This window comes from Ahaetulla prasina, chromosome 2 (assembly GCF_028640845.1).
Source record: "Ahaetulla prasina isolate Xishuangbanna chromosome 2, ASM2864084v1, whole genome shotgun sequence".
NCBI classification, from domain to species: domain Eukaryota; kingdom Metazoa; phylum Chordata; class Lepidosauria; order Squamata; family Colubridae; genus Ahaetulla; species Ahaetulla prasina.
Window position 1 is genome coordinate 12,712,237 of NC_080540.1, and position 71,819 is coordinate 12,784,055.

The 71,819-nt window shown below is 43.6% G+C and overlaps 5 protein-coding genes across 9 annotated transcripts in view; all 5 read left to right on the forward strand.

The window, feature by feature from the left end:
* The first annotated feature begins 1,444 nt into the window (after nucleotides 1-1,444).
* On the forward strand, nucleotides 1,445-6,931 carry LOC131192502 (zinc finger protein 572-like). Its single transcript, XM_058171697.1, has 2 exons — nucleotides 1,445-2,280; nucleotides 3,696-6,931. Exon 2 carries the CDS (start codon nucleotides 4,234-4,236, stop codon nucleotides 5,275-5,277), a length of 1,044 nt encoding a protein of 347 aa, XP_058027680.1. The 5' UTR covers nucleotides 1,445-2,280; nucleotides 3,696-4,233; the 3' UTR covers nucleotides 5,278-6,931.
* Nucleotides 6,932-12,809: 5,878 nt separating this feature from the next.
* On the forward strand, nucleotides 12,810-43,000 carry LOC131192500 (zinc finger and SCAN domain-containing protein 2-like). 5 transcript variants are annotated; one of them, XM_058171694.1, is made up of 3 exons: nucleotides 25,256-25,380; nucleotides 28,894-30,810; nucleotides 41,276-43,000. In XM_058171694.1, the coding sequence occupies exons 2-3, from the start codon at nucleotides 29,481-29,483 to the stop codon at nucleotides 42,499-42,501; spliced, it is 2,556 nt and encodes an 851-aa protein (XP_058027677.1). In that variant the 5' UTR covers nucleotides 25,256-25,380; nucleotides 28,894-29,480; the 3' UTR covers nucleotides 42,502-43,000. The 5 variants fall into 5 exon arrangements, with proteins under 5 accessions (XP_058027676.1, XP_058027677.1, XP_058027673.1 ...); XM_058171693.1 differs by lacking the exons at nucleotides 25,256-25,380; nucleotides 28,894-30,810; nucleotides 41,276-43,000 and adding exons at nucleotides 12,810-12,936; nucleotides 13,631-15,343; XM_058171690.1 differs by lacking the exon at nucleotides 28,894-30,810 and having other exon boundaries at nucleotides 25,278-25,380; nucleotides 40,710-43,000.
* Nucleotides 43,001-59,890: 16,890 nt separating this feature from the next.
* Nucleotides 59,891-60,862, forward strand: LOC131190372 (zinc finger protein 239-like). The gene has a single exon (XM_058167692.1). It carries the CDS (start codon nucleotides 59,891-59,893, stop codon nucleotides 60,860-60,862), a length of 972 nt encoding a protein of 323 aa, XP_058023675.1.
* Nucleotides 60,863-63,390: 2,528 nt separating this feature from the next.
* On the forward strand, nucleotides 63,391-64,359 carry LOC131190373 (zinc finger protein 239-like). Its single transcript, XM_058167693.1, has one exon. It carries the CDS (start codon nucleotides 63,391-63,393, stop codon nucleotides 64,357-64,359), a length of 969 nt encoding a protein of 322 aa, XP_058023676.1.
* Nucleotides 64,360-71,280: 6,921 nt separating this feature from the next.
* The window catches only part of LOC131192506 (zinc finger protein 239-like), a 6,520-nt gene continuing 5,981 nt past the window's right edge, over nucleotides 71,281-71,819 (forward strand). The window contains exon 1 of the mRNA XM_058171709.1: nucleotides 71,281-71,421. The gene's annotated coding sequence lies outside the window, so the exon portion shown is untranslated. The remainder of the gene's footprint in view (nucleotides 71,422-71,819) is intronic.

Here is a 71,819-nt window from a genome sequence, read left to right on the forward strand (position 1 = left end):
AGGCTCTGCATGGATCATCTGCATGAATCATGGAGAGTATGCAGGGTGCAAGATAGACTAGGAAGAATGCAGTGGGACGCAAAACTAAGGGTAAGAGGTAACTCCACAGTTAGTGGAAGTGCAGAGGGGAGTATTAGGTTCAAGAAGGGTCCACTCCACTTTGTAAAAAGATACCCTCCATTGCCATTTTGGATGCAGATCTAATATGGTGGAGATGGAGATTCTCCACCATAGCTTCCTGGAAGCTACTTTTCATGCCTGACCTAACACTGAACTGGAACTTTGCACTTTTAATCCAGGGGTGAAATCCAGCAGGTTCTGGAGAACCGGTAGTGGAAATTTTGAGTAATTCGGGGAACCGGTAATGGAAATTTTCAGAGAACCAGCAAATACCACCTCTGGCTGGCCCCAGAGTGGGGTGGGAATGGAGATTTTGCAGTATCCTTCCCCTGCCACGCCCACCAAGCCACACCACACCACACCCACCAGAACCACTAGTAAAAAAAAATTGAATTTCACCACTGTTTTAATCCCGTCTTTGACCCTTGCACTCAATGTTTCTTTTAGGTGCCTTCAAGTCAGAGTTAACATCTGGAGATTGGCTGAACTGCTTTCTCTGCATTTTTCTTGGCAACGATTTTCAGAAGGGGTTTCCCTCTTTCCTGCTTCCTAGGTCTGAGAGAGGGAATGGCCAAAGATACCCAGATGACTCCGTGCCTAATCCTGGACTTGAACAGAGCACCTCCAGGTCTATGCGAAGGCACAGAAATCTTTGGATCAGCTTTCTGCAAACTAGTTTCCTCCAAGTCTTTAGCCCAAGTTGCTTGAGAATGATAAGGATGAAATTTAACTCCACTGGAGATTGAGAAAAGTACACAGAGACATTCTGCCCTCTAGTGAGTTTTATGCTTCCCAACAATACAGAGAGGAATGTTTAGTGGCAAAACTAGTTAAAATTGCTAGTGGACACTTTCTGGTTTTTCCAGGTTTCACTATTCTATTAATAGGATGAAGCTGGCAATCATTTAGGTCCACACATTAAAAAAAGAATTTCATGAACTGTTAGGGCCCGGCAACTGGCTTAATCTTGCAAAACTATCTATCTATCTATCTATCTATCTATCTATCTATCTATCTATCTATCTATCTATCTATCTATCTATCTATCTATCTATCTATCACAACATTATATATAAGCATAAGCATGAAATAACTATACGATATATAAACATATATATAATCATAAGTATGTAATAACTATATGAAATTGGATACAATCAAAGGGAACATTAGGACAGGAACGGTAGGCACGTTGGTGCTATTATGCACGCCCCTTACAGACCTCTTAGGAATGGGGTGAGGTCAATAGTAGATAGTTTTTGGTTAAAGCTTTGGGGAAGAGACCACAGAGTCTGGTAGTGCATTCCAGGCATTAACAACTCTGCTTCTGAAGTCATATTTTTTTCAATCAAGATTGGAGCGGTTCACATTAAGCTTAAATCTATTGTGTGCTCGTGTATTGTTGTGATTGAAGCTGAAGTAGTCTTCAACAGGAAGGACGTTGTAACAGACGGTTCTATGAGTTAAGCTCAGGTCGTGTGGAAGGCAGCGGAGTAAGTAGCCTAAGTAGACTTCAACCTCCATTCTTCAAACTTCCCTCAGTTTGCAAAAGTAGGTTTTGAGGAGTTATCCTTGCTCCCCCGGACGAATAACTTCCTGGAATAGAATTCACCGATCCACAAATGATGTTATTGATTGTGTGCACAATCGTTCCCCGTCTCCCCTGCGAATGTTGGTTTAATTTCTCATTTCCTGCAAACAAAGCCGCTAGGTCAATTGTAGGAGCTATGAGTGCATCCCTGAGAGAACAACCCGAAAGAACAGGTTAGGGATCCATCCAAAGTGAAGCTATCGACGTGGCCGGTGCAGTTGAAAAACCACTTCACGGCGCATATCGCAATCGATCAAAAATCTTGCAAACGAGAGTGTTTTTCAAGCCTTGTTCCGCTAGAGGGCGCTCCATGCAATGAGTAACACCCGGCGACTAGAAAGCGGGTCAATACAGTAGAGCGGCATCGATGGTGGCTGAGTACCCGCGTCCAACGGGACGGGAAGCGACGGAGCCGAAAGGTGTTGAAGCAATAGAGTACTGGATTGCTAGAGAGAGGACGTGGAAGAAAGGAGGAGAACACAGGAATCTCCTTTTCCGGCTGACCCATCGGAGGACTGTAGTGTGGAGGGCGCCTCTCGTGCTCTTCCCAGGACTTCAGCAGCTGAAAGGTGAGTTGAGGCAAGTCGGAGGAGAAGCCGGGAGCAAGCAGGGCTGCTTGGTTTCCTCCACAGTGTAGAAATAGAGAAGAAACCAGGCTGAAACCTGTCAGCTGTTGCAACATGTTCCTTCCCTCCCCAAATTTTGCTCCAGTGGTGCTTGTTGGGTTCTCCTGCTTGGATGGGTGGCCTGTAATATACACCTATGATAGTGGAGATGAGCACTGTGGCTTAGAGTCAGACACAAGGAAATTTTTAGACTTAGACTAACTTTATTATCACTTTGAAGGTAGATTAATCTGCACACATTAAAATGAAATTTTGTTGCATACAGCTCTCAAAGGGTCGCAGCCTCCAATATACACTACAGAAACATGACAAATAAATAAATATGTATGTACCCACATATATTATACAACACAGAGAACCAACACAGTTACTGTTAGTTCGGATGTATACATGTCCATGGGGAGAAAAACGAATCCTGCGAGTTTACCAGATGGATGGCATAGGGAGCAAAGCTGTTATAGAATCTGGAAGTCCTGCTAGAAATGCTTCGAAACCTCCTCCCTGAGGGGAGCAACAGAAACAGACCGTGAGGTGGGTGTGTGGCAGTGGTGGGTTTCAAATATTTTTACTACCAGTTCTGTGGGCGTGGCTTGGTTTGGTGGGCGTGGCATGGTGGGCGTGGCAGGGGAAGGATACTGTAAAATCTCCATTCCCTCCCCAATCCAGAGGAAGGATACTGCAAAATCCCCATTTCCTCCTGATCAGCTGGGATTCAGAAGGCAGAGAATAGAGGGGGGCAAGGCCAGTCAGAATTTTTACTACCGGTTCTCTGAACTGCTCAAAATTTCCGCTACCGGTTCTCCAGAACTGGGTCAGAACCTGCTGAAACCCACCTCTGGTGTGTGGGGTCCCTAACAGTGCTTTGAGCTCTAAGCACATAGTGCTTATAAGCAGCATCCTGAATAACAGGAAGCGAGCTTCCTATAATCTTCTCTGCTGTCCTTACCACTCTCTGAATGGACTTTCTATCTGAGGCACTGCTGCCACCAAACCAAAGAGTGATGCAGTTTGTTAAAACACTCTCAATTGTGCCTCTGTAAAAAGTGGCTATGGCAAATCTGTATAATCTGTCCTCAGCATTTTCTGATATATTTGAAAATAACAGTTTGCAATGCTAACAGTTTGTGATTTTCTGAAATCCAGAAGAGAATTTAAAGTTTGTGTAAATATTTGATCTCTTGGATCTCGCTAGTCTTCTATGGGTCAAATGAATCATAGTTAATGTTAGAGGTTAAAGTAGCATTTGGGCATGTTTGCTTTTTCATTAGAATGCATGCTTTTCTCTCTCACTGTTTTCACATGTTCTGCAGTGACTTTATAAACAACCATTAAACTGAGAGTTTATGTCCATTTTATAGACAAAGAGGATGCCAGGAAGAGAATTCCAGACAAGTGAGAGTCCAAACCAGCATTAAAAAAGAAGGCAAATGAAGCCAACAATGAAAGACTTTTCAGCCTCCTCCAGAAAACTAAAAAAAATTCTTCATCAGAAGGTGACAGGCAAAAGAGAGAATAACAGGAAGAGAATTTTGAGCTGGAAAAATCTGTGAATGTAGAATTCACTGCAGAAAAAGGTCAAGGGGGATAATTCAGAAAAATGGAAATAATCTGGAAATCATTGGGGAGGAAGAGGTCACTTGTATATTGGACAGGCAGTCATGCAAGCCTTGCCCTGTGAAGAAAGCACAGCTTGAATGAAAGCAACATCCAAGAAGGGATTCAAAATATTTTTGACTTTGAGAATCCAAAAATATCAATTTATGGGAAATGCAGAGATTGCAGACCACCCCTGATTATACATGAAGGGAACCACACTGAAGGAAAGCCACCCTCTGTCCTTAATATGGAACAAGCTTTAGGAAGCATGCTACCCTAGTGATACAAAAAAGGCCTGAAATGGGGGAGAAATCATTTGCTTGTTCTGATTGTGGGAAAACTTTCAGTCGGAATTCTCACCTGGTGACACACCAGAGGACACACACAGGAGAAAAACCCTTCGAGTGTCCAGATTGTGGGAAAAGCTTCAGTCAGAATTCCCACTTGGTGACACACCAGAGGACTCAGACAAGGGAGAAAGTGTATGAGTGTCCAGATTGTGGGAAAGATTTCAGTCACAATTCCAACCTGGTGATACATCAGAGGACTCACACAGGGGAGAAACCCTATGAGTGTCCATATTGTGGGAAAGCTTTTAGTCATAATTCCAACCTAGTGAAACACCTGAGGACTCACACAGGGGAGAAACCGTATGAGTGTCCGGATTGTGGGAAAGGTTTCAGTCAGAATTCTCATCTTGTTAAACACCTGAGGACTCACACTCGGGAGAAAAGGTACAAGTGTCCAGATTGTGGGAAATGTTTCTTCTGTAATTCCAACCTGATGATGCACCAGAGGACTCATGCAGGAGAGAAACCCTATGACTGTCCAGATTGCGGGAAAGGTTTCAGTCAGAATTCCAGACTTGTTAAACACCTGAGGATTCACACTCGGGAGAAACGGTACAAGTGTCCAGATTGTGTGAAAAGTTTCACTCATAATTGTGACTTTGTGAAACACCTGAAGACTCACAGAGGAGAGAAACCCTTTGAATGCCCTGATTGTGGGAAAACTTTCAGTCATAATTCCAAGCTTGTGAAACACCAGAGGACTCACACAGGGGAGAAACCGTATAAGTGTCTGGATTGTGGAAAATGTTTCAGTTGGTATTCTGGCCTAGTGATACACCAGAGGACTCACACAGGGGAAAAACCTTTTGAATGTCCTGACTGTGGGAAAGGTTTCAGTACTAGAACTAATCTTATAAATCATGTAGGTTTACACACAGGGGAGAAACCTTTCAAATGCCCAGAGTGTGGAAAGTGCTTCACACATTATTCCTCTCTTACTGCACACAAGAAAATCCATATGAAGCACAAGGTGATGACTGTAGGGAAGGCTTGAATTCCATTTCTGAGTTGCCTTTAGAAGTGTGGCTGGGAAATTAATATTTAATCTCTGACCTTTTTGTGTTTAGCGAGCATGTCTCAGTATTAGGCATGAGGGAAGAGAGAAAAGGAATGAAATGGAAAAGGTTAGCTTGATCAAGGTTAACTACTTGTGTGTGGCTATCGGGAAAAGGCAGGGGATATTCCCTTTTGCAAAAATAGTGTCAAGGTAAAGATTCCCCCGCACATGTGTGCTAGTTGTTTCCGGCTCTAGGGGCAGTGCTCATCTCTGTTTCTAAGCTGAGGAGTCAGTGCTGCCCGAAGACGTCTCTGTGGTCATGTGGCCGGCATGACTAAACACCAAAGGCGTATGGAATGCTGTTACCTTCCCATCAAAGTGGTCCCTAATTTTCTACTTGCATTTTTTACGTGCTTTCGAACTGCTAGGTTGGCAGAAGCTTGGGAAAAGTAACCGGAGCGCACTCCGTTATGTGGTGTTAGGGATTCGAACCGCTGAACTGCCGACCTTCTGATTGACAAGCTCAGCGTCTTAGCCACTGAGCCACTGCGCCCCATGTTAAAAATACCAGAATTGCTGTCAAAAGGCTTTTCAGAATTTTTTTTTTTTTTGCATACTGAATAAGTGAGGTCATAGAAAAGCAACATACAGATTTTAAGAAACTCGCAGAAGCTTAAATATATATATATATATTATATATATATATATTAGAAGATAGGAGCACACTAATTTACTTAGTGATTGTAGCTTCCCAAATACGAGATGATGGGAGCAGAGAGTTCATCTTTTCCTAACGTTTTCAGAAATTCAGGGGAAGATGAATCCCTGTCCAGATTGTGAAGAGCCGAGCAAGAACAGTGACCCACAGAATGGAGAACATATGAGGGAGGTTTGGGGCAGTGACAAGCGTACAAAAATGTCACATGTAAAGGTACTTGGCCATGGTATTCAAATGATGTTGGAATATGGTAGAGAAAAATGGCAGTCCAGTTTTCTACCAATTCCTGCTGTGATCTCCTTTGCTTGGAGGTGCCTCTTGTTATTCTTTGAATGCTGATGGGTGATAGCAGTGGAAGTTGCCAGTTTTTTTCCTGAATTTAGAAGACACCAAAGAATTCAAGGGTTCTCTGTATCAGTAACACAGCTCAGGTTATAATACAATGTGCCTGTGAACCTGAACCCACAGAAACAACAAAGCACATGCTTCTCCAGGGGCTTTATTAGACAGAAATTAGTATCGGGTTCATATCTCTAATACTGTATAAATACTCAGGCTGCACAGGACAATTCTACAGCTCCTTGCTGCTTTCAGAAAGTCGCTCTGGTACAAAATACAGTGTAATGTTGCCAGGTTCTGCAGAGTAGCACTTAAAAACTGGGCAGATGATGGATGACCTGTGCCATATAGTAGTCTTAAGGATCATCATACTGTGTTCACTGTGGAGTGATAGATTTAATCTGCCATGTGCTAAACTTTATGCACTCTACAGGAATTTCATGCTCCTCTCCGTGCTCTTAGTTCCATTTAGGCCTCTTGTTTTTATATATACTATGTCATTTATGTCTATTGCTTTTTTGTATAATTACTATTTTTACCCTATGGTTACTTTCTCTCCTTTTTAACTGAATATACCTCACATTCATTATGTTGGTCTTTAACTATAATAAACTTTTTAAATTTTAAAATAATCCAGTTATATTTAATTTTTGTCCTATTTAATTCTCTGCTGTTATTTTTGGGCACATCTGTTGTCACATTTTTATGGTTTAGGCACTAAAAATGTTTGAAATGGCTCAAAAGCTTCTGGATCTTTGAGAGGACTATTCCATAATACGGACTACGATATTCTGAGTTCTTTGTAGAACAAAATGGAATATTAGCACAGAGAGAATGGAAGGGGAAAAGTTGGAAGAGTTTCATGGCTCCATTGCAAAGAGTATGTTTCTTTTTATTCATTCTGCGAAAATAGTCATTGGATGTCATTCCACGTAGACAAACTGAAAGAGATAGGAAGGGAATTGTGGAATTCCCAACAAGTAACACCCTTATAGAATAACAAGTAACTTAATGAAATCCCAGAAAACCTATGAACACCATATATAATTAACTCAAAAAATCAAGCAAAATTCAGCAACAGGCAATGTCATAGCCAGGGCCAAGCCAGAAGCCAGTGTTCTACAGTTGGAGAAAGACTCCCATTAATTCAGAAGAAAAGTTTGAAGCTCAGACAAGAAAAGATCCATTATCTAGATCAGAGGTCTCCAACTTTGGCAACTTTAAGACTTGTGGACTTCAACTGCCAGAGTTCCTCAGCCAGCAAAGCTTCAGCTCTGAGAGTTGAAGTCCACAAGTCTTAAAGTTGCCAAGGTTGGAGACCCCTGATCTAGAGAATAATGGGGAGTCAGTTACAAAGATTGCAAAGATCCAGTTTGACTTAATAGTTAAAGTTCCAGGGTACAGACCAGTGGTGGGATTCAAGTAATTTAACAACCGGTTCTCTGCCCTAATGATTTCTTCAACAACCAGTTTGCCAAACTGATCAGAAAGTTAACAACTGGTTCTCCTGAAGTCATGCGAAGTGGCTGAATCCCACAACTGGTACAGACTACAGGTGCTCAGTTTAAGTCCCGCATTAGGCACACACACAGCCATCTGGGCATCCCTAGCCAGTCCCTCTCGAGCCTAGGAAGCAGGAAAGGAGGAAACCACTTCTGAAAAGCCTTGCAGAGAAAGCAGTCCAGCCAATCCCCAGGTTTCAAGTCTGACTTGACAGCACCTAAAAAGAACATTGGGTATAAAAATCAAAGACTGCAAAGAAGTTCCAGTTCAGTTAAAAAGGAAGAAACAGCTGCGATCACACATTGCTCCCAGAAGCACGAAGCTGAAGCCTGAAGATGACGAATGAGACTTCGTTGAAACGTCGCCAAGACACTTCCAATTTTACGTGGGAGAAAACCCGAATAACCAAAGATCTACATATATATATATATATATATATATATATATATATATATATATATAAATATATATATATATATATATATATATATATACATATACATATACATATATACATATATACACACACACACACACACACACACACACACACACATACACATATACACACAGTTCTACAGAGGAATTATTGCATCTGTCATCTGTACCTCTATAACTGTCTGGTTTGGTTCTGCAACCCAACAAGAAAGACACACACTTCAGAGGATAATTAGAACTGCAGAAAAAACAATTGTTACCAACCTGCCTTCCATTGAGGACCTATATACTGCACAAGTCAAAAAGAGGGCTGTGAAAATATTTACAGACCCCTCACATCCTGGACATAAACTGTTTCAACTCCTACCCTCAAAACGACGCTATAGGGCACTGCACACCAGAACAACTAGACACAAGAACAGTTTCTTCCCGAATGCCATCACTCTGCTAAACAAATAATTCCCTCAACACTGTCAAACTAGTTACTAAGTCTGCATTAATATTAATCTTCTCATCGTTCCTATCACCCATCTCCTCCCACTGTCACCTTGTTGCTGGTATCCTTAAGATTAATATTGTTTCCCTATGACTATCATAAAGTGTTGTACCTTATGATTCTTGACGAATATCTTTTCTTTTATGTACTCAGAGAGCATATGCATCAAAACAAATTCCTTGTGTGTCCAATCACACTTGGCCAATAAAAAAATTCTATTCTCTTCTATTTTTTTTTATTTTATCACAACAGTGTACACAAGCATCAATAGAATAGAATAGAATAGAATAGAATAGAATTTTTATTGGCCAAGTGTGATTGGACACACAAGGAATTTGTCTTGGTGCATATGCTCTCAGTGTACATAAAAAAAAATTAAAAAAAATTAAAAAAAAGATACGTTCATCAAGGTACAACATTTACAACACAATTGATGGTCAGTATGTCAATATAAATCATAAGGATTTATAACATAAATCCAACATAAAACATAATACAACATAAAACAACAACACTTGAGGGATTTAATCATCGAACCTTTGTCATGGTCAGATCACTCTCTCCTTCGCCTGGACTTTCCGACCGCTACTCAATACCGCAGGGAGACGGAGCCAATACGTTGGTTCCGTCCCAGGCGCCTGATGGACCCGGAGAGGTTCCAGATGGAGCTTGGGCCGTTCCCTGAGGGTCTGGCTCACGGCACGGCTGAGGAACTAGTCGCGGCTTGGGAACGGGCTGCGGCGGGGGCTTTAGACCGTGTCGTGCCTTTACGGCCTCTGACCCGGCGTAGGTCCCAACCAGCTCCCTGGTTTTCCGAGGAGCTGAGGGGGATGAAACGCCGGAGAAGACACCTAGAGAGTTCCTGGAGGTCCAGTCATTCGGAGGCTGATCGGACACTAGTTAGGTCCTATACTAGGACCTACCTAGTGGCAATGAGAGAAGCGAGACGTTGCTACGTCTCCTCCCTCATTGCATCGGCAGATAACCACCCGGGCGCCCTGTTTCGGGTGACTCGCTCTCTCCTTCAACAGAGGGAGCGGGATGACCCGTTACAGGGACGTGCTGAGGAGTTTAGCGGTTATCTATACGATAAAATCGTTCAGCTTCGGGATGGTCTGGACCAAAATTGGGTGGATCCAGGTGAGGTGTCAGAGAGCGGTCTTGTTGAGATTATTTGGGATGAGTTTGACCCTGTGGCTCCCGAGGACATGGACAGGTTGCTGGGTAGGTTGAACGCCACCACATGTTTACTGGACCCGTGCCCCTCCTGGTTGGTACTGGCCACGCAGGAGGTGACACGAGGCTGGCTCCAGGGGATTACGAATGCTTCTTTGCTGGAGGGGGTCTTTCCGGCCGCCTTGAAAGAGGCGGTGGTGAGACCTCTCCTCAAGAAGCCTTCTCTGGACCCAGCTGTTTTAGGTAATTATCGTCCGGTCTCCAACCTTTGCTTTGCGGCGAAGGTTGTAGAGAGTATGGTAGCATGTCAATTACCCTGGTACCTGGATGAAACCGTCTATCTAGACCCGTTCCAGTCCGGTTTCCGGCCCGGATACAGCACTGAGACGGCTTTGGTCGCGTTGGTGGATGATCTCTGGAGGGCCAGGGATAGGGGTTATTCCTTTGCCTTGGTCCTATTAGACCTCTCAGCGGCTTTTGATACCATCGACCATGGTATCTTGCTGCACCAGTTGGAGGGATTGGGGGTGGGAGGCACCGTTTATTGGTGGTTCTCCTCCTATCTCTCCGATCGGTCGCAGACGGTGTTGACAGGAGGGCAGAGGTTGGCCCCGAGGCGCCTCACTTGTGGGGTGCTGCAGGGGTCGATTCTCTCGCCCCTCCTGTTCAACATCTATATGAAGCCGCTGGGTGAGATCATCAGTGGCTTCGGTGTGAGGTACCAGCTGTACGCTGATGACACTCAGCTGTACTTTTCCACACCGGGCCACCCCAACGAAGCTATCGAAGTGCTGTCCCGGTGCCTGGAAGCCGTACGGGTCTGGATGGGGAGAAACAGGCTCAAGCTCAATCCCTCCAAGACGGAGTGGCTGTGGATGCCAGCATCCTGGTACAGCCAGCTGCAGCCGCGGCTGACTGTTGGGGACAAGTCATTGGCCCCAATGAAGAGAGTCTGCAACTTGGGCGTCCTCCTGGATGGTCGGCTGTCTTTTGAAGACCACTTGACGGCCGTCGCCAGGAGAGCTTTCTACCAGGTTCGCCTGGTTCGCCAGTTGCGCCCCTTTCTAGACCGGGATGCCCTATGCACGGTCACTCACGCTCTCGTGACATCTCGTCTGGATTACTGCAATGCTCTCTACATGGGACTCCCCTTGAAGAGCACCCGGAGACTCCAGTTAGTTCAGAATGCGGCTGCGCGGGTGATAGAGGGAGCCCCTCGTGGCTCCCATGTGACACCTCTCCTGCGCAGACTGCACTGGCTACCTGTGGTCTTCCGGGTGCGCTTCAAGGTTTTGGTAATTATCTTCAAAGCGCTCCATGGCATAGGGCCGGGTTACTTACGGGACCGTCTGCTGCCAACGATTGCCTCTCACCGACCTGTGCGCTCTCACAGGGAGGGACTCCTCAGGGTGCCGTCGGCCAGGCAGTGCCGACTGGCGACACCCAGGGGAAGGGCCTTTTCTGTGGGGGCTCCCACCCTCTGGAACGAACTTCCCCCGGGACTTCGCCAACTTCCCGACCTTCGAACCTTCCGCCGCGAGCTTAAGACACATCTATTTATATGTGCAGGACTGGACTAGATTTTTAAATTTTGAATTTGGTTTTTAATGGGGTTTTAGTATTTGTATTTCTATTTTAAATATTCAGCCTTATCTAATAAGTTTTTTAATTGTGGTTTTATTCTGTATTTATATGTATTTTTATTTGGCTGTAAACCACCCTGAGTCCCTAGGGAGATAGGGCGGTATAAAAATGCGAATAAATAAATAAATAAATAAATAAATAAATAAATAAATAAATAAATAAACAAACACATCACACAAGCATATATTTGAGCAAAAGTATGCAAAACTATATCAATCGGATACAATGAAAGGAAACAATAGGACAGGAACGGTAGGCACTTTTGTGCTCTTATGCACGCCACTCGCATCCTGGACATAAACTGTTTCAACTCCTATCCTCAAAACGACGTTATAGAGCACTGCACACCAGAACAGCTAGACACAAGAACAGTTTTTTCCCGAAGGCCATCACTCTGCTAAATAAATAATTCCATCAACACTGTCAGACTATTTACTGAATCTGCACTACTATTAATCGTTTCATAGTTTCCGTCACCAATCTCTTTCCATTTATGACTGTATGACTATAACTTGTGGCTGGCAATCCTTATGATTTATATTGATATATTGACCATCAATTGTGTTGTAAATGTTGTACCTTGATGAACGTATCTTTTCTTTTATGTACACTGAGAGCATATGCACCAAGACAAATTCCTTGTGTGTCCAATCACACTTGGCCAATAAAATTCTATTCTATTCTTATAGACCTCTTAGGAATGGGGTGAGGTCAATAGTAGACAGTTTTTGGTTAAAGCTTCATTCAGATTTAATTCAGATTCCTGCATGCAAGAGAGATTAGAGCCAAAAGCTGAACTGGGGTCTTCTGAATCTAGTAGTTAGGCCAGCAACAACATCGTTTCCCCCCCCCTCCCCATACCTCCCCGCCAAGCATGCTTTCCCTTGGTTTAATTCTTGCTAAAGGAGTAGGTATGAGTGCATCGATGTCGCGCATAGTAATCAAATAAAAAACTTCCAAACGACAGGAGCCTGTAATTCAGCCTTATGTCGCTAGATGGCGCGCGCTGTATTAAATGAGTAACACCCGGTGACTAGAAAGCGGGTCAATACAGTAGAACGGCATCGATGGTACCCACATCCAACGGGAGGGGGAGCGGCGGAGCCTAAAGGGTTAAAACAATGGAGTACTGGATTTCTAGAGAGGATGTGGAAGAGAGGAGGAATCTCCTCTTCCGGCTGACCCATCGGAGGACTGTGGCATGGAGGGCGCCTCCCAGGACTGCAGCAGCTGGAAGGTGAGTTGAGGACAGGTCGGAGGAGAGTCCAGGTGCAAGGAGGGCTGCTTAGTTTCCTCCACGATGCAGAACCAGAGAAGAAACCAGGAAAAAAAAACATGTCAGGTGCTGCTGCATGGTCCTTCCCTCCCCAAATTCTGTTCCAGTGGTGCTAGTCATCATGAAAGTGGTGCATGCAATTTTCTGCCAGTTGGGGGATTTATAAAAGTGTCCTTCAGTTTGAAGGATTGATTTTATCAGTTTAAAATTGATTTTATGGATGTGTTCTTTTCTTGGAAAGTGGGGCGTTTCATGCTCAAAAGCAGGGATTATATCTTGCAGATGCTTTGGGCGCCATTCATCATTTGAAGCCACTCATCTGTTGAAGCCGTCCCATTCTCTAAAATTAGACCCAAACGTTTAAGTGTATCCACTTCTCGGACATTTTGGAGGCTGAACTACACATGGACTTTTAGCAGACATATATTTGTAGGGGTATCTCTATTTGTCTCTATGTGCGTATCTATATAAACTAGCTTCCACATTTCCTGGTATATTTGAAAATAACCAATTTGTTATTGAAAAATTTTGATTTAACTGATGTCCAGAATTTAATGCTTGTCTGGATATTTGAACTTAGAACTCGCTAATCTTTTACGGTATATGTCAAATGAATCATAATTAAGGTTAGCAGTTAACTTAGCATTTGGCATATATTTTTTCCATTATAATGCATGTTTTTTCTTTCTTCTGCAGCCATTTTATAAAACTTTTATGTCAATCTAACCTTTTAAACTAACCTTTTATGTTAATCTTGTAGACCAGAAAGATGCTAGGAAGAGAATTCCGGACAAATGAGAATCCCAAACAGCATTAAAACCAAAGCAAATCCAGCCAGCAATGAAAGTGTTTTTCGCCGCCTCCAGAAAACTACAAAAGACCTCTACTTCTCCAGGAAGTAGACGGACAAAAGAGATGAAGAGAGTTTTAAGTTGGAAAAAAATGAATATGTAGGACTCAAGGAAATACTGCAAAAAAAGGTCAGGGGGGATTATTTTCAAATTCAGAAAAAGCATACATAATCTGGAAATCAGTGCAGGAGGAAGTGGTCAATTGATAGTCACATAGAATAGGCAGGCATTCAAGCTTCACTCTGTGAAGCAAGTAAGAATAGCTTGAATGAAAGCTCCATCCAAGAAGGGATCCAAAATATTTTTGATCTTGATAATCCAAATAATATCCTTGGTGGAAAACCGCCACAATATGCATATTTAGGGAAAAGCACAGATTGCAGAGCACAGCTGATAATGCATGAGAGGACACAAACTGAAGAAAAGCCCACCCACTGCCCTCAATGTGGCAAATAGCTTTAGGAAATGTGATACACAAAAGGATCACATGGAGGAGAAACCATACGGGTGTCTAGATTGTGGGAAAACTTTCATTCGGAATTCTCACCTGGTGATGCACCAGAGGACTCACACAGGGGAGAAACCTTATGAGTGTCCGGATTGTGGAAAAGGTTTTAGTCGGAATACCAACCTAACGATACATCAGAGGACTCATACAGGAGAGAAACCATACGAGTGTCCAGACTGTGGCAAATGTTTTAGTCAGAATTCCAATCTGGTGATACACCAGAGGATGCACACTGGAGAAAGACCCTATGAGTGTCCAGAATGTGGAAAAAGTTTCATTCAGAATTCCGACCTAGTGAAACATAAGAGGACTCACACAGGGGAGAAACCGTATGAGTGTCCTGATTGTGGGAAAGGTTTCAGTCGGAATTATGCGCTGGTATTACACCAGAGGACTCATACTGGGGAGAAACCATATGAGTGTCCTGATTGTGGGAAATGTTTCAGTCGGAATTCTGACCTCGTGACTCACCAAAGGACTCATACTGGGGAGAAACCTTATGATTGTCCGGATTGTGGGAAAAGTTTCAGTCGGAATTCCCACCTTGTGCTACACCAGAGGAGTCACACAGGAGAGAAACCATATGAGTGTCCTGATTGTGGAAAAAGCTTCAGTCGGAATTCTGGCCTGGTGATACACCAGAGAACTCATACTGGGGAGAAACTTTATGAGTGTCCAGATTGTGGGAAAAATTTTAATCGTAGGTCGCACCTGGTCATCCACCAGAGGACTCACACAGGAGAAAAACCGTTCGAGTGTCCCGAATGTGGGAAAACTTTCAGTCGGAATTATGAGCTGGTGATACATCAGAGGACTCACACAGGGGAGAAACCGTACGAATGTCCTGATTGTGGGAAATGTTTCAGTCAGAATTCCCATCTGGTAGTACACCATAGGACTCACACAGGGGAAAAACCGTATGAGTGCCCAGAATGTGGGAAAGATTTCAGTACTAGATCTAAACTTATAAATCATTTAGGTTTACATACAGGGGAGAAACCTTTCAGATGCCCAGAGTGTGGACGGTGTTTCACACATTATTCCTCCCTTAAGGCACACAAGAAAATCCACATGAGGCAGACAGTGATGAGTGTAGAAAAGCCCTGATTTTCATTTCTGATTTCCCATTGGAAATGCAAATTAACAATTTAATTTTTGATCTTATTCTCTTTAGTGAATCATATCTCAGTATTGGACATAAGGGAGGAGGAAAAAAATGAGCCGTGGTGGCACAGTGGTTAGAATGCAGTATTGCAGGCTAGTTCTGCTGACTGCCGGCTGCCTGCAATTTGGCAGTTTGAATCTCACCAGGCTCAAGGTTGACTCAGCCTTCCATCCTTCCCAGGTGGGTAAAATGAGGACCCAGATTGTTGGGGGCAATATGCCGATTCTGTAAACTGCTTAAGGAGGGCTGGAAAGCACTATATAAGTCTTAAGGGGGTGGTGAGCCGGCCTGTTTTTACTCCGGTCGTGCTGTTTTGGGCCCTTTCCCCCGGCTGCGAATTCGAACTGCAGCGGGGGGGGGGGAGTGGTGAATTGGAGCAGCAGCAGTTCTGGCGTTTTGGACAGCTTTTGCCACTTTTCCACCTTCTGCTTCTGCTTCGGTTGTTTCCATCATGTGGCTTTGGCCACGAAGGTTTCTTCGATTTACTCTTCTGCGGCCTTTATTCATCCTGGCGGCCTACTGTGGCCTGCTACGGCCTGTTACGGCCTCTACTCCCTTTTAGTCGTCCCTGTTTCCTCCGGTCCTTCGGCCCCTCGGGGGAGGCCTGGCCTTTCTGGGAGGCCTCCTGGAGGGTTTTGGAGAGACTTGGAGAGACCTGGTCTCTGGATCGTTCTGGACCCGGACATTTCAGGGGGTTGGCGGTGGAGATGGAGCGACCCCTGGCTGGCATGGCTGGACGAATTTGGAGTTGGTTGTCGGAGGACTGCCTGAGGCTGGCGGAGAGTAAGACAACTGGAGGTACCCTGGTCTGTTCCTGGCCTGTTCTTTTTCCTGACACTGTGATATCATCGACAGTTTCCTGGCCTTCTGTGATTCTTATGGCCATTTTTACCCCTTTGTGGGTTATCAGGAACTGAGGGGAGACTTGTCTGGGAGACAGCAATTTACATCGTTGATGGAAACGAAACACCAACCCCACCCTTTCTCTCATCTTGAGGACTTGGCTTTGGACTCTCTCATACTATTTTATCCTGGACTTAAGAGCTCATATTCATTGGACCGAATTAAGACCTTGGTCCGGATATTGTCCAGGAGATACCATCATGACTGACCATTTTGTATTATTAAAGGCCCGTCCTTAAATGAGAATTAATTTTATATTATCATTTTAGCCAATTTCGAGATGGAGCCATCGTTTCGCCGATTTTTATTATGCGGTATTCCTCAATTGAACTCTTGCGCCTGCGAGGTGCCCCCGCCTCGCAGGAATGGCCCCCTACATTATCGAAGGCCGGCCTCAATGACGGGTCTTGGGACCCACAGAGGTGGCATGCGCGTAAAAAGAACCTGTGGGGATTTTTAGATAGGAAATTTTTAAGGGGAGGGAGGGTAAGGGCGGGTGCTGGGGGTAGCCCGCCGAGGGAGGTGCCAGTCACTGCGCGTGCTCTCGGCGGGGCTTTAATAGGTCCGAAGGTTCTGGGGGAGGGTGATGTTCCTGATGATGAGGGTGGTTCCATCTGTTTGGTTAGTGGGAGAGGCAGATATGGCGGAAGTGAGGGGCCATATCGATTTTTGGGGGCGCGTGATTGCTGTTTAAAAGTGATCAAACGCCCCGGCTCCTCAGACTTTTCCCATTCCCCGGGCGGCCAGGATCCTCAGAGCTTGGGCCTCCGGTTGATGCTATGCAATGCACGGTCCGTGGTTAATAAAGCCCCCCTGCTTTGCGATCTTATGCAGGAGGGATCCGCGGACCTTATGGGCATTACGGAGACCTGGTTGGGCACAGAAGGGGGAACTCCCCTTGTCGAAATGTGCCCGCCGGGTTTCCGGGCATTCCATCAACCGAGGGCCCAAGGTAGGGGTGGAGGGGTGGCGGTTGTGATTAAGGAAAGTCTGGAACCGAGGGAGACCACTGTACCTCAGATAGCCGGTTGTGAATCCCTCTTTGTGAAATGGGGTCATAGGGTGCAGGTGGGCTTGTTGATCACGTACCTGGCTCCTTGCTACATGACTACAGCCCTGCCCGAGCTGCTGGAGGTGCTTGCCGGGGTGGTGGTGGAGACCCCCAGACTTATAGTCATGGGGGACTTTAACTTACCATCAACCGGCTTGTCATCAACGGCAGCTCAGGAGTTCATGGCCTCCATGACGGCCCTGGACCTGACACAATTAGTTGATGGCCCTACTCACATTGGGGGAGGCACACTGGATCTGATTGTTATCTCTGGACAGTGGTTAAATGATCTGGATTTAGGAGATTTAATTACCAAGCCATTGTCATGGTCAGATCATTTTCTCCTTCGTCTAGACTTTCGGACCGCCGCTCAACACCGCAGGGAGATGGGACCAATACGCTGGTTCCGTCCCAGGCGCCTGATAGACCCGGAGAGGTTCCTGATGGAGCTTGGGCCACTTCCTGAGGATCTGGCCCACGGCACGGCTGAGGAGTTAGTTGCGGCCTGGGAACGGGCCTTTGCGGCCTCTGACCTGGCGCAGATCTCAACCAGCCCCTTGGTTCTCTGAGGGGCTGAGGGAGATGAAACGCCGGAGAAGACGCCTAGAGAGTACCTGGAGATCCAGCCGTTCCGAGGCTGACCGGACACTAGTTAGGTCCTATACTAGGACTTACCTAATGGCACTGAGGGAAGCGAAGCGTTCTTACGTTTCCTCCCTCATTGCGTCGGCAGATAACCGCCCGGCGGCCCTGTTTCGGGTGACCCGCTCCCTCCTTCATCAGGAAGTGCGGGATGACCCCTTATAGGGCCGTGCCGAGGAGTTTAGTGGTTATCTATACGATAAAATCGTTCAGCTTTGGGACGGATTGGATCAACAGTGGGTAGATCCAGATGAGGGGCTGGAGACACGTGTTGTTGAGATTATTTGGGATGGATTTGACCCTGTGACTCCCGAAGACAGGGTGTTGGGGCGGTTGAATGCCACCACATGTTTATTGGACCCGTGCCCCTCCTGGTTGGTGCTGGCCACTCAGGAGGTGACACGAGGCTGGCTCCAGGGGATTATAAATGCTTCTTTGATGGAGGGTGTTTTCCCCGCCGCCTTGAAAGAGGCGGTGGTGAGGCCCCTCCTCAAGAAGCCCTCCCTGGACCCGGCTATTTTAGGAAACTATCGTCCTGTCTCCAACCTTCGCTTTGTAGCGAAGGTTGTTGAGAGTGTGGTGGCATGTCAATTACCCCAATACCTGGATGAATCTGTCTATCTAGACCCGTTCCAGTCCGGCTTCCGACCCGGGTACAGTACGGAGACGGCTTTGGTCGCGTTGGTGGATGATCTCTGGAGGGCCAGGGATAGGGGTTGTTCCTCTGCCCTGGTCCTATTAGATCTCTCAGCGGCTTTTGATACCATCGACCATGGTATCCTGCTGCACCGGTTAGGGAGTTTGGGAGTGGGAGGCACCGTTTATCGGTGGTTCTCCTCCTATCTCTCTGACCGGTCGCAGACGGTGTTGACAGGAGGGCAGAGATCGACCGCGAGGCCCCTCACATGTGGGGTGCCGCAGGGGTCGATTCTCTCGCCTCTCCTGTTCAACATCTATATGAAGCCGCTGGGTGAGATCATCAATGGCTTTGGGGTGAGGTACCAACTGTACGCTGATGACACGCAGCTGTACTTTTCCACCCCAGGCCATCCCAACAAAGCCATCGAAGTGCTGACCCGGTGTCTGGAAGCTGTACGGGTCTGGATGGGGAGAAACAGGCTCAAACTCAATCCCTCCAAGACGGAGTGGCTGTGGATGCCGGCACCCCGGTACAGTCAGCTGCAACCGCGGCTGACTGTTGGGGGCGAATCATTGGCCCCAGTGGAAAGGGTGCGCAACTTGGGCGTCCTCCTGGATGGACGGTTGTCTTTCGAAGATCATTTGACGACCGTCGCCAGGAGGGCTTTCTACCAGGTTCGCCTGGTTTGCCAGTTGCGCCCCTTCCTCGACCGGGATGCCTTATGCACGGTCACTCATGCTCTGGTTACCTCTCGTTTGGACTACTGTAATGCTCTCTACATGGGGCTCCCCTTGAAGAGTACCCGGAGGCTCCAGTTGGTTCAGAACACAGCTGCGCGGGTGATAGTGGGAGCCACACATTGCTCCCATGTAACACCTCTCCTGCGCAGTCTGCACTGGCTACCTGTGGTCTTTCGGGTGCACTTCAAGGTGTTGGTGACCACCTTTAAAGCGCTCCATGGCTTAGGGCCAGGGTACTTACGGGACCGCCTGCTGTTACCGAATACCTCCCACCGACCTGTACGCTCGCACAGAGAGGGACTCCTTAGGGTGCCGTCCGCCAAGCAATGTCGGCTGGCGGCCCCCAGGGGAGGGCCTTCTCTGTGGGTGCTCCCACCCTTTGGAACGAACTTCCCCCTGGACTTCGACAATTGCCGGACCTTCGGACTTTCCGCCGAGAGTTGAAGACCTATTTGTTTGTTCGCGCAGGACTGGCATAGGATTTTAATAGGATTTTAATTAGTTTTAACGTTTTAATATTTTATAAATTGGGGTTTTATTTTTAATTGTTTTAATTCGGCCATTTGTATAATAAGTTTTTAATCATGTTTTTATGTGTTGTTTTTTATTATGGCTGTAAACCGCCCTGAGTCCTTTGGGAGAAGGGCGGTATAAAAATTTAATAAATAAATAAATAAATAAATTAAGTGCTATTGCTATTTAAACTTCTGTTTTTATATATATTTCCTTTTTTATATCTTTTTGCTGTTTATAATAATCATTCTTATTCCTCAATTATTTTCTTTTTTTAAAAAAATGAAATGTATCCCACGAACCTAGTGCTGGTCTTTCACCGTAATAAAGATTTGACAATGTTATATATATGACAGTTCTTTTCCTAGTAGGTCATATTTCATATGACACCTTTGCAGAACGACATCCAACAACCAGGAGCAGGCCAGGTGTGCAGAGGAACCAAGAGGTTCATTTGTCCTGAGCCTCAAGCTCCAGGTGCTGTTTTAAAACTTTAAAATATTCAAATGATATTTTATTCTCCTTTTCCTTCTCTTTTTTTGGTTGAACCCATTATGAAGTTGCATATTTTTATGCTTAGGAGCAGAAAATGCTTGAAATAGGTCAACAGCCTCTGGATTTTCAAAAAGATCATTTCATTAATCAGACTCTTAATGGCTACAGTATTCTTCTGTCTTTGGGGAATAAAATAGGACATTGGCGCAGAAGGAATAGAAGAAGCTGGAAGAGTTCGTGGCTGGCTGGCTACTGCAAGAATTCATTGCACAGAGAGTGTTTATTGTGATTATCCTTCTGTGAAAGTTTTTGTTTGTTAGATGGTTCATAAATAACAACCTAAAATGCCAGAAGACAAGGAAGAAGGGCAACTGGTATGAATGGGCCAATAAGAAGACCAAAGCCATTGGCTGAAATGGGCGGCCATAGAAAACGAATAAATAAATAAAAGAACAATAATTTATGTTTCAGAATTAACTGCAGAGCACAAAAAGGAATAGAAATTGAATTCCATTCTGCAAAGATTCAGAGTAAGACACATTGAACCTGACATGAAGGGAATAATGGCATACTCAGCAAGTAGCCCCTATAACAGGGGTCAGCAACCTGCGGCTGTGGAGCCGCATGTGGCTCTTTCACCCCTCTGCTGTGGCTCCCTGTCACTCAAAATATGCGTCACAACCGCCAATGTGTGACACCCACCGGTCCGCAATTTATTGTGCACCATGGATAAATCCAAGAAAAGTTTCAGAAGAAACGTTTAATTCAACTACATATGCTAATTTTGTGACCGCACAAGAAATAGTCAGGCATGGGGTTTTGTGGCTCCCAGTGTTTTCTGTGGGAAACAGGTCCAAATGGCTCTTCGAGTATTTAAGGTTGCAGACCTCTGCCCTATACAATAAAAAAAGTAGATTGATTAGACCCCACAAAACCTACTAACCAGGGGTGAAATGCTCCCAGTTCGGACTGGATCGCCCGATCTGGTAGCAATGGTGGCGGGTGGTTCGGAGAACCGGTAGCAAAAATTCCTGCCCCCTCCTTTCCCCCGCATGCCCAGCTGAGCCGCGCAATCATCAGAGGTTTTTTTTTTACTTTTAAAAGCATTTTTCTTTGGCCGAAAAAATGCTTTTAAAAGTAAAAAAAAAGCCTCTGATGATCAGCTGGGATCGTCAGAACCCTTTCAAAGCATTTTTTCTACAACGTCTTTGGCTGAAGAGGCTTTTTTAAAAAAATGCTTTTAAAAGGCTCCTCTGGCGATCCCAGCTGAATTGCCTGATCATCAGAGGCTTTTAAAGTGCTTAAAAAAAAGTGCTTTTAAAAGAAAAAAAAAGCCACGTCCACAGAACCAGTAGTAACAAATTTTACATTTCACCCCTGCTACTAACCATATATAATATTAAAATCAAACAAAATTAAGCAACAGACAATCTAAAAGCCAGAGGGAACTCTTTTCCAGGACCAGACGAGAAGCCACCAGTCCCCAGTCTGAAACCACTCCATTTCCAATGATACAGAAACCCTGCCTTTACTTGTCCCTCTTTTATCAGGGTATAGTGTTTCTTATGCTTGTTCAAGACCCGTTTTTAGTACTGTAGAAGAATTTAAGCTGTACGGCAAACGGCCAGGAGCATGGCACGAGATGCCAGCCAGTGCAGAGAAGAGCAACAAGGATGATTAGGGGACTGGAGGCTAAAACGTGAAGAACAGTTGCAGGAACTGGGCATGGCTAGTCTATCAAAGAGGAAGATTAGGGGTGACATGATAGCAAGCTTCCAATATCTGGGGCAGTCATGAAGAAAGGTGTGGGGGATGTCAATCTATTCTCTAAGGCACTTGAAGGCAGGATAAAAAGTAACATTAGAAACCTGTAAGGGAGAGATCCAACCTACAACTAACTAGACATTTCCTGACAGTGGGAACAATCACTGGAACGGCCTATGGCACGCGTGCCGGAAGTGGCCCACAGAACCATCTCTCCAGGCATGCCAGTCATCGCCCGTTGCTCTTCTGGGTTGCAGCGTGCACATGCACACCGGCCAGCTGTCTTCGCATGTGCATGAGTGCCAGAAACCAGAAGACCAGGTGACCAGTGCAGATGCGCACGCCGGAAACCAGAAGCTCAGCTGGGGGGCGGGGGGAGTAGACAAGCAGTGTGTGTGTCGGAGAGGAGGTACCGTATTTTTTGGTCTATAAGACGCACTTCCCCCCCCCACCCAAAGTGGGTGAAAATGTCTGTACATCTTATAGAGTGAATGTTAATGAAGCCTCACCCACCCACCAGCCCCCACCCTTTGGCTTCTGCCTCCCAGCAATTTGCCTCCTTGCAGCAAACAGCAAACAACCTGGTCAGCTTCAAAACAGCCTGATTTAGCACAAGCAGCCTGATTGGCAGTTGGATCAGCCTTCCGCAATTTTGCCGATCAGCTGTTCCAGGCTGCGGGGATCACCTCCACCTATTGCCGACTTCGCGCACACCATTTTTGGCCTCCATGCATCCTATTTTTGGCCTGTTTCAGGCAGCTGGATCGCTGCTGCCGCCGCCGCCAATCACCACCAATCGGCGTTGCCATTCAGCGGTGATAGGCGGTGCCAGCGATCCCCGCCGCCTGGAGTGGGCCGAAAACAGGACGCAGAGGCCAAAAATGGGGTGCATGGAGGCTTAAAATGGGGCACACAAAGGTGGCAATAGGCGACAGTGGCAATGGGTAGCGACGGCGGCAATGGTGGGTCTTGATCCCCGCAGCCTGGAACAGCTGATTGGTGATATTCTGGGAGGCTGATCCAACCGCCAATCAGCTGCTTGTGCTAAATCGGGCTGTGCTGAAGCTGATCAGGCTGTTTGCTGTTTGCTGCAAGGAGCCAAACTGCTGGGAGATGGAGGCAGAGGCAAAAAAAATTTTCTTGTTTTCCTCCGCAAAAGCTAGGTGTGTTTTATGATCCTCAGCATCTTATAGTGCAAAAAATACCATAGTTAAGGAGGAGACAAGTCCTTAAGGAAAAAATGTTACCTGAATCAGATGTTACCTGAATCAGACAAAAGAAGTTGGGCCTGACCACATGGGCAACCCCTCCCCAAATCCCACCAAGAGCTACCCCTCTTGAGAATCAACAAAGCAAAGATTTTGGGGGAATAAAAGGGGTGACTCTTTCAATCATCTTTGGATCTCAGCTTGGTGTCTTCTGTCCACTGGCCAATGCCTGCCAGCCAGTGGGGAAATCCAATTTTTTTTACTACAAGTTCTGTGGGTGTGGCTTGGTGGACATGACCGGGGAAGGATCCTGCAAAATCCCCATTACCTCCCCACTCCGGGGGGGGGGGAAGGATCCTCCAAAATCTCCATTCCCATCCCACTCTGGGGCCAGTCAGAAGTGGTATTTGCTCAGTGGTGGGATTCAGCCAGTTTGTACCTATTCAGGAGAACTGGTTGTTAACTTTCTAAGCAGTTCGGAGAACCGGTTGTTGGAAGAAATCTTATTTTGCTTTTTTCCACTTTAAGTCCTGCATTAGGCACACACAGTCATATGGGCATCCTTAGCCAGTCCCTCTCGGCCCTAGGAAGCAGGAAAGGAGGAAACCAATTCTGAAACCCTTGCAGAGAAAGCAGTCCAGCCAATCCCCAGGTGCCAAGTCTGACTTGACAGCATCTAAAAAGAACATTGGGTCCAAAACTGTATAAAGCTCAAAGACCGCAAAGAAGTTCCACTTCAGTGTTAGGTCAGGCCAGGCATGAAGGAGCAGCTTCCAGGAGCAGCTGTGGATGGAATATTGAGATGCCAACTGAAAGGCAAAACGTTTGTCCATAAAGGGAGATAGGTGGGTAGAGCAGATTAAAATGAATCTCTTTCTTGGCCCTGGGTGCTGTCTAGGAAGTGCTTTCTATGTACGTTGGTGCTGTTTTCATTCTGATTCCTCCATGCCACAGATATTTGAGCAAAAAGCTGAACTGCACCTTCTGAGTCTAGTTGGGCTACCATCTCCATTCCTACCACATTAGCTCTGCATTAAAAATGACAGTGGTGGGTGCCTTTTTACTAAGGGCAGAGGGGCCTTCTTGAACCTAAAACACTCCTGTGCACTCCCACTGACTGTGGGGTACCTCTTACTCATCATCTCGCACCAGTGGTGGGTTGCCCCTGGTTCGGACCGGTTCTATAGAACCAGTAGTAAAACCGGTGGGAAGCTCCGCCCACTGACCCGAACAGCATAAAAAGTGATCTGCGCGCGGGCACGATGTGAACCGGTAGTAGAGGTAAGTAGAACCCACCCCTGTCTCGCACCCCACCCTGCCTCACCGTTCCTATTCTATCTTGCACCCTGCATACCAGGGGTGATATTCAGCAGGTTCTGACAGGTTCTGGAGAACCGGTAGCAGAAGTTTTGAGCAGTTCAGAGAACTGGCAAACACCACCTCTGGCTGGCCCCAGAGTGGGGAGGGAATGGGGATTTTGCAGTATCCTTCCCCTACCAAGACACCTACCAAGTCATGCCCACAGAACCGGTAGTAAAAAAAAATTGGATTTCACCACTGCACCCACCTACCCCAATTTCCAAAAACAAAGCCCCTGGGCCAGTTGTGGTAGCTGTGAGTGCATCCCTGAAGAACAGGTTAGCGATCGATCGACCCAAAGTGAAGCTATCTGTGTTGAAAACCACTTAGTGGCCCATACAGTAATCGATCAAAAATCTGGCAAACAACGAGCGATTTTCAGCCTTATGTCGCTAGAGGGCGCTCCATACAATGAGTAAAACCCCGTGACTAGAAAGCCGTATGTATTGCAGCGGCATTGATGGTTGATGAATACTGACATCCAACGGGAGGGGGAGCGAAGGAGCCGAAAGGTGTTGAAGCATAGAGTACTGGATTTCTAGAGAGGAGAAGAAGAGAGGAATCTCCTTTTCCGGATGACTCATCGGAGGACTGGGGCGTGCAGGGTGGCTCTCCTGGTCTTCCTAGGACGGCAGTAGCTGGAAGGTGAATTGAGGACAGGCGGAGGAGAGGTGGGTAGCAAGTAGGGCTGTTTGATTTTCTCCCCATTGTAGAAATAGAAAAGAAACCAGACTGAACCATGTCAGCTGTTACAACATGTTCCTTCCCTCCCCAAATTTTGTTCCAGTGGTGCTGGTCGCTTTAAAAGTAGTGCCTGCGATTTTCTGTTGGTTGGGAGATTTAAAAAAATCTCCTTCGATTTAGGGTTGACTTTTTGTGATTTTTATGATCTTGTTGTTTTCTTGGAAAACTGGGGAATTTTATGCACAAAACGGGATTGTATTTTGCAGATGCTTTGAGCACTTTTTTTTATTGGTTGAAGCCCCTTATTTATTGAAGCCCTCTCTTCCTCTAAAAATGAAAAGTTTGAGTGTAGCTTCTTCTGGGATGTTTGCGGCTAAAATAAACATGGACTTTTAACATGCTTACATTGGTAGGTGTGCCTATATTTGTGTGCATATCTGCATAGCTAGCCTCTGTATGTCCCGCTATATTTGAAAATAACTGGTGATTTGCTGAAGTCCACAAGAGAATTTAATGCTTGTGTGAATTAAAAATGCTGAACTTTCCAGCTAAAGCTGACCGCTGGGGTTTGAGACCAGAGCTCCATGCAACAGAGGGAGCTCCCATTACTTGCCCCAGCTCAGTGGTGGGTTGCCCCCGTTTGGACCGGTTCACAAGAACCAGTAGTAAAACCGGAGGGAGGCTCCGCCCACCAACCCGGACGTCGACTCGCGCAGAAGTGCGTGCGGTCCCATTGCAAAACGGTAGTAAGGGTAAGTAGAACCCATCCCTGCCCCAGCTTCTAGCAACCTAGTAGTTTGCAAGCATGCAAATACAAATTGATTAATAGGTACCACTCTGATGAGAAGGTAATAGAATTCTATGTGCCTTTGGTGTAGAGACATGCTAACCACATGACCACTGAAATTGTCTTTGGACAATGCTGGCTTCCTGGGCCAAGAAACAAAAGAACAGAATAGTAGAGTTGGAAGGGACCTTGATGATCTTCTAGTCCAACCCCCTGTTCAAGCAGGAGACCCTAGCCTATGCCATTCCAGACAAGTGGCTGTCCAGTCTCTTAAAAACCTCTAGTGATGGAGCACCCACAAGTTCTGAAAGCAAGCTGTTCCACTGTTTGATTATTCTCACTGTTAGGAAATTTCTCCTTAGTTCTAGGTTGGTTCCCTCCTTGATTAGTTCTCATCCATTGCTTCTTCTCTTGCCTTCTGGTGCTTTGGAGAATAGCTTGACTCCCTCTTCTTTGTGGCAGCCCCTCAAATACTGGAAGACTGCTATCATGTCACCCCTAATCCTTCTTTTCTTTAGATTACACAAACCCAATTATTACAATCGTTCTTCGTGTGTTTTAGCCTCCTAATAATCTTTGTTGCTGTTTTCTGCACTCTTTCCAGAGTCTCTACATGGTTTTTCTAATATGGCGACCAAAGCTGGATCCAGTATTTGAAGTGCGATCTTACTAAGGATTTATAAAGTGGTATTAATACTTCACGTGATGCTTCTCTCCTATTCTCCTCTGTTAATGCAACCTAGGATTGCATTGGCTTTTTTTGTCTGCTGTCATGTACTGCTGGCCCGTATTTAAGTGATTGTCCACCAGGACTTTAAGATTCCTGTCATGGTTACTGCTATTGAGTCAGGTTTCATCTTATCTCTACCTGTACTATTGGTTTTTATTGCCTAAGTTTAAAACCTTATTTTTCTCTACATTGAATTTCATTTTGTTAGCTAGGGCCCATTGTTCAAGTCTGTCGAGATCTGTCTGGATCTTGAGCCTATCTTCTGGGGTGTTGGCTATTCCTGCCAGTTTAGTGTCATCTGCAAATTTGATGAGTTCCCCTTCTATTCCTTCATCTAAATCATTTATGAAGATATTGATGAGTACTGGGCCTAAAATGGAAACTTGAAGTACCCCACTTACCTACTTACTTCCATGTAGATGTAGTTTCTTTAAGGACTGCATGTTGGGTGCACTCTTGTCAGCCAGTTACAAATATATCTGGTGGTGATGCTGTCTATCCCACATTTTTTAAGCTTATTAATAAGGGACTGGTTTGGACAAAACTCAGCAGCACTTTGCAACTGTTGATAAAAATAGGATTGCCAACGTCCAATGATGGATATGGCACAAGAAGAAAAAGCTCTGCTTTCTTTCTACTGTGCATTACTTTCTTGCCATCTTCTCTCATTAGTGGACCAATTGTTTGACTTTTTCTTATTTTTTAAATATGTTTAATATGTATATATATATTTTCTGACTGCATCTTTGCAAGTTCAAGCTATACAGTTCTACAGAGGAATTATTGCATCTGTCATCTGTACCTCTATAACTGTCTGGTTTGGTTCTGCAAACCAACAAGACAGACACACACTTCAGAGGATAATTAGAACTGCAGAAAAAACAATTGTTACCAACCTGCCTTCCATTGAGGACCTATATACTGCACAAGTCAAAAAGAGGGCTCTGAAAATATTTACAGACCCCTCACATCCTGGACATAAACTGTTTCAACTCCTACTTTCAAAATGACACTATAGAGCACTGCACACCAGAACAACTAGACACAAGAACAGTTTTTTCCCGAACGCCATCACTGCTAAACAAATAATTCCCTCAATACTGTCAAACTATTCACATTAGGCTGCATTACTGTTACTATTAGTCTTCTCATCATTCCTATCATCCATCTCCTCCCACTTATGACTGTATGACTGTAATTTTGTTGCTTGTATCCCTACGATTTATATTGATATTGTTTCCTAGTATGATTTGATTGCTTATTTGTACCCTATGACTATCACTAACTATCACTAATGTTGTACCTTATGATTGTTGACGAATTTAGCTTGTCTTTTTATGTACTGTGAGAGCATATGTACCAAAGACAAATTCCTTGTGTATCCAATCACACTTGGCCAATAAGGAATTCAATTCAATTCAATTCTATTCTATTCTATTCTATTCTATTCTATTCTATTCTATTCTATTCTATTCTATTCTATTCTATTCTATTCTATGTGTTAAAAGAAACCTTTAAAATCATTGTTGACATTTGCTGCAAGGCTTATTTCATTCTGAGCCTTAGCTTTTCTGACTGCATCTTTGCAAGTTCAAGCTATTTGTTTGCATTCTGCCTTAGTTATATATCCCTCTTCCCATTTCATGACTGACAGGGAAATATTTAGCTATGGCTAGTCTGTATAATCTGTCCTCAGCATTTTCTGATACATTTGAAAATAACAGTTTGTGCTAAGTGCTAAATGCTAAGTGTTTGTGATTTACTGAAGTCCAGAAGAGAATTTAATGTTTGTGTGAATATTTGAACTTGGATCTTGCTAGTCTACAATGGGTCAAATGAATCATAGTTGTTAGAGGTTAAAGCAGTATTTTCGTATGTTTGCTTTTTTATTATAATGCATGCTTTTCTCTCTCGCTGTTTTCACATGTTCTGCAGTGACTTGATAAACAACCATTAAACTGAGAGTTTATGTCCATTTTATAGACAAAGAGGATGCCAGGAAGACAATTCCAGACAAGTGAGAATTCAAACCAGCATTAAAAAAGAAAGCAAATGAAGCCAACAATGAAAGACTTTTCAGCCTCCTCCAGAAAACTAAAAAAATTCTTCTTCCTCAGGAAGGTGACAGACAAAAGAGAGAATAACAGGAAGAGAATTTTGAGCTGGAAAAACCTGTGTATGTAGAACTCAAGGAAACACTGCAAAAAAGGTCAAGGGGGATAATTTGCAATTTCAGAAAAACGGAAATAATCTGGAAATCAGTGGGGAGGAAGAAGTCACTTGTATAATCACAATATACAGGCAGTCATGCAAACCTTGCCCTGTGAAGAAAGCATAGCTTGAATGAAAGCAGCATCCAAGAAGGGATCCAAAATATTTTTGACCTTCACAATTCAAAAATATCATTGGTAGAAAAGCTCCATAGATGTGCATATTGTGGGAAATGCACAGATTGCAGGTCACTCCTAATTAACAAGAGGAACCGCACTGAAGAAAAGCCCACCGTCTGTCCTCAATGTGACACAAACTTTAGGAAACATGCTACCCTAGTGATACAAAAAAGGCCTGAAATGGGGGAGAAGTCATTTGCTTGTTCTGATTGTGGGAAAACTTTCAGTCGGAATTCTCACTTGTTGACACACCAGAGGACACACACAGGAGAAAAACCCTTTGAGTGTCCAGATTGTGGGAAAGGCTTCAGTCAGAATTCCCACCTGGTGACACACCAGAGGATTCATACGGGGGAGAAACTGTATGAGTGTTGGGATTGTGGGAAATGTTTCAGTCGGAATTCCCACCTGGTGATACACCAGAAGACTCACACAAGGCAGAAAGCGTATGAGTGTCCAGATTGTGGGAAAGGTTTCAGTCACAATTCCAAGTTGGTGACACACCAGAGGACTCATACAGGAGAGAAACCATATGAGTGTCCCAATTGTGGGAAAACTTTCAGTCGTAATACCAACCTTGTGAATCACTTGAAAATTCACATAGGAGAGAAAGTTTATGAGTGTCCAGACTGTGGAAAAAGTTTCAGTCATAATTCCATCCTGACGATACACCGGAGGACTCACACAGGAGAGAAAGTGTATGAATGCCCAGACTGTGGGAAATGTTTCAGTTATAATTCCATCCTAATAATACATCAGAGGACTCACACAGGAGATAAACCGTATGAGTGTCCAGATTGTGGGAAAAGTTTCACTCAGAATTCTGCCCTTGCAATACACCAGAGGATTCACACAGGAGAAAAACCGTATGAATGTCCAGATTGTGGGAAAGGTTTCAGTCATAATTCTAATCTCGTGAAACACCAAAGGACTCACAGAGGAGATAAACCATATGAGTGTCCAGATTGTGGGAAAGGTTTCAGTCATAATTCCAACCTGAGGATACACCAGAGGATTCACACCGGAGAAAAACCGTATGAGTGTTCAGATTGTGGGAAAGGTTTCAGTCAGAATTCCAACTTTGTTAAACACCTGAGGATTCATAATCGGGAGAAACGGTATGAATGTCCAGATTGTGGGAAATATTTCTTTTGTAATTCCAACCTGATGATACACCAGAGGGATCACACAGGAGAGAAACCATTTGAATGTTCTGATTGTGGGAAAAGTTTCAGTAATAATTCTAACCTTGTGAAACACCAGAGGATTCACACTGGGGAGAAACCCTATGAATGTCCGGACTGTGGGAAGAGTTTCAATCAGAGTTCCAATCTGATGATACACCAGAGGACTCACACAGGAGAGAAACCATATGAGTGTCCAGACTGTGGGAAAGGTTTCAGTACTAGGACTAACCTTATAAATCATGTAGGTTTACACACAGGTGAGAAACCTTTCAAGTGCCCAGAGTGTGGAAAGTGCTTCTCACAAACTTCCTCCCTTATTAAACATAAGAAAATCCACATGACCCAGAAAATGATGAATAAAGAGAAGGCTTGAATTTCTTTTCTGATCTGCCTTTGCAAGGTCACCTGAGAAATTAAGTATTTAATTTCTGCCCTGATTCTGTTTAGCAAAATATGTCTCAGTATTAGGAATGAGGGGAGAGAGAAAAGAAATGGAAACGGAAAATGTTAGCTTGGTTAAGGTTAACTACCCCCCCGCGCATCATGTTTTTGCCCTCCCCAGCCCCCAAGAGCACTCTGCAGGCTGCCTAAACCCTCTGCATGCCCCGTTTTTGTGAAAAACGGGCCAGCACAGTGGGTTTTGGAGTCCTGCAGAGTGCTGCTGGGGGCCGGGGAGGACAAAAACTTTTTTTTCTTACTTATCTCTTAGAAATCTTGGTACGTCTTATTCTCCGGTGTGTCTTATAGTCCGAAAAATATGGTACTTGTGTCTGGCTATCAGAAAAATGATGTGGATATTCGCTTTTGCAAAAATAGAATAATTGCTGCCAAAAGGCTTTTGGGAATGTTTTTGGCATGTTAACAGTAGAGATAATAGAAAAGCAACACAGTTTTTTAAGAAATCTGCTTCAGATCCTGAAATAAAATATATTAGGAGATAGGAGCACTCTGATTTATTTACCAGTTGTAGCTCCTCAAATATGAAGTGACGGGAGAAGTAAAGAGGATTCAGAGTTTATCTTTCCTAACATTTTCAGAAATTCATGGCAAGAAGAATCCCTGTTCAAATTGTGAACAGTGAAGCACAGAATCGAGAACTTTTGACGGAAGTTTGAGACAGTGAGGAGAGCACAAAAATATTCATATTTAAAGGTTGCTGAACTTGACATGGAAATATTGGAATATTATAGAGGAAAAGGGTTGTGGGTTTTGAGGGTAGAATCTTCAAGTTTATGAACAACTCCTGTGATCTCCTTTGCTTGGATGTGCCTCTTGTTACCTTTTGAAGGCTGATGGGTGATAGCACTGCCAAGGTAATAAACATTTTGCTGAATTTGGAAGACATCAAAGAACTTAAAGTTTGTTCATTTCAGTAATTAAATTCAGGTTATAACACAATGTCCCCATGACTCTGGACACACAGAAACAACAGAGCACATGTTTCTCCACTGGCTGTATTACAGAGATGTCTGTACCAGGCTTATCTCTCCAGTACTGCATAGATAATCAGGACACACAGCACAGTTCTACAGTTCATTGCTGCTTTCAAATAGTAGCCCTGTTACTACATACCGTTCAGGTAGTCCTCAGCTTATGAACACAGTTGAGCCCAAAATTTATGTTGCCAAGTAAGAAATTTGTTAAGTGAGGTTTGTACCATTTTACTACTTTTCTTGCCACATTTGTTAAGTGAATCACTGCACTTGTTAAATTAGTGATCCGGTGAAGTGAATCTGGTTTCTCCACTGACTTTGCTTGTCAGAAGGTTGCAGAGGTGATCACATGACTCCAGGACACTGCAATCGTCATAAATGTGAAACAGTTGTCAAGCGTCTGAATGTAAATCACATGACCATGTGGCCACTGAGTGGTCATAACTGTGAAAACCAGCCATAAGTCACTTTTTTTCAGTGTGGTTGTAACTTTGAATGGTCACTGTTGTACATTGAGGATTGCCTATGTAATGTTGCCACATTTCTGCCAGTATTTAGGATTAGTCAGATGATGGATGATCTGTGCCATAAAGTAGTCTTAAGGAGCCTCCAGCTCATCCCACAATTTGTTCTGTAGAGTGATAGATTTAGTTTGCCACACAGTAAACGTCATGCAGCCTCCAGGCATCTTATGCCTTTCTGCGTGTTTAGTTCCTGTCAGGAGACTGCGCAGCAGGTGTCCAAATGAAGTCAGAGGCGTTGACATGAACTTGTAGTTCTATGTATAAATATATTTTACACCTGTATATACGGCAAACTAGATAGTCAAGCAAACAGGAGCATCCTGAGGTAAATCACAGTTCAGCATACAAAGCCCACAGAAGAAAAAGGCGGGAAAACAAGGAAACTCCCCCTCCACCCCCACAGCAACCAATCACAGCACAGATCGCCTCATGCAGAAGCCACCAATCAACCAATCTGTGTTCTGGTGCAACCCCATTCCTCCAGCTACTAAATTTAAATACTTGTAAAAGTTTCATTTGGACTCCTGTTTTTATATATACTGCCTTTTATGTCTTTGCTGTTTAGTATAGCGTAATTCTATTATTACACTTTGATGTCTGTACTTCTTAGCTGGTCTTTGTAATAAAGATTCTAAACCTTAAAATAATCAATTTCTATTTAATTCATTTCAGAGTGTATTTAATTCTCAGTGAAACTGATAGAAAGAAATAGTGGAATTCCCACAAATAATTGGTTTTCAGCAGAACAAATAGATTAATTAAACCCCATAAAACCTACAAACTATCATCTGTCCATCCCTACTCTATCTACCTACCTACCAACCCTCTGTACTCTATATATCATAAACCCAAGTAAAATTTGGCAACGGGCAATCTAGAGGAGCTGGTTCCCAGGGCCAGACCAGAAACAACCACTCCATTTGGAGACAGTCTCCATTTCCTCAGAAGAAAAGTTTGAAGCTCAGATTTAAGACAAACAAGGTCCATTTTCTGAAGAATAATGGGAACTTAACTACAAAGGTGGACTAGATCTTTGAAGGCTGCAGCCACCGGAACGGATAAGTGGGTTATAAGATGCGGGGAATAAGAAGAGCCAGTTTGGTGCAGTGGTGAAAGCTACAAGTTACAGACGGGGAGGTGCTCAGTTCCAGTTCTGCCATAGGCATAAAACCATCTGGTCATCCCTGGCCAGTCCCTCTCTCAGGTCTAGGAAACAGGAAAGGAGACCACCACTTGGAAAATCCTTGCCAAGGAAACCGCAGAGAAACCAGTCCAGGCAATTGCCAAGTGAGAATTTCTATCTTAAAGGCACCTAAAGTAAACATTGGGCGTAAGGTTCAGGGACAGGAGATTATAACTGCAAAGAAGTTCCAGGCCGGTGTTACGTCAGGCATGAAGGTAGCTTCCAGGAGCTATGGAATACTGGGATGATCATTGAGAGGCCAAAATTATGTCCCTGAAGGGACACAGGCGGGTAGGGGAGATTTAAATGAACCTCCTTCTTGGTCCAGGGTGTGGCCTATGATGTGCTTTATGCCAGGGCTCTCCAACCTTGGCAACTTTAAGCCTGGAGGACTTTAACTCCCAGAATGCCCCAGCCAGCTTTGCTGATTGGGGCTTTCTGGGAGTTGAAGTCCACCAGGCTTAAAGTTGCCAAGGTTGGAGAGCCCTGTTTTATCCTATGAAATGCTATGCCACCTTGAGTTCCCAAAGGAAAAAAGAATCAAGATAAGTTGGGGTTGTTCTGCAACCCAACAAGACAGACACAGACTTCAGAGAATAGAATAGAATAGAATAGAATTTTTTATTGGCCAAGTGTGATTGGACACACAAGGAATTTGTTTTGGTGCATATGCTCTCAGTGTACATAAAAGATACCTTCATCAAGAATTCTAAGGTACAACACTTAATGATAGTCATAGGGTACAAATAAGCAATCAGAAAACAACATCAATACAAATTGTAAGGATACAAGCAACAAAAGTTACAGTCATAAGTGGAAGGAGATTGGTGATGAGAACGATGAGAAGATTAATAGTAGTGCAGATTTAGTAAGTGTTTGACAGTGCTGAGGGAATTATTTGTTTAGCAGAGTGATGGCATATTAGAAGAGGATAATAAGAACTTCAGAAAAAACAATTACTACCAACCTGCCAGTGGTGGGTTTCAAATTTTTTTACTATTGGTTCTGTGGGTGTGGCTTGGTGGACATGGCATGGCTTGGTGGGTGTGGCTTGGTGAGGGTGGCAGGAGAAGGATACTGTAAAATTTCCATTCCCACCACACTCCAGGGGAAGATTACTGCAAAATCTCCATTTCCTACAAATCAGCTGCGACTCAGGAGGCAGATAATAAATGGGGGCAGGGCCAGTCAGAGGTGCTATCTACTGGTTCTCCGAACTACTCAAAATTTCTGCTACCCGTTCTCCAGAACTGGTCAGAACCTGCTGAAACCCACCTCTGCAACCTGCCTTCCATTGAGGACCTGTATACTGCACGAGTCAAAAAGAGGGCTGTGAAAATATCTACAGACCCCTCACATCCTGGACATAAATTGTTTCAACTCCCATCCTCAAAACGACGCTATAGGGCACTGCACACCAGAACAACTAGACACAAGAACAGTTTCTTCCCGAATGCCATCACTCTGCTAAACAAATAATTCCCTCAACACTGTCAAACTAGTTACTAGGTCTGCATTAATATTAATATTCTCATCGTTCCTATCACCGATCTCCTCTCACTGTCACCTTGTTGCTGGTATCCTTAAGATTTATATTGACTGTTTCCCTATGACTATCATTAAGTGTTGTACCTTATGATTCTCGACGAATATCTTTTCTTTTATGTACTCAGAGAGCATATGCACCAAGACAAATTCCTTGTGTGTCCAATCACATTTGGCCAATCAAAAAATTCTATTCTATTTTTTTTAATTTTGTCACAACAGTATACACAAGTATCAACATAAAACAACAACACATCACACAAGCATATATATGAGCAAAAGTATGCAACAACTACATCAATCGGATACAATGAAAGGAAACAATAGGTAGGCACTTTTGTGCTCTTATGCACGCCTCTTAGGAATGGGGTGCGGTCAATAGTAGACAGTTTTTGGTTAAAGCTTCATTCAGATTTAATTCAGATTCCTGCATGCAAGAGAGATTAGAGCCAAAAGCTGAACTGGGGTCTTATGAATCTAGTAGTTAGGCCAGCAACTCCATCGTCTCCCTCCACTCCCAAGGTTGCTTTCCCTTGGTTTAGTTCTTGCTAAATACTGCTCATCAGTCTGCAACCCACACCACATCTCTGACATAAATACAATAGAACGCTTCCAGAAATATTTTACTAGAAGAGTTCTTCACTCCTCGAAAACAGCAAAATACCTTATACCACCAGGCTTGAAATCCTGGGATTAGAAAATTTACAACTCCGTCGACTTCGACATGACCTGTGTTTAACACACAAAATCATCTATTGCAATATCCTTCCTGCAAATGACTACTTCAGCTTCAATCACAATATTACAAGAGCAAAAAATAGATTGAAGCTTAATGTCAACTGCTTCAAACTTGATTGCAGAAAATATGATTTCTGCAACAGAGTTGTTAATGCTTGGAACTCATTACCTGACTCCATAGTCTCTACTCAAAATCCCAAAATTGTCAACCAAAAACTGTCTACTATTGACCTTACCCCATTCCTAAGAGGACCATAAGGGGCGTGCATAAGAGCACAAAAGTGCCTACTGTTCCTGTCCTATTGTTCCCTTTATTGTATCTAATTAATATAGCTAATGCATATTATATATATATATATATATAATATATATAAAGTCTCATTCATCATCTTCAGGCTTCAAATTTCTCCTACAAATAGGAAGCTGTAAGCACCTAGCCTGATGATAACGAATGGGATTTTGTCGAAACGTCGCCAAGACACTTCAAATTTTACGTGGGAGAAAAACCCGAATAACCAAAGACCTAGATACAAACACCCGCGAAAACCTCAGAAAACAAATATATATATATGTTTTTAAAAACAGACCCCACCACCTACCTAGAAAAAACCACTAGATCCAAAATAAAAGCCTCCCCCATCAGCGAAGAAATCCAACAAAGAATCATTCCCAGAGAGAAATCATCCAGATGCCCTAAGCTCTACGGCCTCCCCAAGATACACAAAGAAGGAACCCCACTCAGACCCATAGTCAGCTCCATAGGCTCACCTCTACAAAACCTAGCCAAATTTCTCGCCAAACAACTACAGCCCTATGCAGAATCCATCGCCTCACACGTAAAAAACTCATTCCAGTTCATAGAGATCATAAAGAAACAAAACTTACAGCCCAGCGACCTACTCGTGAGCTTTGATGTCATATCCCTCTTCACCCAAGTGCCAATCAAAGAAGCCTTGACAGCTATCCAAAACAAATATAACCCCCAAGCACATCCTAGATCTGACCAACCACTGCCTATCCAACACATACTTCATCTATAACGGACAAAATACAAACAAATAGAAGGAGCACCCATGGGATCACCCTCTCACCTGTCATTGCCAACCTCTACATGGAACACTTTGAAACCCAAGCACTAGAAAATCTGATCACAAACCCAAACTCTGGCTCAGATACGTGAGACGACACCTTCATAATCTGGCCACACGGGAAAGAAAAACTTGAAAACTTCCTCACACACCTCAATAGCCTACACCCCAAAATACAGTTCACCATGGAAACAGAAGTTAACAACCAACTTCCTTCCTAGATGTCTTACTCTACAAGCAACCCAATGGCTCCCTAGGACACACCATCTACCAGAAGAAAACACACACAAACCGCTATCTGCATGCACTCTCACACCACCACCCAGCACAGATCAACTCCGTAGCCAAGACACTCATCTCTAGAACAAAATGCTTAGCTGACGAACAACACCTAAAACCGAACTACACACTCTCACAAACGTACTAACATCCAATGGATTCCAGAGAAATAAGATTACCAAACTAATCCAAAAGAACCCCCACTAAAACCCAAGACAGAGAGCAAGAAAATGGCACAGCCCTCCTCCCATATATAAAAGGCACCACAGACAGAATCAGCAAGATCCTCCACAAACATAACATCAAGACAGCATTCTGCACAAACCAAAAATATCCACCATCCTAAGAAACCCCAAAGACAAAATTGAGTTAGAAAATCAAGGAGTATATGAAATCCCATGCACCGCCTGCCCCACCACATACATTGGACAAACCAACAGAAGAATAAGTGCACGATTGAAGAACACAAGAACTCATTCAAAAAGAGGAACCAACTTCTTCCCTGGTCCAACACTTTAAAGTCACAGGACACGATATTGACTTTAAAAGACCAGAACTATCGCCAAAACTGAACACTTTAACAACAGAATAATCAGAGAAGCCATCGAGATAGAAAACGCCCACACAGCATGAACAAACGAGATGATACCTCCGCCTACCAGCCATTTGGAAACCTGCCCTTATTGACAAACGTGTCCCTAACACGAGGAATGACACCAGACCCACACTCACGAGGTCCACACAGGATGTCACCACCACACATCCACACGGAAAGAAAAACTTGAAAACTTCCTCACACACCTCAATAGCCTACACCCCAAAATACAGTTCACCATGGAAACAGAAGTTAACAACCAACTTCCTTCCTAGATGTCTTAGTCTACAAGAAACCCAATGGCTCCCTAGGACACACCATCTACCAGAAGAAAACACACACAAACCGCTATCTGCATGCACTCACACCACCACCCAGCACAGATCAACTCCGTAGCCAAGACACTCATCTCTAGAACAAAATGCTTAGCTGACGAACAACACCTAAAACCGAACTACACACTCTCACAAACGTACTAACATCCAATGGATTCCAGAGAAATAAGATTACCAAACTAATCCAAAAGAACCCCCACTAAAACCCAAGACAGAGAGCAAGAAAATGGCACAGCCCTCCTCCCATATATAAAAGGCACCACAGACAGAATCAGCAAGATCCTCCACAAACATAACATCAAGACAGCATTCTGCACAAACCAAAAATATCCACCATCCTAAGAAACCCCAAAGACAAAATTGAGTTAGAAAATCAAGGAGTATATGAAATCCCATGCACCGCCTGCCCCACCACATACATTGGACAAACCAACAGAAGAATAAGTGCACGATTGAAGAACACAAGAACTCATTCAAAAAGAGGAACTAACTTCTTCCCTGGTCCAACACTTTAAAGTCACAGGACACGATATTGACTTTAAAAGACCAGAACTATCGCCAAAACTGAACACTTTAACAACAGAATAATCAGAGAAGCCATCGAGATAGAAAACGCCCACACAGCATGAACAAACGAGATGATACCTCCGCCTACCAGCCATTTGGAAACCTGCCCTTATTGACAAACGTGTCCCTAACACGAGGAATGACACCAGACCCACACTCACGAGGTCCACACAGGATGTCACCACACATCCACCCAGAAAGCACACCCAAACCCACACTGATCAGGAAGCACGACCAAGGACCAGAAGCCAGACCGCAGCTGCAACATTAGCCATTTCAAACCCTCCAATCCATACATGCAGCAGACTGACACCCACTACGAAGATGTAGCACGACCACGAACACGAAGCCAAACAGCAGCAGTGCAGCTCACCAGCTCAGATCCCCCTGCAACTCAGACTAATTTGAGCACAACCAAGCCCCCACCCAAACAGGACACACCCCCATCCAATCAGAGCACAAAAAAACCCACATCCAATCAGAGCACAGCCAAGCTCCCACCCAATCAGTTCAAACCCCCACTAGCAGTTAAAAAGGAAGAAACAGCTGCAATCACACATTGCTCCCAGAAGCACGAAGCTGAAGCCTGAAGATGACGAATGAGACTTCGTCGAAACGTCGCCAAGACACTTCCAATTTTACACGGGAGAAAACCCGAACAACCAAAGACCTATATACAAACACCCGTGAAAACCTCAGAAAACAAATATATATATATATACATACATACATACATACATACATATGTTTTTTACTTATGACAATGTTTATGTATACTGTTATGACAAAATAAAATAAAAAAAAATAATGGAATAGGTATGAGTGCATCGATTTCGCGCATAGTAATCAAATAAAAACCTTCCAAACGACAGGCGCCTGTAATTCAGCCTTCTGTCGCTAGATGGCGCGCGCGGTATTAAATGAGTAATACCCGGCGACTAGAAAGCGGGTCAATACAGTAGAACGGCATCGATGGTACCCACATCCAACGGGAGGGGGAGCGGCGGAGCCTAAAGGGTTGAAACAATAGAGTACTGGATTTCTAGAGAGGATGTGGAAGAGAGGAGGAATCTCCTCTTCCGGCTGACCCATCGGAGGACTGTGGCGTGGAGGGCGCCTCCCAGGACTGCAGCAGCTGGAAGGTGAGTTGAGGACAGGTCGGAGGAGAGTCCAGGTGCAAGGAGGGCTGCTTAGTTTCCTCCACGATGCAGAAGCAGAGTAGAAACCAGGCTGAAACATGTCAGGTGCTGCCGCATGGTCCTTCCCTCCCCAAATTCTGTTCCAGTGGTGCTGGTCATCATGAAAGTGGTGCATGCAATTTTCTGCCAGTTGGGGGATTTATAAAAGTGTCCTTCAGTTTGAAGGATTGATTTTATCAGTTTAAAATTGATTTTATGGATGTGTTCTTGGAAAGTGGGGTGTTTCATGCTCAAAAGCAGGGATTATATCTTGCAGATGCTTTGGGCGCCATTCATCATTTGAAGCCACTCATCTGTTGAAGCCGTCCCATCCTCTAAAATTAGACCCAAACGTTTAAGTGTATCCACTTCTCGGACCTTTTTTGGAGGCTGAACTGCACATGGACTTTTAGTAGACATATATCTGTAGGGGAATCTCTATTTGTCTCTATGTGCGTATCTATATAAACTAGCTTCCACATTTCCTGGTATATTTGAAAATAACCATTTTGTTATTGAAAAATTTTGATTTAACTGATGTCCAGAATTTAATGCTTGTCTGGATATTTGAACTTGGAACTCGCTAATCTTTTACGGTATATGTCAAATGAATCATAATTAAAGTTAGCAGTTAACTTAGCATTTGGCATATTTTTTTTCCATTATAATGCATGTTTTTTCTTTCTTCTGCAGCCATTTTATAAAACTTTTATGTCAATCTAACCTTTTAAACTAACCTTTTATGTTAATCTTGTAGACCAGAAAGATGCTAGGAAGAGAATTCCGGACAAATGAGAATCCCAAGCAGCATTAAAAGCAAAGCAAATCCAGCCAGCAATGAAAGTGTTTTTCTCCGCCTCCAGAAAACTACAAAAGACCTCTACTTCTCCAGGCAGTAGACCGACAAAAGAGATGAAGAGAGTTTTAAATTGGAAAAAAATGAATATGTAGAACTCAAGGAAATACTGCAAAAAAAGGTCAAGGGGGATTATTTTCAAATTCAGAGAAAGCATACATAATCTGGAAATCAGTGCAGGAGGAAGTGGTCAATTGATAGTCACATAGAATAGGCAGGCATTCAAGCTTCACTCTGTGAAGCAAGGAAGAATAGCTTGAATGAAAGCTCCATCCAAGAAGAGATCTAAAATATTTTTGATCTTGAGAATCCAAATAATATCCTTGGTGGAAAACCGCCACAATATGCATATTGTAGGGAAAAGCACAGATTGCAGAGCACAGCTGATAATGCATGAGAGGACACAAACTGAAGAAAAGCCCACCCACTGCCCTCAATGTGGCAAATAGCTTTAGGAAATGTGATACACAAAAGGACTCACATGGGGGAGAAACCATATGGGTGTCTAGATTGTGGGAAAACTTTCAGTCGGAATTCTCACCTGGTGATGCACCAGAGGACTCACACAGGGGAGAAACCTTATGAGTGTCCGGATTGTGGAAAAGGTTTTAGTCGGAATACCAACCTAACGATACATCAGAGGACTCATACAGGAGAGAAACCATACGAGTGTCCAGACTGTGGCAAATGTTTTAGTCAGAATTCCAATCTGGTGATACACCAGAGGATGCACACAGGACATAAGCCGTATGAGTGTCCAGATTGTGGGAAAAGTTTCAGTCAGAATTCTGACCTGGTAATACATCAGAGAACACACACAGGAGAAAGACCCTATGAGTGTCCAGATTGTGGAAAAAGTTTCATTCAGAATTCCGACCTAGTGATACATAAGAGGACTCACACAGGGGAGAAACCGTATGAGTGTCCTGATTGTGGGAAAGGATTCAGTCGGAATTATGCGCTGGTATTACACCAGAGAACTCATACTGGGGAGAAACCATATGAGTGTCCAGGTTGTGGGAAATGTTTCAGTCGGAATTCTGACCTCGTGACTCACCAAAGGACTCATACTGGGGAGAAACCTTATGATTGTCCGGATTGTGGGAAAAGTTTCAGTCGGAATTCCCACCTTGTGCTACACCAGAGGAGTCACACAGGAGAGAAACCATATGAGTGTCCTGATTGTGGAAAAAGCTTCAGTCGGAATTCTGGCCTGGTGATACACCAGAGAACTCATACTGGGGAGAAACCTTATGAGTGTCCAGATTGTGGGAAAAATTTTAATCGTAATTCCCACCTGGTCATCCACCAGAGGACTCACACAGGAGAAAAACCGTTCGAGTGTCCCGAATGTGGGAAAACTTTCAGTCGGAATTGTGAGCTGGTGATACATCGGAGGACTCACACAGGGGAGAAACCGTACGAATGTCCTGATTGTGGGAAATGTTTCAGTCAGAATTCCCATCTGGTAGTACACCATAGGACTCACACAGGAGAAAAACCATATGAGTGCCCAGAATGTGGGAAAGGTTTCAGTACTAGATCTAAACTTATAAATCATTTAGGTTTACATACAGGGGAGAAACCTTTCAGATGCCCAGAGTGTAGACGGTGTTTCACACATTATTCCTCCCTTAAGGCACACAAGAAAATCCACATGAGGCAGATAGTGATGAGTGTAGAAAAGCCCTGATTTTCATTTCTGATTTCCCATTGGAAATGCAAATTAACAATTTAATTTTTGGTCTTATTCTCTTTAGTGAATCATATCTCAGTATTGGACATAAGGGAGGAGAAAAAAATGAGCCGTGGTGGCACAGTGGTTAGAATGCAGTATTGCAGACTAGTTCTGCTGACTGCCGGCTGCCTGCAATTTGGCAGTTTGAATCTCACCAGGCTCAAGGTTGACTCAGCCTTCCATCCTTCCCAGGTGGGTAAAATGAGGACCCAAATTGTTGGGGGCAATATGCCGACTGTAAACTGCTTAAGGAGGGATGGAAAGCACTATATAAGTCTTAAGTGCTATTGCTATTTAAACTTCTGTTTTTATATATATTTCCTTTTTTATATCTTTTTGCTGTTTATAATAATCATTCTTATTCCTCAATTATTTTGTTTTTTTTAAAAAATGAAATGTATCCCACGAACCTAGTGCTGGTCTTTCACCGTAATAAAGATTTGACAATGTTATATATATGACAGTTCTTTTCCTAGTAGGTCATATTTCATATGACACCTTTGCAGAACGACATCCAACAACCAGGAGCAGGCCAGGTGTGCAGAGGAACCAAGAGGTTCATTTGTCCTGAGCCTCAAGCTCCAGGTGCTGTTTTAAAACTTTAAAATAATCAAATTATATTTTATTCTCCTTTTCCTTCTCTTTTTTTGGTGCCACTTTTTGGTTGAACCCATTATGAAGTTGCATATTTTTATGCTTAGGAGCAGAAAATGCTTGAAATAGGTCAACAGCCTCTGGATTTTCAAAAAGATCATTTCATTAATCAGACTCTTTTTTTTTTTTTAAGTTTTATTTTTACAATCATATCAAATAATTCATCCAATGTACAGTTATATACAATTAGTCGGGCTTGCCCAGTCACCCCCCCCCCTTTTTAACACTCTTCCCTCTTCTACCTTCTTCTACTTTCCAGACCTTCCTCTCCTTCTCTTATCTACATCCTCTCCTCCCTCCACCCTACACCTTCCTTCTCCCTCTTCTACCCCTCTTCCTTCCTCTTCTCCTCTTCCTACCTCCTACTCTCTCTTTTCTCCTCCTCACCGTTCTAAAATGGTAACTGGGCAGACCCGACCCTGCATTAATTATATTTATACATCTTCAATAATCCCTGTACATTAACCATCACTCCATCTCTACCAAACCCCCAATTCCCTCCCCTTACCCCCACCCCCACCCGACTTCCCAGAACAAAATGCAGGGTATCAAAACTAACAATCATAATCCAAAATAATTCCTAAATTATAATCTCTAGTCACACCACACTTAGTCACACTCTCAATTCCCCTCTCCTTCAAAAATATATCTAATACAAAATATTTCCTAAATTTACTCATATGCTATTCGATATTTTTTTATCTGATACTTATTTTGAATATAATCAATCCACATTTTCCATTCTAAAATATATTTTTCTAGTGTATAGTCTTTCAAGTAAGCAAAGATTTTTGCCATCTCTGCCAGATTTGATACTTTGAGTGTCCATTCTTCAATTGTAGGTAATTCTTCTTTCTTCCAATACTGAGCAATCAAAAGTCTTGCGGCTGTTATTAAGTTCAAAATCAATTTAGTCTCTATAGCTGTACAGTCCATAATAATTCCTAGTAGAAAGAACTGCGGAGTAAACTTAATCTTCTTTTTCAAAATATTCTGCATGATCCACCATACTTTAATCCAAAATGCTTTAACTTTTTTACAAGTCCACCATATATGGTAATAAGTGGCATCTTCACAATCGCATCTCCAACATTTAGCCTGTACATTAGGATACATACATGACAACTTTTTGGGATCTAAATGCCATCTATAAAACATCTTATAAAAATTTTCTCTCATATTTTGCGCTTGTGTAAATTTAACATTCCTCACCCAAATTCTTTCCCAAGCTTCCAACATTATTGGTTGCTGAAAATTTTGTGCCCACTTAATCATACAATCCTTAACTAGTTCGGACTCTGAGTCTATTTCTACTAATACATTATACAACCTCTTAATATGCTGTTGGCCTTGATCTCTCATTTGTTTTAACAAATTATCCTCAGTTTGCTTAACACCTATTTTTTGATCTAATTTCCATCTAGCTTGTAATTGTCCATATTGGAACCATGTATAATGTTTCCCTTCTTCCCCCATCTTTTCTCTGGATTTTAATTGTAATTCCCCCTTTTCATTTCCAACACTTGCAATAAATCTTCTTCCATCACAATCTGTTCTTGTACCTGCTTCACTTCTCTTTCCTTCACTTCAGCCTCCTTTCTTCTAGCTTCATTAATCAGACTCTTAATGGCTACAGTATTCTGCTGTCTTTGGGGAATAAAATAGGACATTGGCGCAGAAGGAATAGAAGAAGCTGGAAGAGTTCGTGGGTGGCTGGCTACTGCAAGAATTCATTGCACAGACAGTGTTTATTGTGATTATCCTTCTGTGAAGGTTTTTGTTTGTTAGATGGTTCATAAATAACAACCTAAAATGCCGGAAGACAAGGAAGAAGGGCAACTGGTATGAATGGGCCAATAAGAAGTCCAAAGTCTTTGGCTGAAATGGGCAGCCATAGAAAACGAATAAATAAATAAAAGAACAATAATTTATGTTTCAGAATTAACTGCAGAGCACAAAGATTCAGAGTAAGACACATTGAACCTGACATGAAAGGAATAATGGCATACTCAGCAAGTAGCCCCTATAACAGGGGTCAGCAACCTCGGCTCTGGAGCCGCATGTGGCTCTTTCACCCCTCTGCTGTTGCTCCCTGTCACTCAAAATATGCGTCACAACCGCCAATGTGCGACACCCACCGGTATGCAATTTATTGTGCACCATGGATAAATCCAAGAAAAGTTTCAGAAGAAACGTTTAATTCAACTACATATGCTAATTTTGTGACCGCGCAAGAAATAGTCAGGCATGGGGTTTTGTGGCTCCCAGTGTTTTCTGTGGGAAACAGGTCCAAATGGCTGTTCGAGTATTTAAGGTTGCAGACGCCTGCCCTATACAATAAAAAAAGTAGATTGATTAGACCCCACAAAACCTACTAACCAGGGGTGAAATGCTCCCGGTTCGGACTGGATCACCCGAAACCTGTAAAGGAGAGATCCAACCTAGAACTAACTAGACATTTCCTGACAGTGAGAACAGTCACTGGAACGGCCTATGGCACGCGTGCCGGAAGTGGCCCACAGAGCCATCTCTCCAGGCAGGCCAGCCATCGCCCGTTGCTCTTCTGGGTTCCAGCGTACACATGCACGTCGGCCAGCTGGTCTTCGCATGTGCATGAGTGCCAGAAACCAGAAGACCCGATGACCAGTGCACATGCGCACGCCGGAAACCAGAAGCTCAGCTGGGGGGGAGTAGACAAGCAGTGTGTGTGTGTTTCAGAGAGGAGGTACCGTATTTTTTGGTCTATAAGACACACTTCCCCCACCCACCCAAAGTGGGTGGAAATGTCTGTGCATCTTATGGAGTGAATGTTGCCGAAGCCTCACCCAACCACCAGCCCCCACCCTTTGGCTTCTGCCTCCCAGCAATTTGCCTCCTTGCAGCAAACAGCAAACAACCTGGTCAACTTCAAAACATCCTGATTTAGCACAAGCAGCCTGGTTGGCAGTTGGATCAGCCTTCCGGAATACTGCCGATCAGCTGTTCCAGGCTGCGGGGATCACCTCCACCCATTGCCGACTTCGCGCACACCATTTTTGGCCTCCATGCATCCTGTTTTTGGCCTGTTTCAGGCAGCTGAATCGCTGCTGCTGCCGCCGCCAATCACACCAATCGCCGTTGCCATTCAGCGGTGATAGGCGGTGCCAGCGATCCCCGCCACCTGGAGTGGGCTGAAAACAGGACGCAAAGAGGCCAAAAATGTGGCGCATGGAGGCTGAAAATGGGGCACACGAAGGTGGCGATAAGCGACAGTGGCAATGGGTGGCGACAGCAATGGTGGGTCTTGATCCCCGCAGCCTGGAACAGCTGATTGATGATAGTCTGGGAGGCTAATCCAACCGCCAATCAGCTGCTTGTGCTAAATCAGGCTGTTTGCTGCAAGGAGCCAAACTGCTGGGAAATGGAGGCAGAGGCAGATTTTTTTTTTCTTGTTTTCCTCCGCAAAAGCTAGGTGTGTTTTATGATCCTCAGCATCTTATAGTGCGAAAAATACCATAGTTAAGAAGGAGACAAGCCCTTAAGGAAAAAATGTTACCTGAATCAGACAAAAGTTGGGCCTGACCACATGGGCAACCCCTCCCCAAATCCCACCAAGAGCTACCCCTCTTGAGAATCCACAAAGCAAGGATTTTGGGGGAATAAAAGGGGTGACTCTTTCAATCATCTTTGGATCTCAGCTTGGTGTCTTCTGTCCCACTGGCCAGTGCCTGCCAGCCAGTGGGGAAATCCAATTTTTTTTACTACAAGTTCTGTGGGTGTGGCTTGGTGGACATGACCGGGGAAGGATCCTGCAAAATCCCCATTACCTCCCCACTCCAGGGGGAAGGATATTGCAAAATCTCCATTCCCATCCCACTCTGGGGCCAGTCAGAAGTGGTATTTGCTCAGTGGTGGGATTCAGCCAGTTCGCACCTATTCGGGAGAACTGGTTGTTAACTTTCTAAGCAGTTCGGAGAACCGGTTGTTGGAAGGAATCTTATTTTGCTTTTTTCCACTTTACAGGGCTAATCCTATAAGGAAGGCAGGAAGGAAACATTCTGGTGGTGTTTCTAGCCTCATCTTTATTGCCCTGCTTACAGAAACTGCCTCTCTGGTTAACCCTTATTACATTGTAACAGCTAAGGTGAAGCGCCCATCGACCTGAGTGATGTTGAGTTGGCCATGGCCACATGGTCACATGACCACCAAGCCACGCCCACCCAGCTGGTCATTAGGGCAAAGAACCGGTTGTTAAATTATTTGAATCCCCCCACTGTATTTGCCGGTTGTCTGAAGTACTCAAAATTTCTGCTACCGGTTCTCCAGAACCTGTCAGAACATTTATTTATTTATTTATTTATTTATTTATTTATTTATTTATTTGTCAAACATAACAATATATATAAGTATAAGCATGAAAAAACCATATGAACTGAATACAACCTGGAATGGTAGGCACGCTGGTGCTCTTATGCACGCTCGTTACAGACCTCTTAGGAATGGGGTGAGGTCAACAGTAGACAGTTTTTGGTTAAAGCTTTGGGGATTTTGGGAAGAGACCACAGAGTCAGGTAGTGCATTCCAGGCATTAACAACTCTGTTACTGAAGTCATATTTTCTACAATCAAGATTGGAGCTTTAAGTTTAAATCTATTGTGTGCTCATATATTGTTGCAATTGAAGCTGAAGTAGTCTTCGACAGGAAGGACATTGTAGCAGATGATTTTATGAGTTATACTCAGGTCATGTCGAAGGCGGCGGAGTTCTAAATTTTCTAAACCCAGGATTTCAAGTCTGGTGGCATAAGGTACTTTGTTGTGATCAGAGGAGTGGAGAACTCTTCTTCTAAAATATTTCTGCTGGATTTGCTGGATTTCACCCCTGCTGACAGCCTTCTTGAAAAGGAAGTGGTTAAGTGTGTGTGTGAGAGAGAGAGAGAAAGAGAGAGAGAGAGAGAGACAGAGAGGAGAAGAACAAACCACCTTGTTACTAATAACATTTTGCTGTTCCTTTAAATCCACTGGGTTTCCATCTCTTCTAAAGAACGGGTTGTATCTCATTGTTTGACTGAAAATGATTTGAGAGTGTGGACTGTTGATCAGGGCTGGGAGTATGTGAGTGAGTTAACTATAAGCCAAGAATCTGGGAGCACCTGTAACTTTTTATAGTGGATGTGACCCTTTCAATTTATTATTTGAGTGATTAGATAGGCCCTTGTGGAAACCTAGAAACACCTGACCAAATGGTGCTTTGTCATTGCCTCCTTCTCAGCAACAGCTTCACCAGAGATTCCTGAGGAGGACGAGGAAATGGATTTGGTACATTGTGAAGTGGTAGAGAAACTTGATATCAAGTTGGAATTGCTTAGTGGAGACTTGTAAGAAGCAGATGACGTCAAAGTATTCAGAGAGGGACGTTAAGATAGAATTTGGGAAGCTTAATTAAGAGGAGGAAAGAAATTGAAAGATGCACTTTGAATATTGACAATAGTATTTGGAATTGGGAAGAATAGAAATACAGGTAGACCTCAACTTACAATAGTTCATTTAGTGACCATTCAAAGTTACATTCAAAGGAGTGTGACGTAAAACATTTTATGAAAATACCTTAACAAAGTGTATGAATATTAGAATTATAGAATTATATAATTATATGTGATGTAAAAGATAAAAAATACTTTTGAATATACGCTAGAAGAATATAAGAAATGAAGGACTGGAGACAATAATATACATTAAAAATGTGATTATTAACAAAGAGAGAAAGTTTATGATTGAGATACTGGAATATTGAATATTGAATAATCGAAAAAGGAAAGATCACATCTGTGATTATTAGAATGATAGGGGAAGGGAGAAAAAAAGAGGGCTAAAATGGAAGTAGAAATATGAGGGGGAAAATAGTAAAAATAGCTATTAAGATGATATTAAGTATGATAGAATTATGAGAAGGTTTAGAGTTGAAACTATATGTTAGTAAATTCAAAAATGAAAATGGATTGCAATTATTAAGAATAATATTGTTATGATTATTTATGTTGGACTGTATGAAACCCGATAATCAAACCTTTCATAGAGTGAGATGTATAAAAATAATTTTTTAAAAAAATTATTCAAAGTTACAACTGCATTGAAAAATGTGACATGACCGTTTTCCACACTTACAGCATTTGCAGCATTCCCACGGTCACGTGATCAAATCCCCATGGTCACATGATCAAAATTCAGATGCTTGGCAACGGATTCATATTTATGACAGTTAGAGTATCCCGGGGTCATGTGATCATCTTTTCTGACTTTCTGATGAGCAAAGTCAGTGGGGAATCCAGATTCATTTTACAACCGTGTTACTAACGTAACAACTGCGCTGATTCACTTAACAAACACAGCAAGAAAGGTTCATAAAATGGGGCAAAATTCACTTCATGAATGTCTCACTTAGCAACATGAATTTTGAGCTCAATTATAGTCATAAGTCGAGGATTACCTGTAGTTAGGTTGATATTGATCAGCATTTTGCATTTGAACTCAGGCTTCCCCTACAATTTGTCTGACCAAGAGATTGGGCAGGTCATATTATACAATTAAAACAAACTGACATAGGAAAGAATGTGGGAATGTCAAGATGGCCACAGCCACGCTGTGGTTAAAACCCCTCCCCATGTATATGCACCACAGCAGGGGTCTCCAACCTGGGTCCTTTTAAGACTTGTGGACTTCAACTCCCAGTTGAAGTCCACAAGTCTTAAAGGGACCCAGGTTGGAGACCCCTGCACCACAGTACATAAAAGGGTGAGATTTGGATCGCACAGGTGTAGCTGCTCTCTTGCTTGGTTTTTTTTTAACCCCCTTCCCTGCAAACAACCTCCTTTCCATGCTGCAACAAGCCTTCACAGACCCTGAAGAAGCTTTGAGCACTCAGCCAACTCCTATTTTGAATGAAAAGAAATTCTAGAGGAAATGTCAGGAGAGGTAAGAGATTTGGTGGGGGAGGCCTTGGCAGCTGTATCAACAACCTTATGGATAATTTATTCCAGGGGTCCCCAACTTTGGCAACTGGAGGACTTCAAGTCCCAGAATATCTGGGAGTTGAAGTCCACCAGGCATAATGTTGCCAAGGTTGGGGACCCCCGATTTATTCTACTTTTGCTTCTTTTTTTTTTTTAAATGACATTTTGTTAGGTTTTTAAAAAGTTTTAATGCTGAAAGCCACCCAGAATGTTTGCTATGAGATGGGTGGTAAATAATTTAAAAAAAAAAATTAGTTGCATGTTCAAACACCAATGTTTAAACCAGTGTTTCTCAGCCTTAGCCATTTTAAGAAGTGAGGATTTCAACTCCCAGAATTCCACAGGTAGCAGGATTGGTAAATGTTATTGTGGTGTGCTTAATTTAGAGGCTGCAATGCCTTAACTTGGTTTACCTACATCTTTCACAGGATGTAAAGAGGAAGGGATGCCGAGGAGTCCAAACAAATGGGCATATTAATTAGAAAGCCTTTTTCTAAATGGAGCAAGTTTATAAGTGAAATGGACTGAATCATCTCTTTTTTCAGGATAACTTAGAAATAAAAGAATTGCCTAGCTCAGGGGTTTCCAACCTTGGCAACTTTAAGCCTGGAGGACTTCAACTCCCAGAATTTCCCAGCCAGCTTTGCTAGCTGGGGAATTCTGAGAGTTGAAGTCCTCCAGGCTTAAAGTTGCCAAGGTTGGAGACCCCTAGCCTAGCTGGTCTTTAAACTGGAAGAATTTCTCAAGTTCAAACAGGCATTTGATACTACCCTTTTCAGTGATTATATCCTCATGCTTTTAGAATAGAATAGAATAGAATTTTTATTGGCCAAGTGTGATTGGACACACAAGGAATTTGTCTTGGTGCATATGCTCTCAGTGTACACAAAAGAAAAGATACGTTCATCAAGGTACAACATTTACAACACAATTGATGATCAATATATCAATGTAAATCATAAGGATTGCCAGCAACAAGTTATAGTCATACAGTCATAAGTGGAAAGAGATTGGTGATGGGAACTATGAAATGATTAATAGTAGTGCAGATTCAGTAAATAGTCTGACAGTGTTGAGGGAATTATTTGTTTAGCAGAGTGATGGCCTTCGGGAAAAAACTGTTCTTTTAATATTATCCTTTAAGGCAGGGATCTCCAACCTTGGCAACTTTAAGACTCGTGGACTTCAACTCCCAGAATTCCTCAGCCAGCAAAGCTAAACAAAGCTGGCTGAGGAATTCTGGGAGTTGAAGTCCACGAGTCTTAAAGTTGCCAAGGTTGGGGACTCCTGCTTTAAGGGATTTCAGATTTTATTCCTCCATGCCTTAATTTCTATGGATTGAATTATCAATTTGTTCAGCAACCAAAGATATAACAGCCCTAGATCATGAGAGGGATTTATGACAGCTCCTCGTAATTGTGGCCATCATAGTTTCCCCATGGTAATGTGATCATGAGTCAGGCATTTGACAACCAGTTCACAGTTCCGATTTTGCAGGGTCCCACAGTCACATAATCACCTTTTGTAACTTTCACTGCTGACTTGGCGGGACCTTGGAGGTCATCTAGTCCAAACCCCCTGCTCACGCAGGAGACCTGTACTAGAGATTCGAACCATCGAACTGCCAACCTTTCTGATCGACAAGCTCAGTGTCTTAGCCACTGAGCCACCTGCTCACAATCCTTGACTTACGACCACAATTTAGCCCCACATTTCTGTTACTAAGCAAGACAGTTCTTAAATGAACTTTGCACAACCTTATGACCTTTCTTGCCACAGTTGTTAAGTAAAATTGTAAAGTTAGTAACACAGTTGTTAAATGAATCTATCTTCCCTACTGACTTTGCTTGTTAGGTCATAAATACATAAGAGCCATGGTGGCGCAGTGCTTAGAATGCAGTACTGCCTGCCGGCTACTTCTGTTGACTGCCGATTGCCTGCAATTTAGCAGTTCGAATCTCACCAGGCTCAAAGTTGGCTCAGCTTTCCATCCTTCCAAGGTTGGTAAAATGAGGACCCAGATTGTTGGGGGCAATGGGCTGACTCTGTAAACCGCTTAAAGAGGGCTGTAAAGTGCTGTGAAGCGGTATAAAAGTCTAAATGCTATTGCTATTGCTACATGCCGATTGCCAAAGGTCCGGTTTTTGATCACGTGTCCATGAGGATGCTGGTGGTAAGTGTGAAAAATGATCATAAGTCACTTTTTTTCATCGCTGTTGAAACTCTGAACGGTCACTAAATGAATGGTTGTAAGGACTACCTCTAGTGAAAAAATTTTTAAGGTCAAAAGTCAAAATGATAAAACATAAGCTACAATTTGCTTCCTTATTCAGAAAATGGTGAGCTTTGAAGAGGTGGCTGTCCATTTCACAAAATCAGAATGGGCTCTGTTAGGCCCAAAAGCAAGAGAAATGTACAGGGACGTCATGTTGAAGACATATGAGAATATGGCATTCGTGGGTAAGTACCACTTTCTCTGTTTCTCCCTCAATTGGTAGAAATTTAATCTAGATTGCAGAAAATATGACTTCTGTAACAGAATCATCAGTGCTTGGAATACTTTACCTGACTCTGTGGTCTCTTCTCATAATCCTAAAAGCTTTAACCAAAAACTTTCTACTATTGACCTCACCCCGTTCCTAAGAGGACCATAAGGGGCGTGCATAAGCGCACAAACGTGCCTACCATTCCTGTCCTATTGTTTTTCTTTTCTTCTTCCTATATATATATATATATACTTATACCTCCTAATATTTACTCATATATGTGTTTATATGCTATATAATCTTTTTGTATGATACCTACATATATTGTTGTGACAAATAAGTTAAGGCAAAAGGGCTTGACCACCGAGATTAATCCAAGGAGGTTCTGGATTGGTAAAAGGAAATACTGCTTAAAGTGATACAGGATATAGAGTACTTCCATCAAATGTGTTGATGGTGGCCAATTTATAATATTTCCTATTGGTGAGAACAATTAATCAGTGGAACGGATTGCGTTCAGAAGTTGTGGGTGCTCCAACAATGGAGGTTTTTAAGAAGAGATTGGATAGCCATTTGTATCGAATGGTATAGAGCAGGGGTCTCCAACCTTGGCAACTTTAAGCCTGGAGGACTTCAACTCCCAGAATTCCCTAGCCAGCAAAGCTTTGCTGGCTGGGGAATTCTGGGAGTTGAAGTCCTCCAGGCTTAAAGTTGCCAAGGTTGGAGACCCCTGGTATAGAGTGTTCTATGTCAGGATTCCAAGTAATAGACCCATAGCAAGCAAAACTCCGAGGCAGGTAGGTTCCTTAAAGAATAGCTTTATTGGATATATCATATATATCATATTGGTGAAAACCAACTTGAAGGTTCCCAGGGTTCTCACCTAATTAAAAGTAAAAGTTTGTCATTTTCTCAAAACAGTCACATGGGCCTCTGTGGCTCAAACTGCTAATGCAGTCTGTTATTAACAGCAGCTGCCTGCAATTACTGCAGGTTCTAGTCCCACCAGGCCCAAGGTTGACTCAGCCTTACATCCTTTATAAGATAGGTAAAATGAGGACCCAGATTGTTGGGGGCAATAAGTTGACTTTGTATATAAATATACAAATAGAATGAAGACTATTGCTAACATAGTGTAAGCCGCCCTGAGTCTTTGGAGAAGGGCGGGATATAAATGCAAAAAAAAACAAAAACATGGTCCATTCACGGCACTGTCTGGTGGTTGCCTGGTGACATCACTCCGACTTCCTCTGCCCAGGTGTGAGAATGTTCTTGGTTCCCAAGAGAAAGTATTTTGTTTTGGCTACAAAATCCCAGCTATATAAAACCCCTCCTCCCTGTCTGACAGCTCCAGTGTGGCAACACTGAATTGTCCAAGATGGCTTCGGTCAAGTCAGTCTCAGGGTTGACATCAGGGGTGAAATCCAGCAGGTTCTGGAGAACTGGTAGCGGAAATTTTGAGCAGTTCGGAGAACTGGCAAATACCTCTGGCTGGTCCCAGAGTGGGGTGGGAATGGAGATTTTGCAATATCCTTCCCTTGGAGTGGGGTGGGAATGGAGATTTTGCAGTATCCTTCCCCTGGAGTGGGATGGGAATGGGGATTTTGCAGTATCCTTCCCCTGGAGTGGGATGGGAATGGGGATTTTGCAGTATCCTTCCCCTGGAGTGGGGTGGCATGGGGATTTTGAAGTATCCTTCCCCTGTGGGGTGGAAATGGAGAATTTGCAATATCCTTCCCCTGGAATGGGGTGGGAATGGAGATTTTGCAGTATTCATCCCCTGGCATGGGGTGGGAATGGAGATTTTGCAGTATCCTTTCCCTAGAGTGGGGAGGGAATGGGGAGTTTGTAGTATCCTTCCCCTGGAGTAGGGTGGGAATGGAGATTTTGCAGTATCCTTCCCCTGGAGTGGGGTGGGAACGGAGATTTTGCAGTATCCTTCCCCTGGAGTGGGGTGGGAATGGAGATTTTGCAGTATCCTTCCCCTGCCATGTCCACCAAGCCACACCCACCAAGCCACACCACACCCACCAAGCACACCCACAGAACGGTAGTAAAAAAAATTTGGATTTCACCACCGGTTGACATCCTGCAAAATCCCCATTTTCTCCCGATCAGTTGGGACTTGGGAGGCAGAGAATAGATAGGGGCGGGGCCAGTCAGAGGTGATATTTACTGGTTTTCCGAACACTCAAAATTTCCGCTACCGGTTCTCCAGAACTGGTCAGAACCTGCTGAAACCCACCTCTGGATGTGTCGTGTCCTCCTCCCCCTCCGACGACCGGGTCTAGGAAGTCCGTATCAAGCGAGGCAATGAAGCCTCTGCAGCTTTGCCAAATTCCTTTCAGATTTCTCAGGGCAGGCAGGAATCCAAGTTGTGACTTCAGCAAACTAGATGAGACTTTGCTTGACTCAAGGAATGCCAAAAGCAGGTCCTTTATATAGGCTGTGGGGTGTGGCTCCATGACTCAGCATTTGTCCAGGCCTACCCCTCCCTTCCTTCTGCTGGTGTCGCCTCTCAGATCTCCGGAAGCTAGGATCCTCCCACTTTGAATTGTTTTCTGCTGTTTGAGAAAGGGAGGGGTCAGAAGGCATAGGCCCGAGTAATTCCAATCCGTGGCTGACTTCCTCTGATGGCTGAGCCAAAGGAACACACGCCGTATGAGTGAGGTTTGTTTGTTCATTCCTGACATCCTGTCCGGGCATGGGGCCAGGGCATGACAGGCCGTTCATCTTCATTATCAGACTCAGAGTCTGATAGCAGACCCAGGACGAGATAGGAGGGGCCCGGCTGAGGAGAGGAGGGAGGACGAGGCACAACAAGATGGCACCTCCCCATACTCCCTTACCCCACACACACAAAAAGATCTGTTTTTCAGAGTTGCATTAATATTACAGATAGTCCTTCTCTGCATTCTTTCTAGAGTCTCAACATCTTTTTTATATCGTGCCGACCAAAACTGGAGGCAGTATTCCCAGCCTGGTCTTAGCAAGGCATTACAGGCAGCCCTCGACTTAACAACGGTTCATTTGGTGATCCTTCAAAGTTACAACAGCACAGAAAAGAGTGACCTATGACCATTTTTCACCCGTATGACCGTTGCAGCATCCCCACGATTATGCGACTTACATTCAGATGCTGGGCAACTGACTCACATTTATGACAGCTGCAGGGTCCCGGAGTCATTGCGATCCCCTTTGGTGACCTTCTGACAAGCAAAGTCAATGGGGAAGCCAGATTCACTTAACAACCGTCACGTAGCAAGTCACTTAACAAATGTGGCGAGAAAAGTTGTAAAATGGGGCAAAACTTGCTTTAACAGATTTCTCACTTAGCAACATAAATTTTTGGGCTCAATTGTGGTCGTAAGTTGAAAATTATTTGTAGCATATTTTTCTGGTGTTTTTCTTTTCTTTTCTTCCTTCCTCTGACCTTCCCCCCTTCTTCAAACAGGACTTTCTTCTTCAAAGCCAGATCTAATCTCCTGTTTACAGCAAGGGAAAATCCTATTGGAACCCGATCAAGAAAGAGAGACCCCTTTTCTATCATGCACAGGTGAGGCAATTTGATCCAATAGTTTGACAGGTTTTGTTTTTTTTTGCACAACTGATACGTTCTTTAACTTCTAATGAAGAGCAATAATCTGATGAACACATAAACACTTTTGCAAAGCCTCTTTGCAATAAAATTATCAAGTTATAATTTATTTTTTCATTTGACTTGCAAGTCCAGCCATGGTTTCCGTAGGAATGTGCAAGAGAATGACTCTACTACATACAGGTAGTCCTCGACTTACAAAAGTGATATAGGACTGTTTTTCACACAACTATTGCAGCAACCTTATGGTTATGTGATCACAATTCAGATGATTGATAACTGACTCATATTTATGACGGTTGCAGTGTCCCAGTCATGGGATCAATTTTATAACCTTCTGACAAGGCAAAGTCAATGGGGAAACCAGATTCATTTAACAACCATATTACTAATTTAACAATTGCAGTGATTCATTTAGCAACTGTGGCAAGAAAGCTCATAAAATGGGGCAAAGCTCACTTAGCAACAGACATTTTGGGCTCAATTGTGGCCGTAGGTTGAGGACTACCTGTATAGATATTTCATTTTATTTATTTATTTTATTTATTTATTTAGATTTTTATACCGCCCTTCTCCCGAAGGACTCAGGGCGGTGTACAGCCAAAGTATAAAAACAACACAATGTACCATTAAAACAAAAACTTAAAACAAACATAATCCATAAATGGCCGAAATTAAAACAATCAAATTTAAAAACCCTTAAAATTTATAAATAATAACCCCGATTAAAATTACGTCTTTACGTATTAAAATAACGTATCTTTTTTGCCATCTCCTGAAAAACCTGGCCTTGTTCAATTCTTCACATTTGAAAAGAAACTTAAAAGGAGGCCTGCATGCTGCAAATCTGTATTAAATGTGGCGAAATGGATACAATTTTAAGATGTTGATAGGAAAATAGCAGGCAATATGTAGTCTGTTGGGGAGAATGAAAATGTCAGCCGTCCCAATTTGGCTGTTGTGGCCCGCCGGCGGCCAGCAGAGCTGGCAACAGAGTCAGACAGTGAGGAGGTTGGGGAGGAACATGGGCCAGTCCTGGTGGCTCAGGAAAGCTCAGACAAGGGCTCTGCATTGGAGGCAGTGAGGCAGAGGAACAGCTTGAGCCTGTTCCCAGTGTGCGCATGTGCAGAGCTGCCAGAAGACAAGAACAACTCAGAAATCAGGGTCGACTTGGGAGTAAAGCCACACCTTGGAGATGATTGCCCCCTCCCATAGAACACAAAAGAAGAGTGAACAGGGAGGGGGCTTTTGCAGGAAACAATTCGTTCCACAAGGGTGGAAAGTTCCATTCGTGACTCTAAGAGACTCTGTGCCAAGTTTTGTCTTGTACTGCATTTGGAAACAAGTCATGTGGCAGCTTGCCAAACGAGATAAGGTGTGTTGATAAATATTCCTTTGAAAAACTGTTTGGACAAGCCTTGCTGACTGTGAATGAAAGTAACTCACAGTTGTGTAAATAAAAGAGGTTTTGCTGAGATCAATTCCTGCTTCCTGCTTTTTAAGGGAGCCTAGGTCAGAACATTGGCCAGTTAGAAAAGAAACACTCTCGAATCCACAGTTAGCAAAAGTATAATTTATTAAAGCCAAGTGGTTTCAGAAGAAGCAAAGCTGGATCTGGAGTTTTTGCACCCAGTATGAGTATGACAGGCTGACAGCAAGCAAAGCATGGCACGGCAGGATGGCAATCCTGACAGAAAATCTATCAAAAGAAACAAAAATACAAGGGCGTGCTTCTGCCCGATGTGTTATCTTGACGTGAGATTTGGATATGACAGGAGAAACATCAAAATCAATGGGAGAGAAATATTACAAAAGACTTTTGTTAAATATGGAGAGGGAGCGTCAGGAAGAAATGGTTACTGAATCAAGGTGGACTGAATTAAAAAAAAGCTAGAACAGGTAGTCCTTGAGTTAGGACCATCCTTCCAGCCGCTCTTCAAAATTACGTTGGCACGGAACGAGGAGGACTTACAATGGTCCACAAAGTTGTGGCCGTCGTGGCATTCCCATTGTCATGTGATTGCCATTTGTGAATTTTCTTGCTGGTTTCCCTCTGTGGCTCAGACTGCTAATTCAGTCTGTTATTAAGAGCAGCTGCCTGCAATTACTGCAGGTTCTAGTCCCACCAGGCCCAAGGTTGACTCAGCCTTCCATCCTTTATAAGGTAGGTAAAATGAGGACCCAGATTGTTGGGGGCAATAAGTTGACTTTGTATATAAATATACAAATAGAATGAAGACTATTGCTAACATAGTGTAAGCCGTCCTGAGTCTTCGGAGCAGGGCGGGATATAAATGCAAATATATATATTAAAAAAAAGCAAAAGTCAATGGGGAAGCCAGCAGGGAAAGTCGCAAATCATTCCTCTTAAGTTGTCCCTGCTGCTTTTTTTCCTCCCTGAATGCCCCACTGTGGAACACGGAGATCCGTGGCTGCCCCTGTCCACAGCACTTGCTTGAGGCACACTCCCTGTGGCACCTGCATACCCCCTGCACTCCTTTTCTGGGGGTCTCCTGCCCCTTTTGGCTTAATGACCCACGTGGTCCTCTATAACCCCATTGCTTAGTGACGGAAATGCCAGTCCCAATTGCCATTGCAATCTAAGGACTGTCCGTAACCAGACTGAAAAAAATATATATTAAGTTATTGGTTATAGAGAGAGAATGAATGGGGATTGAATCGCCAAACAAATACAGAGAAGAAGGGAAGACAAGTTTGGATGGAGGGGGTCCTCAGGAATAAGGAAGTGATGTTTAAGACTCAACAATGTGTGAATTTGTGAGTGGATCAGAGGTGGGTTTCAGCAGGTTCTGACCAGTTCTGGAGAACCGATAGCGGAAATTTTGAGTAGTTCAGAGAACCGGTAAATACCACCTCTGACTGGCCCCGCCCACATCTATTCTCTGCCTCCTGAGTCCCAGCTCATTGGGAAGAAATGGGGATTTTGCAGTAACCTTCCCCTGGAGTGTGGAAGGAATGGAGATTTTACAGTATCCTTCCCTGCCACACCCACCAAGCCATGCCCACCAAGCCGCACCCACAGAACCAGTAGTAAAAAAATTTGAAACCCACCACTGGAGTGCATGTGTGAAAAGCAAGGATGCTTTACAACAGGGGTGTCAAACTCAAGGCCCGGGGGCTGGATCTGGCCTGCGGGGTTCCCGTGGGGCCACCCTGGAAACAACGAAGAATCAGCCTGTGGCGCCTCTGCCAACAAAAATGGAGCGTGCAGTCCTCCCAAATTCCATTTTTGCTGGCAGAGGGTTGCAGGGGGCCGTCGCAGATGAAAACAGAGCTCGTTAGCCCGTTTTTGCTGCACTCGGGCCGCCACAGGCGCCTCGGGCCTGCACTCGGGCCTGCACTCGGGCCGCCACAGGCGCCACCTGACATGAGTGACCTCAAGCTGGCCACTCCCACCCTGGCCACGCCCCCCCCGGTCAAACGCAACCCTGATGCGGCCCTCAATGAAATTGAGTTTGACACTCCTGCTTTACGAAGATGAAAAATGTGGAAAGATATCAAGAAAGTTTTTTATAAATTAGAACAGGGTTTTATAGAGTTTTTTTTTCTCCCCTTAATGATGATTGATTTGTTCCTGAAGTTGCTGCAAAGGAGGTTATGCGGTCGTATCTCAACTTCTGTTTTATTTCAGTAGGACCTGAGCAAGTGAGCGAGAATGAAGAAACGTCCATTCAGTTTTGGCCAGGAGACAGGAGGCAGCAAAGAAAACATAGTAGGAAGCGAAAGGAAGAAAAGTCAATCCCGAGCAAAAAAAGTCAAATCCAAGGGAATAAGAGTCGGAAAGGCAGCTCTGCTTCCAACCTGTCTAACAAGAGATCCGACAGATGTCCAATCTGTGGCAAAACCTTCTCCAGTAACGCTTACCTTGCCATTCACATGCGCTGCCATACAGGAGAGAAGCCTTACAGATGCTCAGAGTGCGGGAAGAGTTTCAGTTGGTCATCAAACCTATTTTCTCATAGGAAAATCCACACTCGAGAGAGACCCTATCCATGCTCAGAGTGTGGGAAATGTTTTAGACGGAACACAGACCTTCAAGCGCACCAACTCACCCACACTGAGGAGAAGCCCTATGCGTGTTCTTACTGTGGGAAGAAGTTCAAGACCAGAGGAAATATGAACAGACATGAAAGAATCCACCGAGACGAGAAGCCCTTCGCGTGCTCAGAATGTGGACTCGGATACAGATACAAAGAGCAGCTCGTCCTTCACAAAAAAAGTCACACAGGAGAGAAATCCTACAAATGCCCAGACTGTGGAATGAGTTTTAGTTGCAGAAGAAATTATCAGAGACACAAGAAAATTCACGGGGAAAAGAAATTACATCGATGTTCAGATTGTGGAAAAGACTTCTGCAATAATTCATACCTGAAGCTACACCGAAGGATCCATACGGGCAAGAGACCTTACCAGTGTTCCTTCTGCAGTAAAAAATTTACCTTCAGTTCCGTTCTTACAATGCATAAGAAAATCCACACGGGAGAAAAACGTTACAAATGTCCAAAATGTGGCAAAGGTTTCAGGAAAAAATTCTACCTTAATAAACATATGGAACAGTGTAAACATTAATGCTTAGATTGTGGGAAAATGTTTGGCCAACTTGCACACCTACAGCTGCATAAAAGGAAACATACCGGCAAAAAACCATTCGAATCAGTGATAGGTTTCAATTTTTTTTACTACCGGCTCTGTGGGTGTGGCTTGATGGGCGTGGCAGGGGAAGGATACTGCAAAATCTTCATTTCCTCCCGATCGGCTGGGACTCGGGAGGCAGAGAATAGATGGGGGCAGGGCCAGTCAGAATTTTTACAACCAGTTTATTTATTTATTTATTTATTTATTTCGATTTTTATACCGCCCTTCTCCCGAAGGACTCAGGGCGGTGTACAGCCAAGTAAAATTCAATATATAAACATTAAGAGAAAGTTAAAAAACATATTATAACGTGGCCCAAATTTTAAAACAAATTTAAATCTTAAAATATAAATAACCCCAGTAAAATTTCAGTCCAGTCCCGCTTGAATAAATAGGTGCGTTTTCAGCTCACGGCGAAAGGTCCGAAGATCAGGCACTTGACGTAAGCCAGGGGGAAGTTCATTCCACAGCGTAGGAGCTCCCACAGAGAAGGCCCTTCCCCTGGGGGCCGCCAACTGACATTGCTTGGCGGACGGCACCCGGAGAAGGCCCTCTCTGTGTGAGCGTACGGGTCGGTGGGAGGCATAAGGTAACAGCAGGCGGTCCCGTAAGTACCTGGGTCCTAAGCCATGGAGCGCTTTAAAGGTGGTAACCAAAATCTTGAAGCGCACCCGAAAGACCACAGGAAGCCAGTGCAAACTGCGCAGGATTGGTGTTACACTATTACCCGCGCAGCTGCATTCTGGACTAACTGCAGCCTCCGGGTGCACTTCAAGGGCAGCCCCATGTAGAGAGTATTGCAATAGTCCAAGCGGGAAGTGACAAGGGCATGAGTGACCGTGCATAAGGCATCCCGGTCAAGGAAAGGGCGCAACTGGCGCACCAAGCGTACTTGGTGGAAGGCCCTCTTGGAGACGGTCGCCAAATGGTCGTCAAATGACAGTAGTTCTCTAAACTACTGAAAATTTCCACTACCGGTTCTCCAGAACTGGTCAGAACCTGCTGAAACCCACCTCTTATTCGAATTGCTTGCATTGTTTAAAAAGTTTTGATTGTAGATCTTCGCTGATGATTCACCAGAGAATTCATACAGGAGAAAGACCGTATGCATGCTTCGTGTGCAATGTTCCCTCTAATTTTTCACGAGTCTGAGCAAGCACACTAACTCCCTGAGCGGTCCCTTGGACCACTGTGAGCAACATCAGACGTGCGCACTGTGGTCATGCCAGCATCGCATCCATTCAAGTCACATGATTTATTAAAAGAATCAAATTACAGCATTTACATTTCTGTTATAACACTTTTAATTAAGTGATTTAGCCCACTTACACAATGAAAATTACAAAAATCTTGTTCATGACCTGTGTAGTATGTTAACGCTATTGGAAGTATAAATATTTAATTTTAACTATGGCATAGCATGAGCTTCCAACCAAACCAAGCCAACTGTAAACTCCCGATTTTGAAAACATACTTAACATTTTTATTATAAAGCTCTGACTTGCATTATGAGCATAAGCCATTGTGTGAAGCTCCTGCCATGCACTGGGTGAGATTGTTCTACTGTGGTCTGGGAGACAGTCAAGTAACTCTTTTTCCACAAAATTCAGTATATGACACACTCATTTGATTTTTACAACTCAAACTAGTGGCAGTGTTCAATGATCAATATCCATAAAAGAAAATTGTAAATAAGTGACACTAGATGAGCACATTCTGATTGAAGACTTAAATTTCACCTTAATTTTCCCGTCTGTCCTTCTCACGTCTCCAATGGTTGTACACATTGTCCAGGTTGATGGCCTCGTCTGCTTGCAGCTTTGACTTTATGCGCATCAGCTGGTCCAAATGATCCACTTCAAGACGATTTCTGGATGCTGTTTTGATCCGATTCATTAAACTAAATCCTCTTTCACAATCCGCACTGGATGCTTGAAATGTAGCACAAATATCCACTCAAGGCCCGGGGGCTGGATCTGGCCTGCGGGGTTCCCGTGGGGCCACCCTGGAAACAACGAAGAATCAGCCTGTGGCGCCTCTGCCAACCAAAAAGGAGCGGGCAGGCCTCCCCAAATCCATTTTTGCTGGCAGAGGGTTGCAGAGGGCCGTCGCAGATGAAAACAGAGCTCGTTAGCCCGTTTTTGCTGCACTTGGGCCGCCACAGGCGCCTCGGGCCTGCACTCGGGCCTGCACTTGGGCCTGCACTCGGGCCGCCACAGGCGCCTCCTGACATGAGTGACCTCAAGCTGGCCACTCCCACCCTGGCCACGCCCCCCCCCGGTCAAACGCAACCCTGATGCGGCCCTCAATGAAATTGAGTTTGACACTCCTGCTTTACGAAGATGAAAAATGTGGAAAGATATCAAGAAAGTTTTTTATAAATTAGAACAGGGTTTTATAGAGGTTTTTTTTCTCCCCTTAATGATGATTGATTTGTTCCTGAAGTTGCTGCAAAGGAGGTTATGCGGTCGTATCTCAACTTCTGTTTTATTTCATTAGGACCTGAGCAAGTGAGCGAGAATGAAGAGACGTCCATTCAGTTTTGGCCAGGAGACAGGAGGCAGCAAAGAAAACATAGGAAGCGAAAGGAAGAAAAGTCAATCCCGAGCAAAAAAAGTCAAATCCAAGGGAATAAGAGTCGGAAAGGCAGCTCTGCTTCCAACCTGTCTAACAAGAGATCCGACAAATGTCCAATCTGTGGCAAAACCTTCTCCAGTAACGCTTACCTTGCCATTCACATGCGCTGCCATACAGGAGAGAAGCCTTACAGATGCTCAGAGTGCGGGAAGAGTTTCAGTTGGTCATCAAACCTATTTTCTCATAGGAAAATCCACACTCGAGAGAGACCCTATCCATGCTCAGAATGTGGGAAATGTTTTAGACGGAACACAGACCTTCAAGCGCACCAACTCACCCACACTGAGGAGAAGCCCTATGCGTGTTCTTACTGTGGGAAGAAGTTCAAGACCAGAGGAAATATGAACAGACATGAAAGAATCCACCGAGACGAGAAGCCCTTCGCGTGCTCAGAATGTGGACTCGGATACAGGTACAAAGAGCAGCTCGTCCTTCACAAAAAGAGTCACACAGGAGAGAAACCCTACAAATGCCCAGACTGTGGAATGAGTTTTAGTTGCAGAAGAAATTATCAGAGACACAAGAAAATTCAAGGGGAAAAGAAATTACATCGATGTTCAGATTGTGGAAAAGACTTCTGCAATAATTCATACCTGAAGCTACACCGAAGGATCCATACGGGCGAGAGACCTTACCAGTGTTCCTTCTGCAGTAAAAAATTTACCTTCAGTTCCGTTCTTACAATGCATAAGAAAATCCACACGGGAGAAAAACGTTACAAATGTCCAAAATGTGGCAAAGGTTTCAGGAAAAAATTCTACCTTAATAAACATATGGAACAGTGTAAACATTAATGCTTAGATTGTGGGAAAATGTTTGGCCAACTTGCACACCTACAGCTGCATAAAAGGAAACATACCGGCAAAAAACCATTCGAATCAGTGATAGGTTTCAAATTTTTTTACTACCGGCTCTGTGGGTGTGGCTTGGTGGGCGTGGCAGGGGAAGGATACTGCAAAATCTTCATTTCCTCCCGATCGGCTGGGACTCGGGAGGCAGAGAATAGATGGGGGCAGGGCCAGTCAGAATTTTTACAACCAGTTCTCTAAACTACTGAAAATTTCCACTACCGGTTCTCCAGAACTGGTCAGAACCTGCTGAAACCCACCTCTTATTCGAATTGCTTGCATTGTTTAAAAAGTTTTGATTGTAGATCTTCGCTGATGATTCACCAGAGAATTCATACAGGAGAAAGACCGTATGCATGCTTCGTGTGCAATGTTCCCTCTAATTTTTCACGAGTCTGAGCAAGCACACTAACTCCCTGAGCGGTCCCTTGGACCACTGTGAGCAACATCAGACGTGCGCACTGTGGTCATGCCAGCATCGCATCCATTCAAGTCACATGATTTATTAAAAGAATCAAATTACAGCATTTACATTTCTGTTATAACACTTTTAATTAAGTGATTTAGCCCACTTACACAATGAAAATTACAAAAATCTTGTTCATGACCTGTGTAGTATGTTAACGCTATTGGAAGTATAAATATTTAATTTTAACTATGGCATAGCATGAGCTTCCAACCAAACCAAGCCAACTGTAAACTCCCGATTTTGAAAACATACTTAACATTTTTATTATAAAGCTCTGACTTGCATTATGAGCATAAGCCATTGTGTGAAGCTCCTGCCATGCACTGGGTGAGATTGTTCTACTGTGGTCTGGGAGACAGTCAAGTAACTCTTTTTCCACAAAATTCAGTATATGACACACTCATTTGATTTTTACAACTCAAACTAGTGGCAGTGTTCAATGATCAATATCCATAAAAGAAAATTGTAAATAAGTGACACTAGATGAGCACATTCTGATTGAAGACTTAAATTTCACCTTAATTTTCCCGTCTGTCCTTCTCACGTCTCCAATGGTTGTACACATTGTCCAGGTTGATGTCCTCGTCTGCTTGCAGCTTTGACTTTATGCGCATCAGCTGGTCCAAATGATCCACTTCAAGACGATTTCTGGATGCTGTTTTGATCCGATTCATTAAACTAAATCCTCTTTCACAATCCGCACTGGATGCTTGAAATGTAGCACAAATATCCACAAGCTGTGAGACATGTTTCAGCTCCTCACATTTTAGTGTTGCAACCACCATATCTGAAAATGTGCTGATTGACCCTTGTTTCAGTTTTTGCCTCAAAAAATGGGAGAAAAATGCTGAAAAATGGTTTCAGCAGGTTCTGACCAGTTCTGGAGAACCGGTAGCGGAAATTTTGAATAGTTTGGAGAACCAGTAGTGAAAATTCTGACTGGCCCCGCCCCCATCTATTCTCTGCCTCCCAAGTCCCAGCAGATCAGGAGGAAATTGGGATTTTGCAGTAACCTTCCCCTGCCACGCCCACCAAGCCACACCCACAGAACCGGTAGTAAAAAAATTTGAAACCCACCACTGAAATGTGTGGATTGTGGACTTCATTTAAAAAAACACAGCTAGCTATAAACACTGCAAAACTCGCACAAGCAAGGCTATCTAAGAGAAATGGCAATACTATACAGTAGCTTTCCCAGTTCTTTGGAATTAAGTGGGGCTAACTAAACAAAAGGAAATTATTTGCATATGGGCCTGGTTGTTGCATTTATGTAATTGATTTCACCTGGTAAACCCACTTTTATCATCTTCCTTTTCTGCCAAAGTGATGCTCTGCTGTTTCTAGAAGAGAATAAGTCTTCCCCCACTCCCCCTCATCCCCATACTGCTTTTCAGGAGAATGGAAATAAGCAATACATAATAAAAGTATTTTTTGTTTTAAAATACATGCAATACAGTGGTGAAATTCACATTTTTTTACTACCGGCTCTGTGGGTGTGGCTTGGTGGGCGTGGCTTGGTGGGCGTGGCAGGGGAAGGGTACTGCAAAATCTCCATTCCCACCCCACTCAGGGACCAGCCAGAGCTGGTATTTGCCGGTTCTCTGAACTACTCAAAATTTCCGCTACTGGTTCTCCGGAACCCGTCAGAACCTGCTGGATTACACCCGATGCAATAAAACCATCGCTGCTTATATAGCTTTGAAGTGTGTGAATAGAAGTAATCAGCTCTTCTTCCTTTGCAGAAGAAAAGTGCTAAAACCAAGTGTTATCTTGCAAGAGATTAAAAAAACATAAAAACCACTGTGCATTTCAGCCATTTAATGCTGATGGCAGGGTTCCAAGTAATAGATTCATATCAAGCAACACCCCAAGGCTAGTAGCTTCCTCAAAGAACAGCTTTATTGGAAATATCATATTGGCACATATCTAGTGAAAACTGACTCTGAAAGGTCCCACAGTTTTTCACCTAATTAAAAGTTTTTCTCTCAACCCCAAACAATCAGTCATATGGTCCAAGTCATTGATGGCCTAAATCAGGGGTCTCCAACCGTGGCAACTTTAAGCCTGGCGGACTTCAACTCCCAGAATTCCCCAGCCAGCTTTGCTTTGATTCTGGGAGTTGAAGTTCGCCAGGCTTAAAGTTGCCACGGTTGGAGACCCCTGGCCTAGATACTGTATGATATATAGAAGGAATATAAAGCAAACTTATAGACTGCATAAACCAGTGATGGCTAACCTTTTCCGGACCGAGTGCCCAAAGCGTGCGCACACGCGCGTGAATATGTGAGTGTGCGCCCAAACCCTCAAAATGCAATGCATGCATGGCCCCGTGCATGCGCCCCGCTCCCCCTGCATGAACACATATCCCCCACACGCCCCGCTCCCATGCATGTGCACGATGCCCCTTGCATGCATCCTGCCCCCCGCGCATGAGCACCCCCTGCATGCATTACACCCCCTGCACATGCATGGCAGAGACCCGAAGACCAGCTGTCTGGCAGGAGGCGCGTTTGCACGCGTGGCGGAACTGAACTGGGGGACAGCTTGCGTCCCCACAGAGATGACGCTGCGTGCCACCTCTGGCACGCATGCCATAGGTTCGCCATCACGGGCATAGACAGATAAACATATACCAATTGAGTTTTAATGTATCTTTTCTTTTTATGTATACTGAGAGCATGTGCACTAAGACAAATTCCTTGTGTGTCCCATCACACTTGGCCAATAAAGAATTCTATTCTATTCTATTCTATTCTATTCTATTCTATTCTATTCTAGAACAGAACAGAACAGAACAGAACAGAATAGAATAGAATTTTTATTGGCCAAGTGTGATTGGACACACAAGGAATTTGTCTTGGTGCATGTACACTGAGAGCATATGCACCAAGACAAATTCCTTGTGTGTCCAATCACATTTGGCCAATAAAAATTCTATTCTATTCTGTTCTGTTCTGTTCTGTTCTGTTCTGTTCTGTTCTATTCTATTCTATTCTATTCTATTCTATTCTATTCTATTCTACTAAAACTCTCCTTGCAACCTTCAATTAGCCAAAACACTGTTATTATGGAACTACATACAATCTTTGAAAAAAAGGTACCTCAGATGGGCTAACTTACATAATGCATCCACACCTGGGGACCTCATTTGATCACTTCAGCATCACTAACCCAATGGGACTGGTCCAATGGTGAAATCCAAATATTTTTATTACCAGTTCTGTAGGTGTGGCTTGGTGGGCATGGCATGGGAAGAATACTGCAAAATCCCCATTCCGTCCCCACTCCTGGGGGAAGGATATTGCAAAATCTCCATTCCCACCCCACTCTGGGACCCGCCAGAGGTGGTATTTGCTGCTTGTCCGAACTGTTCAAAATTTCCGCTACCGGTTTTCCAGAACCTGTCAGAAACCGCTGGATTTCACCCCTGGACTGGCCCATCCCAGCCGTGCTGGTAGAAGGGGCATGCTACGGATCACTTTGGTCAAATAATTTCAGCTGGTGGGATTCAGGAGCCCAGATGAGATCCGCTGCCACCTTTCTGACATTTCATAAAAGGGTGGAAGATAATGCATAAATAAATTATAATATATTATTGTTGGGGTTTTTTTTATTTTTTTTTTTGTTTTGTTTTTTGCATTTATATCCCGCCCTTCTCCGAAGACTCAGGGCAGCTTACACTATGTCAAGCAATAGTCTTCATCCATTTGTATATTTATATACAAAGTCAACTTATTGCCCCCCAACAATCTGGGTCCTCATTTTACCTACCTTATAAAGGATGGAAGGCTGAGTCAACCTTGGGCCTGGTGGGACTTGAATTTGCAGTAATTGCAAGCAGCTGTGTTAATAATAGGCTACATTAGCCTGTTGCGCCACCAGAGGCCCCTTTATTATTGTTATTATTGTTATTGTTATTATTAGGAGTATTTATTATTTATTATTATTTATATTTATATATTATTATATATATTATTTATATATTATAATAAATATTATTATTTATTTATTTATTATTCATGGTTTTATTGGCTTGTCATGTTTGTAAACTGCCCGGGGTCACTTCAAAGTGAGATGGGTGGCAAGCAAATAAGCAAGTAAATAACTCTGCTGGCTTCCCACAAGAAAAAAAATCAATAGAGAAGCTAGCAGGAAATTGGAAGTCGCTCCCACTTCCATTGCTTTTTTGCCTGTGGTTCATTCTGTTTATTTATGTAAGTGACTGCTTCTAAATGGGTGAGGGGGCAAGGGGATGCCCAGAGGTGTGGCAAGGGTGAGGCGTGAGTCAGCTTAGCAACAGAAATTTTGGACTTGATTGTGGTCATAAATCGAGGACTACTTGTATATCATTATCTAATGCAATTATACAAGTACATATACGTATATTTCTAATACAGAGTGGTATGGTGGCTTAGAGGTAGAGCTCTTGCTTCACAATCAAGGGCTGTGAGTTCAATTCTGGGTAGAGGTAAATATTTCTCTCTCTGGGCACAATGAAAATTTATCTGCTGAACAAAATTCTGCATTGGTGATAGGAAGGGCATCCGGCCAATAAACACTCTACTAGCTCCATTCAATTGCCCAGATTCCACCCCACAAGGGATTATGGGATTGTTAAAAGATGATGACGATATATTTCTAATACGTTTATATGAAGTTATAATGGCTCTTTTTCACACATTATTGTTGCAACATCTCCACGGGTCATGTGATCAAAATTCGGATGCTTGGCAACTGATTCATATTTATGACTTAACGGTTGTTAAGTGAATCTGGCTTCCCCATTGACTTTGCTTGTCAGAAGGTCACAAAAGGTGATGATCACAGGACCCTGGGATACTGCAACCGTCATAAATATGAGTCAGTTGCCAAGTGGCTGAATTTTGATCACGTGACCATGGGGATGCTGCAACGGTCACTAAATGAACTGTTGTAAGCTGAGGACTACCGGTTTTTGGTACAGTATTCTTTGGCTGCCCTTAGATATGCAGGGTTGAATATCCCACGGTGGCGCAGTGCTTAGAATGCAGTACTGTAGGCCACTTCTGCTGATTACCGGCTGCCAGCAGTTTGGCAGATCGAATCTCACCAGGCTCAAGTTTGACTCATCCTTCCATCCTTCCAAGGTGGGTAAAATGAGGACCCAGATTGTTGGGGGCAAAAGGCTGACTCTGTAAACCGCTTAGAGAGGGCTATAAAAGCACTGTGAAGCAGTATATAAGGCTAAGTGCTATTGGTATTGCTACGTGCCGAAGGTCTGATTTTTGAACACGTGTCCATGAGGATGCTGGTGGTACGTGTGAAAAATGGTCATAAGTCAAATTTTTTCTTCGCTATTGAAACTCTGACTCTAAACCACTTAGAGAGGGCTGTAAAGCACTATGAAGTGGTATATAAGGCTAAGTGCTATTATTGCAGAAAAAACAATTGCTACCAACTTGCCTTCCATTTTTTAAAATTTGAATTTATATCCCGCCCTTCTCCGAAGACTCAGGGCGGCTTACACTGTGTTAAGCAATAGTCTTCATCCATTTGTATATTATATACAAAGTCAACTTTTATTGCCCCCAACAATCTGGGTCCTCATTTTACCTACTTTATAAAGGATGGAAGGCTGAGTCAACCTTGGGCCTGGTGGGACTTGAACTTGCAGTAATTGCAGGCAGCTGTGTTAATAACAGACAGACTTAGTCTGTTGAGCCACCAGAGGCCCCATTGAGGAACTGTATACTGTACGAGTCAAAAAATATTTACAGACCCCTTGCATCCTGGACATAAACTGTTTCAACTCCTACCCTCAAAACAACGCTATAGAGCACTGCAGAACAGAACAACTAAACTCAAGAACAGTTTCTTCCCAAACTGCTAAACAAATAATTCCCTCAACACTGTCAAACTATTTACTAAATCTGCACTACTATTAATCTTCTCATCGCTCCCATCACCCATCTCCTTCCAGTTATGATTGTATGACTGTAACTTTGTTGCTTGTATCCTTACGATTTATATTGAGATTGATTGTTTCCTGATTGCTTATTTGTACCCTATATGACTATCATTAAGTGTTGTACAGTGGTGGGATTTAGCCAGTTCGCGCCACTTAGGGAGAACCGGTTGTTAACTTTCTCAGCAGTTTGGCAAACTGGTTGCTGGAAGAAATCATTAGGGCAGAGAACCGGTTGTTAAATTACTTGAATCCCACCACTGGTGTTGTACCTTATGATTCTTGATGAACGTATCTTTTCTTTTATGTATGCTGAGAGCATATGCACCAAAGAAAAATTCCTTGTGTGTCCAATCACACTTGGCCAATAAAAAATTCTATTCTATTCTATTCTATTCTATTCTATTCTATTCTATTCTATTCTATTGCTATCTCAGGCTCCCTACCCTTCATCCATCCATCCCCTCCAACAGCTGATTAGTAGGGTCTGCCCTTGCCAGTCTCCTGGCAGGGCTTCGGTCACATGATAGGAAGCGGAAAGCAAGGGAAAAGCCGCCTTTAAAACACAGAAAGGAGAAGGAGAGAGTCTTCCCAGGTCTGTTTCAATCGGCGGGTGCGTTGGGTGCCTTAATCCGGGTTAGCGGCCCCTTAAAAGTGCTTTCTCCCACCAAATGCCTCTACGTGCTCCCAGCTTTTTAAAATTCACCTTCCTTTTTCCCGGGGTAGTCCTTTTTTAGGGATTGCCCTGATGCAGTTGGTGTGGGTAGATGGGTAGAACTTAACCCATTTATAAAAGTTTGCTTGTTTTCTTCCCAAAAGTGGTTGGGCTGTTGAAAAAGAGAGGGGGGGAAACACATCCGACTGGGGAAAAAGAAGAAACGCCCGACCAGTGGGATTGCTCAAGAGGTAAAACAAATGGGGAGGAAGAAGAAAGAATGCAGCATCCAGAATTTAGAATAGAATAGAGTTGGAAGGGACCTTGGAGGTCTTCTA

What these genes read in the sequence shown, in the direction of transcription:
- LOC131192502 (XM_058171697.1), top strand. Translation starts at nt 4,234, where the DNA reads ATGGGGGAGAAATCATTTGCTTGTTCTGATTGTGGGAAAACTTTCAGT.
- LOC131192500 (XM_058171694.1), top strand. Translation starts at nt 29,481, where the DNA reads ATGGGGGAGAAGTCATTTGCTTGTTCTGATTGTGGGAAAACTTTCAGT. An exon ending in AACTTCCTCCCTTATTAAAC is followed by an intron (nt 30,811 to 41,275) that starts ATAAGAAAATCC and finishes GAAATGTGATAC; the next exon opens with ACAAAAGGACTCACATGGGG.
- LOC131190372 (XM_058167692.1), top strand. Translation starts at nt 59,891, where the DNA reads ATGCGGTCGTATCTCAACTTCTGTTTTATTTCAGTAGGACCTGAGCAA.
- LOC131190373 (XM_058167693.1), top strand. Translation starts at nt 63,391, where the DNA reads ATGCGGTCGTATCTCAACTTCTGTTTTATTTCATTAGGACCTGAGCAA.